The sequence below is a fragment of the Pinus tabuliformis genome, chromosome 4_2 (genome assembly GCF_031772625.1).
Source record: "Pinus tabuliformis cultivar Carrire ecotype Pingquan chromosome 4_2, CPIR1, whole genome shotgun sequence".
In the NCBI taxonomy this organism is placed as follows: Eukaryota; Viridiplantae; Streptophyta; class Pinopsida; order Pinales; family Pinaceae; genus Pinus; species Pinus tabuliformis.
In genome coordinates, this window is record NC_142304.1 from 801,319,634 (window position 1) to 801,391,722 (window position 72,089).

Sequence of the window (72,089 nt, forward strand, 5' to 3'; positions counted from 1 at the left end):
CAACAAGATGTATGAACCCTTTAATGCTACTTTCATTGCTCTCATCCCCAAGACTGACAATCCAAACTCCTTTGACAATTACAGACCGATCTCTCTTTGTAACTGCATCTATAAGATCATGGCTAAAATCATTGCCAACCACTTAAGGCCCATTCTATCCACCCACATCTCACAGGAGAAATTTGCCTTTCTTCAAGACCGACAAATCCACGAAGCGGTGGGAACAACCCAAAAGTTATGCACTCATTGCATTACAAGAATATCAAAGGTATGATCCTCAAGGTCGACCTCTCTAAGGAATTTGACAGAGTTTGTTGGTTGTATATTAGAATGCTTTTAACCCACCTTGGGTTCCCATTTGTCTTCATTAAATGGATTATGGGTTGTATCACTAACACTCCATTCAGTGTTTTGGTTAATGGCGCGACCACTTCTTTCTTTCATTCTGAAAGAGGTCATCGATAGGGTTTTCCACTCTCACCACTTCTATTCCTCATAATAGTGGAGGGGCTCAATAGACTCATCAAAGTAGAGGCCATAAGGGGCAGAATATAGGGTATAAAATTCATAGAAGACTGCATCTTAACACACTCGTTATTCGTGGATGATGTCTTAATTTTCCTTAATGGAGGCATAGGGGACTTGACCATCATAAAGAACATTTTCTCCCTTTTTTCAAGTGGCTACAGGCGTGATGGTCAATTGCAATAAATCCACCTTGACAATAGCTATATGCACCCAACATGAGATCGACTTTTCCCTACAAAGATTTCAGTTCACTCTACTGATACTTGAGGATGGGTTAAGATACCTTGGATATAAGCTGAAGCCTTGGGATACAAATAACAGACTGGACTGGGTTATAGTGAAGATGGAGAAAAGACTCAATATCTGGTACTACAAATATCTATCCAGGCAGGTAGACTTATCCTCATCAAGAATGTTCTAGAGGCTACACCGGTCTATTGGATGTCCTTGGCATGGATCCCTAGTGGTATACTCTCAAGGATACATGCACTTTGTTGCAGATTCCTTTGGAAGGGAAAACAGATAGGAAGAATTTATGCTTGGGTCAAATGGGATGCACTCAACCTTCCAAAGAAATGGGGTGGATGGGGCATCAAGAAATTGGAATACTTTTCCTCGGCCCTGGCAATAAAACTTGGATGCAAACTTATATCATCTAATAGCTTATGGACCAAGGTGGTGGTCTCCAAATACATTTCCCCTCTCAATGTGATGGATTGGTTAAGGTAGCCACACAGATACTCCTCTAGGATATCGATTATATGGAAGGTTTTTCTTAAATCCTTGGACATCATCAGAGCTGGCATCACATGGAAAATCCAATCCGGTTCCGTTATTAGGATAGGACAGGACCCCTAGATCGGTTGTGGGGATGGCCACAGACTACCTATTGAGATCAGAAATCATCTCAGTACAATGAATATCACTCATATCAATCACATAGGAGATTCTAAGCACTCCACCCTTTTCCAGCAAGCTTGGAAATCGGCCCACAACTTAAATATTCCTCAGCAGTGGGCGTAGATCTAGAAGGACTACATTGGGGCTCTCACTGCTGCCCACATCCAATTAGGGGATGGCGAAGACGAGATCATCTAGGCACTATCGAAATTTGGGTCTTACACACCCAAGGAGGGCTACCTGGTATTAGCTAATGCTCGAAGACCACAAGTCATTGAACATTGGTGGAGGAACTTATGGAAGCTCAAAGCACCCCCAAGGTGTAGACTTCTCATGTGGACCATCCTTAACAATAAAATCCCCACGGGGGACAACCTCCTCAAACGAGCCCAAAATGGCCCTATTTGGTGTTGTCTTTGCAAGAGCAGTGAGGAATCTGTCTCGCATCTGTTCATAGATTGCACAACTACTCATGAACACTGGCAGACAATTACTACAAAAGTCTCTACAAAGATTAGGTGGCAGGGCTCTAATCCCGTGGAGGCCTGGATAAACTGGTGGACAAGGGTTGTCCCACCTAAACTTTGCAACCTTCCGCTTCTCATCAGCTGGGCCATTTGGATTGCATGCAACAGACTCATATTCTTGAATGCGTCCCATCACTGGCCTTTAATTGTTGCTCGGATCTTGTCTGATTATACTCTTATCTCGGAAGATGATAATTCCCCGCAGCCTCACACCACTGCGATCAGGGTGATGAGATCTACACTCTAGCCTTAGTTCAAAAGCATTATGATCACTTTTATTTTTGAGCTTTCCTGAGTCCTCCTTGTCCTGTGTGTGTCTCTGGAGCCACCTAGATCATGGCATTTCCCTGTTGACTAAGATTTTTCCACGTCACTTCCTCCTGCCACCTGTCTAAGTCAAACTTGATCTTTGACTTGCTCTAACTTCTTCATATGAACTTGGATTTGAGTGTTATTCACACTATTGGAATCAAGATGATGAGCACTTTGATCTGATGCTAGGATTATAGAGTTTCTACCACTTTGAGTTTTCAGCCTTCTTACCATGCCACTAGTACTTTTTTAGATATCCACCAAGATCAATCCTCCTAGATCCTCCTCTCCTCCCCACTAAGAGAAGCTTTTGGTTCTCCAAAAAAATTAAATAATCTGCAACTTCTTTGTATATTGTCTACACCACAAGTGTTCTAATAGGTCATCCTTCATTCTCCTTCACCTTTGTCCCACAAACCTATAGTAAAATACCTTGAAAATTATATGTTTAGCTATAAGACCAAAAATGAGCCAAGCATCCCATACTTGCCACAATTTTATAACACATACTTTGTGGTCAAATTTGCATAAAAATGGAAACAATACTCCAGTTATCAACACAAGGGCAAACATCATTGTTTCTTCAATAAGTGATGGAAAACACATCATCACTACAACACACGATTTACAAAAATAAGGCCAAACATTATTGTTGCTTCAACAAGTGATGGAAACACATCATCAATTTCATAGTTTAAAAAGCGACACAAAATAATGCCAAACATCATTGTTGTTGCAACAAGTGATGGAAAACACATCAGAACTTTTACAGTTTAAACATGATACACATGATTTAGAAACAAGGCCATGACATTCTACCACACCTAGAAGAACCATCTCTCACTTATCAGAGTGACTGGGTTGTGTCCTTGTGGCGACTTCACTGGTCGAACAACTATTTCACCTAGTTCATGCATGAAATCTTTATCCTTGCAATGTTGCTTTGGATGGAGCCTCTAACATGTGGCTCTTTGATGACCACCTCTATCGCAATGACTACAATAAGCCTTCTTCCTCCAAATCTGCTTCATCTTCTTCTTTAAGTCTCTGGTTAATGTACCCATTCGAGGAAGGCGATGAATAAGACTCATAAGCACCAGAATATGTGGATGATGCATCACTCTCCGATCTATTTGTCTCCTCCTCTCTTCTCTTCTCATATGCTTCATACATGATGTCCACCATTTTGGACATTCGCAAGAAAGTCTCTTGCATTTCATTATCATTCTCCATGGATGCACACTCGGTCATTCGCACTCACAATTCTTAACAACAACAAGATTGCTTACATTCCCAACGAGCTTCAACATCCTCCATGTCTCCTCTTCATGATGCATGTCCTTTGAGGCCTATTTTTGGTTAGCATACTCATGCAGTTCGCAACAACTAAGCCCTGCTCTGATACCACTTAATCCCATTTTTTTTTCTTATAGATGCATCGGAATTACATATAACAGAGCACTAAAAAACCATATAATGCATATAAAACAAAGATAAAAATGCATAATTACATATGAGATCAAGACAAAGATTTGATTACAAAGTTCATCCAATTTGGCCTACATCTTTGGGCCTTGCTCAATAATGGGGAGGCCTTCATTCATTAAATTGCATGAAAAATAGAGAAGTAGATTTTAATTACAGTCCTTATACCTCCAATATGGAAGATAGATGACAAATAGAGAGCCCAACTCTAGAAAATAGACTACACCATTGACTTCCTGGCAGAAAATCGTGCAGAATCGCCTATCTGAACACCCAATTCAGATAATTTGGCTTTCTGCATCATCTCGCAACCTCCATGCTATTCAAGGCGAGGCCTCAGCCTACTGTCGGGTCAGGTTACCACTGTGTGGATTATTCTATGCTAGTCTCCCCCCTTTCCCTATGTGGATCGTCCATTATATAACATGGATTGGACAACTCCTCAATTTCGGGTAGTTCCAAACAGATGACAAATATAGCAGCAATAACATGCTGGTATATTCACCTGACCCCTCATGAGCGGTGCCATTGCCCCTAAACACACACAAGAAACAATTTTATAATTAGTAAAATACTATTAAATTAAAAAAAAAAATTAAGGGTAATTTAATTTTTCCAGATATTTTTATTTGGTTTCACTGGTATTGCTACAAGTGATTGAGTGGTATTGCCACCAATAATTCACTGGTATTTTACCCAGATATGTCGAATATGGCTTTCCAGAACCACTGTCATGGCTAATGGCAGTTACAGGAGATAGCAGACAGAGGGCGAAAATGCAAAGGCCCAACACCAATAGGAGCTTGGAAACCACCATTGATATGTAAATAAATTCAAGTAAGAAATAAATGAAGCAGGAATGAGATGAGATGGTGAAGAGAAAGTCTTGAAAAAAAAAAAATTAGCAATAAATAAAATATTTCAATATTTATATTAAATAATATAGTTTTATATTAGTTTTAAATAATATAGTTTATATTAGTCTCAGTGTTATGTGTTACTTGTGATTTCTAAAAAATAACAACAAAATACAATTTATATATAGAAAAATAAAGTAATTTAAATAATAATAAAAAATCTAATATAGTTTATATATAAAAATAAAGTAATTAAAAAAAAAAACCTATATTTTTATTTGTTTTGATTTATTTGGTATAAATATTTCGTAGATATAACTATTAGCAATGTTTGAACTAAAAAAAAAAAAAAAAAACATATTTTTATATCAATTTTATATAAATAAAAATAAAGTAATTTAAATTTTAAAAAATGGATTTTTTCCTCTGTCTAATTTACTGCATTCTTAATATGAAGTTTATATATAAGGAAATTAAAATATTTTATTTATAATTCACATTTTGGTAATACATTCAGTAATCATATTTGAAAGTCCATAAATATATATAACATTTCATAATAAATAAAATCTTTAATTTATATTTTAGTTTTAAATTAATTTTATATAAAGAGATAAATTAATTAAAAATGAAAATAAAAAATTATTTTACATTTTTATTACAAGAAAATGTGGACTTGATAGATAATACATAAAAATAATATTATTAATATGACAAAATATCTAATTCATATTTTAATATTTATATTAGATAACATATTTTTATATTTCAATTATAATTATAATTTATATTTTCATAAGTTAAAATATAACTCTCATTTATATAATATGATTTATAATATAATATATAATATGATTTATATGTTACAAAGGCCCCAAGCTAAGTTGGATTTCAATGATGTTGATATTATTTTGCTTGTTGAAACTCGACCCTCTTGCATATTACAATTTGTCAAAATCTAATAAAGTGAAAACTCGGCCCTCCTGCAAAATGTTGCCTCGAACTATGTGCACTGCCTCCTCCTGTCTCAAAATGTGTGCCTGCTCTTGGTTTCTCCATGCTTGGGTGCACTAGGAAAATGTTGAGTTTATATTATTCTTCAGGTAGAAATACCAATGAATTCTGTTTGGTGCAGTGGTAAACATAGGCATTAGTTGAGGAGGGGTCACGTGGTCAAACCCCACCCCTCCTTTTTTTTTACACATTATGGTTTTAGAAACTGAAATGAATTAAAAGAGGGTCGGGTCTGCATTGGACAGCCTCCCCCATGCCTCCCACACTAACCAAACATACATTTGTTATTTGAGGTTCAGGCACATTAACTTGTGGTCGCATTATATGGTGGTATGTTTAGGTGGTGTCGTCCTTTATGGTGTGCGCACCATAAATGGGGCTGCCCAGTGGGGGCCAACCCAAGTGGGCTGGGCAGGTTTAATCCCTGCTAGCCTCACTTAAATGTGTCTTGTACATAGTACGATGGTGGTTGGGGTGGTGGGGTTGGTGGCCCCCACCCCTTTTTTTATATTTTTTTTTAATTATAAAAACAATAGGCAGTTTTGAAAATTCGGTTTTGGACTGAAGGATTCTTTTTAAACAGGCAACAATTTTGCCTAGAATCTACCCGAAGTTGGCCGATTTTAGTCTGCCAGAAAAAATCCAAATTGCAGCCTCCTTAAGCCTGCCTAGTCAGCAAAAAGTCAACCCAACTTTGATTGCTTCTAACTTTCGCATACGGACTCGGTTTGACGAGCCATTCACACCACTGCGATCAGGGCAATGAGATCTACACTCTAGCCTTAGTTCGAAAGCATTGTGATCACTTTTATTTTTGAGCTTTCCTGAGTCCTCCTTGTACTGTGTGTGTCTCTAGAGCCACCTAGATCATGGCATTTCCCCGTTGACTAAGATTTTTTCCACGTCACTTCCTCCTGCCACCTGTCCAAGTCAAACTTGATCTTTGACTTGCTCTAACTTCTTCATATGAACTTGGATTTGAGTGTTATTCACACTATTGGAATCAAGATGAGGAGCACTTTGATCTGATGCTAGGATTATAGAGTTTCTACCACTTTGAGTTTTGAGCCTTCTTACCATGCCACTAGTAATTTTTTAGAGATCCACCTGGATCCTCCTCTCCTCCCCACTAAGAGAAGCTTTTGGTTCTCCAAAAAAATTAAATAACCTACAACTTCTTTGGATATTGTCTACACCACAAGTGTTCTAATAAGTCATCCTTCGTTTTCCTTCACCTTTGTCCCACAAACCTATAGTAAAATACCTTGAAAATTATATGTTTAGCTATATGACCAAAAATGAGCCAAGCATCCCATACTTGCCACAACTTTATAACACATACTTTGTGGTCAAATTTGCATAAAAATGGAAACAATACTCCAGTTATCAACACAAGGGCAAACATCATTGTTTCTTCAATAAGTGATGGAAAACACATCATCACTACAACACATGATTTACAAAAATAAGGCCAAACATTATTGTTGCTTCAACAAGTGATGGAAACACATCATCGCTTTCACAGTTTAAAAAGTGACACAAAATAATGCCAAAACATCATTGTTGTTGCAACAAGTGATGGAAAACACATCATCACTTTTACAGTTCAAACATGATAGACATGATTTAGAAACAAGGCCATGAAATTCTACCACACCTAGAAGAACCATCTCTCACTTATCAAAGTGACTGGGTTGTGTCCTTGTGGTGACTTCACTGGTCGAACAACTATTTCACCTAGTTCATGCATGAAATCTTTATCCTTGTAATGTTGCTTTCGATGGAGCCTGTAACATCTGGCTCTTTGATGACCACCTCTATTGCAATGACTACAATAAGCCTCCTTCCTCCAGATCTGCTTCATCTTCTTCTTTAAGTCTCTGTTTAATGTCCCCATTTGAGGAAGGCGATGAATAAGACTCATAAGCACCGGAATATGTGGATGATGCATCACTCTCCGATCTCTTTGTCTCCTCCTCTCTTCTCTTCTCATATGCTTAATACATGATGTCCACCATTTTGGACATTCGCAAGAAAGTCTCGTGCATTTCATTATCATTCTCCATGGCTGCACACTCGGTCATTCACACTCGCAATTCTTAACAACAACAAGATCTCTTACATTCCCAATGAGCTTCAACATCCTCCATGTCTCCTCTTCATGATGCATGTCTTTTGAAACCCATTTTTGGTTAGCGTACTCATGCAGTTTGCAACAACTAAGCCCTGCTCTGATACCACTTGATTCCAATTTTTTTCTTATAGATGCATCGGAATTACATATAACAGAGCACTAAAAAACCATAGAATGCATATAAAACAAAGATAAAAATGCATAATTACATATGAGATCAAGACAAAGATTTGATTATGAAGTTCATCCAATTTGACCTACATCTTCGGGCCTTGCTCAATAGTGGGGAGGCCTTCATTCATTAAATGGCATGAAAGAGAGAGAAGTAGATTTTAATTACAATCCTTATACCTCCAATATGGAAGATAGATGACAAATAGAGAGCCCAACTCTAGAAAATAGACTACACCACTGACTTCCTGGCAGAAAATCGTGCAGAATCGCCTATCTTAACACCCAATTCGGATAATTGGGCTTTCTGCATCATCTCGCAACCTCCATGCTATTCAAGGCGAGGTCTCAGCCTACTGTCGGGTCGGGTTACTACTGTGCGGATTATTCTATGCTAGTCTCCCCCCTTTCCCTATGTGGATCGTCCATTATATAACATTGATTGGCCAACTCCTCAATTTCAGGCAGTTCCAAACAGATGACAAATATAGCAGCGATAACATGCTGGTATATTCACCTGACCCCTCATGAGTGGCACCATCGCCCCTAAAAACACACAAGAAATAATTTTATAATTAGTAAAATACTATTAATTTAAAAAAAAATTAAGGGTAATTGAATTTTTCCAAATATTCTTATTTGGTTTCACTAGTATTGCTACAAGTGATTGAGTGGTATTGCCACTAATAATTCACTGGTATTTTACCGAGATATGTCAAATACGGCTTTCCAGAACCACTGTCATGGCTAATGGCGGTTACAGGAGATAGCAGAAAGAGGGCGAAAAAGCAAATGCTCAACACTAATACGAGCTTGGAAACCGCCATTGATATGTGAACAAATTCAAGTAAGAAATAAATGAAGCAGGAATGAGATGAGATGGTGAAGAGAAAGTCTTGAAAAAAAAAATTAGCAATAAATAAAATATTTCAATATTTATATTAAATAATATAGTTTTATATTAGTTTTAAATAATATAGTTTTATATTAGTCTCAGTGTTTTGTGTTACTGGTGATTTCTAAAAAATAACAACAAAATACAATTTATATATAGAAAAATAAAGTAATTAAAAAAAAGAAAAACCCTATATTTTTATTTGCTTTTATTTATTTGGTATAAATATTCCGTAGATATAACTATTAGCAATGTTTGAACTAAAACAAAATAAAAAAGAAATTATTTTTATATCAATTTTATATAAATAAAAATAAAGTAATTTAAATTTTAAAAAATGGATTTTTTCCTGTGTATAATTTATTGCATTCCTAATATGAAGTTTATATATAAAGAAATTAAAATATTTTATTTATAATTCACATTTTGGTAATACATTCAATAATCATATTTGAAAGTCCATATATATATATATATATATATATATATATATATATATATATATATAACATTTCATAATAAATAAAATCTTTAATTTAGATTTAGATTTTAAATTAATTTTATATAAAGAGATAAATTAATTAAAAATAAAAATAAAAAATCATTTTACATTCTATTACAAGAAAATGTGGACTGGATAGATAATACTTAAAAATAATATTATTAATATGACAAGATATCTAATTCATATTTTACTATTTATATTAGATAACATATTTTTATATTTCAATTATAATTATAATTTATATTTTCATAAGTTAAAATATAACTCTCATTTATATAATATGATTTATAATATAAGATATGATATGATTTATATATTACAAAGGCCCCAACCTAAGTTGGATTTCAAATGAAGTTGATATTATTTTTCTTGTTGAAACTTGGGAGCACGAAGAATCTAAGGTCCCTAGCATAGATGGCTTTATGCTATGGTCTACCTGGAACGAGCGATCCTCCCATAGAGGCATTGGGGAAATAGCTTGTTACATTAAGAAGAACATCTCCCCCCATGCTAGGATTTATAAAAACAACCCTCACAACCAATATAGTTGGATAGAGATCAGTGACATTAATAATAAAAAGTCCTACATAGCAATATGTTTTTTCCCCCCATCAATTCTAACTTCTATAAGAAGAAGAATCTAGATAAAACTAACCCTTACAATGGTTTAGAGAATGATATTTCTAGCCTAAGGAATGATGGTAATATCCTTTTAATAGGTGACTTTAATGCTCGAACTTCAAACAACCAAGCTATTATTCTAAGCAATCATTCCAACCCTAATCCTCTTTGGTTAGACGAAGACCCTACTCTAGCTAGAAGGTACAAAAGGAGCTCTGAAGACCTCGAGGAAAATTTGTTTGGGTCGAAGCTAGTCAAGCTCTGTAGTGCTTAGGATCTCATAATTTGCAATGGTCTAAAGAAGTGGCCCAATTCCAGCAAGATGACCTGCATCCATGGACTTGGTAGCAGCGTGGTAGACTACGTTATTTCCTATCTCCCATTATACAACGAAATAATAAATTTTGACATCTTAAACGACCACGAACCTAGCTCTGATCATAGGCCTTTACTTATAACTCTCAATTTTTTTCATGCATAGAGTTCCCACATACAATAATACTTACAGCCAAAAGAACTTAATATTTGTCGAAATAAAAATGATCTCTTTCTAAATGAATTAAAAATTAATTTTCTTCCTTTATCTAGTATAGACAAATGGACAAGATAAAAATATGCAAAGCCCCAACTAAAAGGAAAAAGAGGCAGTACATTCATCAAAGACAGGAGAATCTCTTACACCTCTCTAAGGTAGCTCTTAAGAAATTTTGGAGGTAGATTCTGACTAGGAAGACTAAAGATAATAATAAAATTGCTCTTCACAATCAGAATTCCTATCTTAAAAGGCTTTATGAATCTCCAAATGTCATGGATAATGTGGAAACCCTGCTCACAACAAAAGAAGTTTTCTCTTTAGAAGACATTAAGTTTGGGGTAAATCGCCTCACTAATGGGAAAGCTAAGGACATTGAAGGTTACTAGGAGGAAAGCTCAAAAATTAGAGGTCCTGTCCTCATCCCCCACATCCACAAGCTTTTCAATCAAGCAGTCAAGCAAGGGTTCCCTAAACCTTGGACTGAGAGCCTCATTATCCCTATTTTTAAAAGTGTGGATACAAATAACCCCCTATAATTATCGGACAATTATGATTAGCCCTCTCTTAGCCAAGTTATATGGTAGTATTTTGGAAAAGAAGTTAATTATATGGCTTGAAAGTGAAGGTAAGCGGGCTAAAGGCCAACTAGGTTTTAGAAGGCATCACTCAACAACAGACCACCTCGTTACGCTTAGGATCATTACGGAGGAATGTCGTAATGATAAATCTAATTTATTTTGTTGCTTTGTGGACTTTAGAAAGGATTTCGATACAATTACTAGATACAACCTTTGGAATAGATTAGAAGAGCTAAAGGTTCCTCTCGTGTTGAGAGCTACCGCTATAAGGTTATACAAGAATGTATTTGCCAAGCTAAAGAGCAATGAGGGGTGATCAAAAGATATTAAGTGTAACATCGGAGTTAAACAAGGTTGCCCCCTCTCCCCTACCCTATTTGGCATTTACATCGATAAGCTCGAAGGCTATTTAGAGGAAGCAGGATGTGATGGCACGATCTTAGCTGGGATAGTCGTCATCCTTCTTCTCTATGTTGACGATATTGTTCATTTTGCAAGGTTCCCATCTGATCTTGATAAGCAACTTAGGCTTCTTAAGGATTTCTGCTCTACCAAGGGTATGATTGTTAACACTAACAAAACAAAAGTTATGATTATCAAATCCAAGAAGGAAACTTACGCTAATTTTATGTATGACAATAATAACTTGGAGGAAGTGTATTCTTACAAGTACCTAGGAATTGATATTCATCACAAGCTCAACTGGAACCATAGCATTGAGAAAAGGATTAATGGGGGGTGGAAAGCTTATTTTGGTCTTGAAAATAATTGTAAAACAGAAAACCTCATAATGTGGGATAAAAAGAAGTTCCTCTTTGAAACTTTAGTCACTCTTGTTATCTTATATGGCTATGAGGTTTGGGGTTGCAGCATCTCCAGAGAATCATGGAGAAAGATTGAGCAAATCCAGAAGCATTTTATAACTTATAACCGGAAAATTAAAAGTAATACACCCTATCTTATTCTCCTTATAGAAGCAGGTCTTTCCCCTATTGAGAGCCTAGCTATGATTAGGTTCCTACGTACAAGCACAAACTCAATAACATAGGTGATCATAGACTTCCTAAGCTAGTTTTAAATTCCAGCCAAAACCACCTAAGGCTCAATCGGGGGTGGCATAAAGACACAAGGGCTTAGTTAAACTATTGGGAGATCAACGAGAATGATGCATTGCAAAATATTAATAACATTAAAGATATTGTTACTTCTAAGTTCAAAGAAAAAATGTGGTGTGAGAAAGATTTAGCAGTTAAAAGAAAATTAAGTTATTATAAGAAGGTCATCAACCCCACCTTAGAAGATCAAAAGTATCTCTCTATTTTAACTAGCTCAAAGAAGAAAATTAATATAGCAAAGATTAGAATGAATTCTCATGAGCTCCATAGTGAAACAGGTCATTGGGCAGTTCCTAAAACACCATGGATGGAAAGGATCTGCCATTTATGTGAGAATAGGAACATCGAGGATGAAAACAACTTCCTCTTAGAGTGCTCCACATACAACCACATTAGATCTGAGTTTCACAATCTTTGTTACAATACTGACCTTCCTAGCCTTTTACAATGTCAAAATTATAGTGAGCTCGGGGGGCTTCTCTCCAAGCTTTTTGAGCATAGGAATAAAATCTTAAATCAAAATAAATAATTTGTTTCTTTAGGTCCGATAGACCCATGTTTGGTCTTAGTGGACGTTAACCACCACCATCAGCATCATCATTTCACATCCAAACATATTTAAATTGCTTCTAAATTCTATTATTATTTATTTATTTACTTTTAGTGTAATGGAATTTTAAATTTCAAATAATTTTGTATTTTATGTTTTTCCAATTATATAGGGGGTATTTTTTTTCTCTTTTAATATAATTTTTTCTATTTTTTCTTTAATTTTTTTAACCATTAAATATTTTTTTCTTTCTCTTGAATATCTTTTTTCCCTAATTCAGTTTGATTAAACAATTATATCATTTATAATTATTATTATTTTTTTCTTTTGAAAATCTTTTTTCAATAATTCACTTTGATCAAACTATTATGTCATTTATAACCAATATTTTTTAAGTTGGTTTTGTGACGACTACACTTAAATTTCATTTTAAAAAGACACCATTAAAATATAACAAAAAAATAGTATTGAATTGAGGCTTCTGTGATCCATATCAAGTTTATGAGAAAAAGTTTTCCGGCGTAAATCACATGATAATACATTTGTCGACGCATTTCGAACCAACAAGTGTGGTTCATCGTCGGGACAAGTTGAAGAATCAGATCATCGCTGCAAATTAATTAAGGACTGAAGATCGTCCAACGGCTAGAAAAAATGGATATATTAGGTTAGACTAGACCAACGGTTATAATTGACCAAGAAACGGCTAGATTTGACTATTTAAATTGTTTAACTATAATAATATTATTATGTTAAAACAAATATTATTTTAATATTTATCCAGTATTATTTTAAGTAAAACAGATAATACTAGATAAATATTAAAATAATATTCGTTTTAACATATAATATTAGTATAGTTAAACAATTTAAGTAGTCAAATCTAGGTCCAGTGTAACCTAATATAGTCATTTTTTCTAGCCGTTGGACGATCTGCTCTCTTTATTTAATTTGAAGCGTATTCTTTTTCACCCACTGAAATAGAGAAATGCTAAAGTCAAATGAATAATTTTGATGAAACACATAAATGGAAAGCGATGTTTCATAATGTCAGCATCTGTGTGTCGTGTTTCCGAACTCAATTTTTTTCACTATCTTTTATTTAGAAAACTTTTAGATTAATGGTAGTATCTGAATGCAATCCGTTTCGCAATAAAATATTTTTTTATGGTGGAGTTTAAAAATTATTTTTTTTCCCTCGAAAGTCATGGAAATTCTGGTTATATTTTGAAAATATTTGGTAGGGATTTTTGTAAATCCAAGTAAAAATTGTTAAAATTCATAATTTTAGGTGTTTTAGATGTTTAAGATGGTTTTGATGGTGCTGAATCTATTTCTATTATCAAAAACATGATTCAAACACTCTATCTACAAGATTTTTTGAAATTTTTGGAGTCACAATTCTTCAGCCTTAGTAAATGTCTCCATTGTTTATATTTAAACATTCTTGGAATCTTATACGACAAATTTCAATTCCATCAAGTAAAATTTTAAATAAAATATAAAGATTATGTTAATTTTATGTTAAAATATTTTAAGTTGTAGTTTAATTTTTTATATTTTGATTTTTTTTCATCGATATATTTCTAAGATGTTTTTTTTAGAAATTTCCTAAGGATTTGGTAAAAATAATGTGTAGTTTTAAAAATTTAAGTGTCTTGGATCTTTTTTTTAAGAATATTGAATTCATTTTTTTATATTTTAACCTTAAAAACAAAAACTTAAAAGAAATAAACAATAAAATTTAAAAATAATAAAGGTAAAATTTAGTATAATAAAAATATTATCACATAAATAATGTTGATGTAATATGTGAACGGTTAGGGTGGTGATGATGATTTACACCCACTAAGATTTATATGGTATATTAAATCTTAAGAAGGTAATTCATTAATGAATTTTTAACATTTTATTTTTATGCTAAAAAAGAAGTGAGAGAAACATTCGCAAATCACTATAGTTTTCTTGAGTTAAAAGGTCACGAAGATTGGAGGCGTGACAAATATTTTGAAAATTAGTTTGAATGTGATTATAAAATGGACAAATGAAGAGAAAGCACTTTCATTTTCAAGTTTCTTAGAATCACACATGAGAAACTCTTTCATCCCAGGTGTTTTGGGAACTTACGAATAGCTAGTTTCACAATAAAGCTCATGGGAGTTAGTTTTAATCTTGGCAATGTTCATTTTTTTTAACACTAATCAAGATGGAGAGATATTTTGGTTTTCTAGATTGGGATTGATCACCTCTTATAATATCTTAGTTTCCGTTTTCCTCTCTAGTTCTTTATTTCCCCACAATTTCTCCTAAGTAATAACATTTTTAATACTATTCAGATTTTGCTAGATGATCTCCTACTTTATTCCCTAATAGATTTGATATTTAAATAATGATGATAAGTAACTATCACGGGTTAAAAATGATTGATTAGAATTTAAGAAGATATAATTTTTCTTATAATTTTTTATAAGCTTATTTATATGCTCAAAAAGTATTAAAAGATATACTCTAAGATCACTATAATTTTGTTCTGTCATATATATTTCAAAAATAATTTGTTAAACGTACATTAAAAATGGACAAATTTAGATAATCATGTGATGTGTATCACTCACAAAATATACATATCTTGGCCCTTAGTTATCATCTTCCAAGAATGGACAAATTTAGATATTCATGTGATCTATATCACTCACAAAATATACATATCCTGACCCTTGGTTTTCATCTTCCAAGAGTTTTGTTGGACTTCTCTGACTATTGACCTTCACTTAAGTTTTTCGTCTTCATCTCAAGTGAATAAGCCAAGTTCACATAACCCCAAAGGATTATGTTTTGGTGCAGGAGCATTAGAGCTTCTAAGTCATCAATATTTTTGGAGACAAAGCTCAGTTTCAACATGGAAAATGAATTTTATTTCCTTATTGTAAATCATTTTAATAATTTATTTCTTAAAGAACTATAGCTAGAGATAATATTTATTAGATAATATTATTAAGAAGAAAATCAACCTTTTAAGGCTTGAAAATTTTAGGAAATAAATCATGACAAGTTGTAAGAGAAAAAAATATTGGTAGAAATTAGCAAGTTGTTAGGATAAGAAAAAATTTAGAAATCTTAAAAACCATTGGGGTGCTTTTAGGATTTAGAAAAGCTATGTATAAACAAGATTTTGTCAATAGGAAAAAGTGAGTCTACCTTGAAAAGCATGAGTGATTTGTGCATTGATTTATGGATCTAGGAAAATTTATTTTGTTTGTATATGTTACTATAAATATTGTAAGCATAAGGGGAAAATTAATGGCCAAATAATGTGAGATCAAACCTAGAGAGAGAATAAATACTTTTGTAATTTTATGGACATGATTTTTATTAATGAAATGAATTTTCTTTATGTTCACAAATTATCTGGTGTATCTATGTGATTGATAATAGTTCTAATTTGTCATGCTCTAGAATTCACATGAAGGTGAATTTGTGGGAAAAAAAAAATTTCCTGCATCAAAGTGGTATTAAAGCACAAAATATTTTTTGTGCATAGTATGAAGGAAAAAACAAAAGATTTGGAAACAATAGAAGAATTTTGCATGACAATATGGACGAAAAATTAGAACAAGATTAAGACAACGCTAGGTAAATTGATTTTGCTTTTTTTTATTTGTGGATATTGATAATATGTAGGAAAAATTGAGAAGCAGGATGTGAGAATTTTGATAGCTAGCGTAGTTGTGATGGAGAAAAGAGAGTGACTACAGAAACCTGCAGAGCAAGAGTGCCCGAAAGTGGTTCCAGAGGAGGGGACCAAGAATGACAACAGTAAGGGCTCAAAGGAGAAGCTTGGCGATGCATGTGTAGCAAGAAAGAGGTTTGCTACTGTAGAGATGATTTGTGGGTCATAGTGGGTAGCGAGAAGCTCACGAAAGGGTAAGATGAAGATGACTATGGGAAGTCATTTGAAGAATTCAGAGAGAATTCACAGAGATGCCAAAGGAATTTGCATAAGGAAAAGGTTGATGAAGAATACAAGAGGGAACTCGTTGAGATAAAATCACGATTGAATGTGCTTACAGAGTTGCTATGGCAGAATGAGGGGAACCAAAGGTATGGGTGGAACCTGAGGAAAAGGGTTAAGTGGCCTGTTGAAAGATTATGGGCCAAGAAACAGAGACAAAAGCTTAGACACGAGTTGAAGGAAGAACTCAAAGCTGCTGAGTGTGGGGAGGAAGTTCACAGAGGTGAACCTGAAAAAGGAGAAATCCATGGAGAAGATAGCAATGTTGGTGGAGATTTGATGTTTGAGACATCAAATGAGGCTAAAAAGCCTTATGTTTTTCTTGATGGTTTGTTTATGGTTGCAGATGTTATTGATGATGAACAACCCTTTGAAGTTGTCATGAAGAAAGAGGAAGATAGAGGAGAACATAGTTCAAAATATGTTCTCAGTAGAGAGGAGGAGCGATACTTGAATAGGATGCTCATAAGGAATGATAGGCCAAAGACGGAGATAGTTTTCGGTCTTCACACTGATTATGTGCATGCAAGTGCAGCAAAAGTGATTATCAATTTGCAAACTGATGTAAGTGGAATAGAAACTGAGGGTGGACAATTTACAAAATTTGTTGTGAATGAGGATGCAACAAAGTTGAAGGAGGAAGATTTTATTAGCAACATGGAGACAAAGCTCAATCAAAAGATTGAAGTGATACATAGAGTTCAGAGGGAAGCTTTACAAGTTTGGAATGAAGCTTAAATATGCTTGGATGGTTGTATATTTTGTTTAGAAAAAATTCACTTGAAATAGTGAGCAACGACATGCAGGTGACAACAACAGGTTTGCAGCAAGGAAGGAAAAAGATGAATAATAGTGGAATTCAAGATGCAACAACAATATAACACATGACACAGCCAATGATCAGTAGCAAAATTATGTATGCGATTCAGGAGAATGTTAGCAACAACAACTCATGGTCATGAAACCATGAAAATTTTGCTACCTTGGGAGTCTGATACATGAGCATTAGAGCTTCCAAGTCATCAAGCTTTTTGGAGACAAAGCTCCGAACGAGGCTTCAACATGGAAAAGGATTTTTATTTCCTTATTGTAAATAATTTTAATTTCTTTATTTCTTAAAGAACTATAGATAGAAATAGTATTTATTAGATAAGATTTTTAAGAAGAAAATAGGCCTTTTAAGGCATGAAAAAATTAGAAAAAAAATCATGAGAGATTGTAAGAGAAAAAAATATCGGTAGCAATTAGCAGCTTGTTAGGATGAGAGAACGTTTAGAAAACTTAGAAACTATTGAGGTGCTTTTAGGATGAGTGATTTTTGTATTTATTTATGGATCTAGGAAAAATTATTTTGTTTGTATATGTTATTATAAATATTGTAAGCCTATAGGGAAAACTAATGGCCAAATGAATGTGAGATCAGGCCAAGAGAGAAAATAAATACTTTTGTATTTGTATGAATATGATTTTATTAATGAAAGGAATTTTGATTATGTTCACAAATTCTCTCGTGTATCTATGTGATTGATAATAGTTCTAATTTGTGCATGCTCTAGAATCCATAGGAAGGTGAATTTGCAGGGAAAATGATTTTTTCCTGCATCATGTCTCCAAGGTTCTCCTCATTAATCTAAAGGGGTGTAAATGAGTCCAATAAGAAGGTTAAAATACAAAAATGCATGTCAACCAATGGTTGGATGTGCTCTTTGAAATGGGGATTTAAGGAAAACCACAAACCAAATGAGATAGTAGAACCTGAATTTTTCTACTGTTGGTGGTTTAAGGCTGACCACCAACTCTGGAACTTGGCTCAAATCAGTTCCTGAAACAATTTTGAATATGGGTAGAAGTTGAAGTCTTCTGTGAAATGGAAGTGTTGCATGATGATGGTTTAAAGATGACCATACAATGATGGGATGCATAGTACGAGCCAAAGTATTTTATAGGTGGTAGTTTAAGTCAAGCCACTAACCAAATCATGCTCATGGAACATGAGTATCTCTAGCTACAACTCTAACTCTGGCACTAGCTGACTGTGGCTCTAAGCTCTAACAACTAACTCTTGTTCAAGTTGTGGCTCAAGCTCGCTTGATATATCTTTGAATCTAATATCTCACCATCAATTTCCCCCTTGTCAGATATAAAGTGGGAAGATGAAAAACTCTCCATTGCAAGACATGTAAATACGTAAGAATGAAATCTAAGGTATGATTGATTTAGCTTCTTGCCTATTGAAGACCATTGCCAAGAAGGGATCCATCCAAGACGAATATTTTCTCTTGCAAGAGTCTCGTGTTTAAAATATCTTTTTCAATGATGGGTGTGTTTTCCACAATGGTCACAAGGGTGCAGATCAAAACATGGATCTTTCACATGGCCAACTCGATCACAATGTTAGCATTTGACAATTCGAAGTGGAAGTGGAGTAGGTGAAGATGAACTATCCTAAATGAACCCAAGACTCTGAAACCGAATTGGTTTGGAATAGTAAAAAATGTGAAAGGACACTTTCTTTTGATATCCAAGACCAAATCTATGTCTGTTATTGATGACTTCTTCTGAGCGTCTTATGATGGGCTTGGGAAGTGCAAACAAAACCTTTGCATCTTTATGTAAATCTGCTCCTGAAATGGCCTCACTAATCTTATCAAGTGTTGAATACTGATGAGATTCTTTCTCTAACTCAAAAGGAGAATTGTTTTGAACAAGAACCGCTTTAGAATCATGACTCCTATATTCAAGATGTAAAAACTCAATCTTGTCTTATGCATTTTTTAAACATGTTCAAATATTAGTGAAAATTCCTTTTGTTAATTTTGACTATATCATGAACACTAAACTATAGTAAAGTATTCAATGACTTTGATACTTTATTAATTATTTCCATTTTCTCAACAATTCAAGTAAATAAAAGGTGTCATATTCAACCAGAAAATGCATCCATTTATAACTCAATTTTAAACAATAAACTTAATTTCAAAAAAATACAAGTAAATCCATAAACTAACTTAAAACAATTTTTTCTTTAACTTTAAATCCCTTACCAGAAAACGAAGTAAAGTTTTCCATCATCCAAGACATTCCAAGTCTGATGACTATTCAAGAAACATATTTCAGCTAGATCTAAAAACCTTTGAACTTCTAAGCTACCAATTTGGATCAGATCAACCTCTACACTAATTTAATGTGTAATTTTTAAAATGAATTTATTAAATTCAACCTATAAACCAAACCCAATAACACCGAGCCGTTAGCTCAGCCAGCCAATCACTGTTAATAATTCGATATTGTTTTTTGAGAACGAGGTATCAGCATCCTCGGCTTTTTCAAATAACTAAAAATAGTTTCAAGTATCATCTCCATTGCATCAAGCCAAATCATCATTTTGGCATTTTCTTTCTCCAAACACCTTCAAAGGTTGTCTCATCATTTTGGCATTTTCTTTTTCCAGACACCTTCAAAGGTTGTCTGGGCTCAAATTTCTGTTGGCCTCCCTCACTGATAATAGAAGGCACAACCTTTTTTCTTCTCCATACCCAGATACTTGAAACATTCATAGGGTTTTTAATCACCCATGCATGTTTCCATCTCAAAATAAAATTATCAATTGTTGACTAAATGGCCAAATTTCTTGTATCAAATTAATTCCTGGCTCAAAGTAACTCCTGCCTTAGTCTGTGCATTTCAACATGTAAAGCAAGGATTTGTTGATTTGTTGAGCTTATGCAAGAGCTCTCACTCTAACAATTCAGGATTGACTGGCCAAGGAAGGACTTTCACCTAAGTCTTTATTGTTCATATTAATCCCCAGAACCAATTGTTTCACGCAAATTCCTTTACAACCTTAGGTGCTTAACTTCATTTCTTTACTGTTAAGGAAGTATCTGATGTCTATCTGCTAGAGAAATCATCGAATACGGGATTCCTCTATAATCAAATACCACCTCTGGTTGTCATAGAGAATCACAGTGGTATTCATCATGTGTACAATTAGCTCACTTAAGAGCTACTGCAACCATGCAGCTTCACACGAGATCATACTTGTAGCTATGTATTCGATCTCGACGGTGCTTATAGAAACTGACTTCTGCTTCCTGCTCATCCATGATATCGAAGCAGAATTAAAAGAGAACCAACACTAAGAAGTTCTCTAGTGATCCTCCATAAGGCCTGCCCATTCAGCATTTGAATAATCATGCAGTTTCATATTTCTGGTAGTGTATCTCAATCCATGAGAGATTGTGCCCTGAAGATATCTCAGAAGATTCTTGGCACCAATCCAGTGAGGCTCAACCAAATATGAGCTCATTATACTAACTGCAAAACATATGTCTCGACGGAAGTTCACCAAGAACATCAAAGCGAATTAGTTTATGAAACTCAGAGGCATTTCCCAAATCTGGTCCGACATTTCTACCATATAAATTTTGAAAATTAAGATTCTCAAGGTAGTCATAGACTTGCAGTTTATCATTCCACATCCGAAATCCAACTCCCTCTTAATTCTACAAATGAGAGGGTCTGCACCTGTCAGAAATAGGTCATCCTCATAAGGTGCTGGTATGAGAGGTCTATCATCCACAACCTGCAGATTGTTTGGATCGGTTTCACTCCTAGTGAATCTTAGCTTCATCAGACAGCTATCTATCCTCTCATACTACGCCTGGCGTGTTTTTCTTCAAGCCATAGAGGGCTTTCTTCCACCTGCATACTTTCAATTCCTGATTATCAATCTCAAACCCCTCGGGTTGTTCCACACTTGTGGACCTGCTACATGAGGGGAATGGTCCCCTTGTAATATTTACCTTCGGTACATCTCAAACATGTACTTTCAGGCTCTTTTTGAATTCAAGCTTCCTTGTCACCATCTGACTCACAGACCTCCGGTGCTATGTGTCAATGGACATGGTCCCTAGTGGACTTCCTGTAACTTCATACAACCTTGAACTCAAAAACATCTTTGAAAATTCTATTTTCAAACACGTAGCTTTCCATCGATGAGTGCCTCCTTGAAACCTTTGATTTCCATTGCTGAAATGGAGACTAGGTTCTTCTTGCGATCAGGTAAAAAAGATATTTTGTAATTGAATCGAGTTACCCTCATTCAATTGAGAGGTAACATTCCCTACACCCTTTTTAGGATAGGTGGCATCGACTCCAAGTATAATCACACGATTGTTTCCATCTCTACCAAATTAGAGAGTGCACCCTTTTATCTGATGAAGTGCCTTGAAGCACTACAATCAATAAGCCAGATCCCCAAAGAATCTGAAAGAGAGGGCCAATACAAGATAACGCTTCTTTATCTTATCAGAAACAACATTTGATTCTTCATACATGGGGTTCCTTGCTTTATGTGAAGAGTCGACCATTTCCTTGATGACCTGCATTACCAGTCATTCCTTTGATCATTGAAGATGTCCCTGGAATGATTGTTATCTTCATTAGGAGATGTGTCTCTACCATTCGGACACTTCTTCGCATAATGGCCGAACTTATTGCAACCAAGGCATTCGCCTTTTCTTCCACCCTTAGATCCGAACTTCCCAATGAAGTGATCTTTAAGTAGGCCATCAGAACTTCTGTTGCAACATTCTAATAATATTCTCTACTTCCACTTCACCCTCGGTGAATTTGAAGAGGGATGAGGAACCCATTTATCCTTTTGTCCTTTCCCAACTGTCTTCGGTGATTTCTCTTTCACTCTTGCTTGGGCATTGTCGTGTCCTTAGCTCCGACACCATGTTAAGTTTAGGTATGTTCTATGCTAGAACAATTTATTTCAATTTTCATAGTTAGCTCAATATATTTTTTAGATTAGAAATCACATCAACATTAAAGTAAACTGCAGATAGAACACAAATATAAATTGCAGAAGACAAGCCAAGACAAGAGGACACAAGATGTGGCGCTAGCCGGGGAAAAACCCCAATGTGGGGAAACCCTTGATCAATTCTTCTTTTATGTTCTTCAAAGTTCAGCAAAGAAAGAGAGAGAGATAGTACATTTACAATAGAAGTCAACATTTTGACTTTTGATATCGGCATGAGATCAGTTGAAGACATATTGCTTCAACTGATTCTCTAAGGTGACTGCTTCACCTATCATAGTATGGCATTTCATCCATTTGTTGCACCTTACCATGTAGCACCATGTTGTACCATCACAGTGCTAGACCTTGATGACTGAGCTGCTCTCATCTGCTCTCATCATCATGCTGCCCATTATGCTGCATCTTCCATCATCATGCAGCCCTTTTCATCATCATGTTGCTCCTTACTTAACATGCCCATTATGTTGCATCTTTCATCATCATGCAGTCTCATTCATCATCATGCTTACAACTGTCTCATGTATGCTTACTGTACCTTGCTGCTCCATTAAGCTTGTTGTCCCTGCTATTATGATGGTGACTGGTTAGGGCACCTCAGACTACTGCAGCAACCCTCAAACAGTCATCAAAACAACCCTTAATCTCAAAAACCTTTTCTTGGTGAGAACCTTCTGCCTTCACACTGAAGATTAAGGCACAACAAGACTCCAAAACTGCCCACACTGTCCCTTGTTGTGGTGGTATGGCTTGCGGCCTACCACACAACCTAGTTGTAGCTTAACAACCCACATATCAAATAGGCCTCCTCTAAATTCCGTTGTGAGAGCCTCCTTTACAAAAATGACACTTCTCCTTCAATACAACATTAGGCCTCTTCTAGAACAACGTTAGGTCTCTTCAAAACAGGCCTCTATACCCACGCTATTCAGCTCTTCCTTTTGACTTTGGTTAAGCATCATTAATGACTACGAATAAATGATGGCTAAATCTTTCCCTTGTTGCTGCATATATATACCTCCATGAATTACACCCTAGGACAATCTGCGGCTAGAAGACTATGTTACGAATGTCTCCATGAACTGCGTATAACTATCTCCATGACCTGTGTATATATGTCTCCATGAACATCGTATAACTGTCTCCATGACCAGCGTATAAATGTCTCTATGAACAGCGTATAACTTTCTCTGTTTTCTACAGAGATCATCCTCATATTCCTGTGGCTTACTGCGGTTAGGGCATCACTGCAGTTAAGGGCATCATCTTTGGGCCAACGTATCTTCATTGTGTCTCTCCTTCACCAACACCCAAAGACGTGGAGAGGAGGAGACCACACATGAAGAGGATGTGTCTTCCAAATGATTTCAAGTCCTCTATATTTATACTAAAACGTAGATGATGAATAGACACGACTATTGGGCTTCTGAGCCTACATAGGATGCTGGCCGACTTGACAATATGTCTTATAATAGAAATAAATTCATAACTCCATGAATACTTATTGGAATCGGATGATTTTTAGATCAATCCTACACCTCTCGACGAGAGGGATCCAATAAAAATATCAGCTGCCATAAATAAGATGACCCACATGGAGTTTGGCCCTAGTTGCTAATTTAAAAATTTTTGGTTCAAAGGTGGATTGTACTCGGTGTATTTTTTGTTATATGCAGTAGTTATTTGATTAAATTTGTGTCATCATAATGCAAAATTGTAATTGTTTTAGTTTCTAAATTCTAAAGAGATTTCGATCTATCTATATTTCGTTCTTGTATGTGTAATAATTCACTAATTTGGAATATGTGTGTGTGTAACATGTCCTTCTTGTTCCATGTGATTGTGTCAGGTGACTTAGGTTTTTTATTATTGACTTCAACTCATTCTTAATATTGTCTTTCCAAAGGAACAATATTATCTTATCTACTTTGGACTCAATTTCTTCCACAAGGCTATTTCCAAGAGCTTCTTCTGTGTCTTTAATTTCTTTTGTCCTAGATAAATTTGTCTCTATCAAGTGGTGATGATTTCCCATGCCTTACCACCACATAAGTTTCACATCCTTTTCTTTCTCTACAAATGATTGGAGGGATTGTAAGGATTTCCTCATTCCATTTGGGCATGCACTTGCCAAATGACCATACTCGAACCTTGCTCTACATTTGAAAGTTGCATACTTGTAGTCCAACTTTTGCATCCAAACCTTGCATACTAGCTTAATCGAGATATGATCAAGCAACATATAATAAAAAAAACTTTATTACAACCAATATTACCATATTTTCACGTTAAAAACTACATAAAACTAGTATTAGAATGTAAGGCCTCAAATAGATACAATAAAATCATCCTTTTAGTGACTCTCAGGCAGTTGTGGAGTGTGCCTCCAAGCAAACATCTTTCCATCCTCCGCTATTGATTAACTGGTTAATGAGAATAAAGTTGACTATTAAACAATTATAGAAGGTGTCTTTCACACATGTTCATAGGGAATGGTATGGTATCACTAAAACTCTATCAAGGGGGGGATACATTCATCTTTTTGGTGAGATTATTTACTCTTACTTTGAAAACAACATTCTCTAGAGGTCAAGGAATGTTTACTTTACATGATATTGCCCTTGGCTTATAAATCATGTGGTGCCATACAAATTTTGATTCTATGTGGATTAGGGGTGAGTATACAAGTTTGTAATGTGAGCCATCACTATTACTTGTTTCTTTATACACCATGATCGATGAGTAGGAGAAGACAACACAAACATTCCTTTTGACATTGGAACCAATCCAAATTGACCTGTTGTGTCCTGGATATGGTCTACTTCAAGATTGGTTGTAGACTATATAATGGTTTTTTGGTTACTCTATACCAGTGCATGCAAAATGCATATGTTAATGCATATGTTTCTGGGATGTAGTTCTCTGATGATATTTAGGCTTATCACATATAGATATAGATCATCATGAAAGATTTTAGTTTGCTACGGAGGTGATGAGATGTACTCTCTCACTAGGATATATGTGGACTTTTAAGAAATATATAACTCTAATTTATGTAAAAAAAAAATTAAATTAATATAAAGGTTATTGGTTTTTCATAATATATATATATATATATATATATATATCATCCTTTCACTTTTAAAATGTAAGACCTCAAATAAATATAATACGATCATCTCTCACTTTTAATATTCATATAGGTTAATCTCATTCTCATTCTTTCAAAACATTAGTAGAGGATTCAATGGTTTAAAGAAAAGTCACATTTGAGAATTTCCATAAAGAAATAAATTTAGATGAAGATGCATATAAAATATGATATAATGTTTAAAATATAATTTTATTTAAATAATAAAAAGATAACTATGATATTAATATAGTTAAAGTTATTATTCATCTAGAGTAATTTATTAAAAATTCAAAAATGTTTTCTATATAATTTTAATAGTTTTTTAAAGGAAAATTATTTACTCTTTCAATTGGAGGGCAATAATGAAGGTCAATACAACAATATTCATAGGCGCATAACAATTATGCCAATATTTCTCATCATCATATCACTTATAGGGAATTGAACTTGGGTGGCAGAGATAACAATCCTTGTACCCAACCACCCTGTTGGGTTGTGTTATATTCTTTTCATGACTAGCCCCCCTAGTAAACTGGGGGTTAGAGGGGGAGCAAAGCCCCCCCTTTGTTGTGCCAATTACGAAGCGGAGGGTCCACAAGGGGTTTGAGGGGGGCGGGTAGCCCCCCTCTACGGGATCTAGGGCAACGCCCCAGGGAAATTTTTTTTTTTGGACCCTATATTATATTGGGAGGACCTATGTATGGTTTTGTGCATAGTTTTCACACATGGTTTTGGACACGATGGTTTTTCGTTCCATGGTATTGGATGCTTCGGCATGTATAAATATGTATTGTAACATTGAAAGGAATATAATGAAAAATCAATCTGGTAGTTCCGATCTTGGTTTACAGGGGAAAATCTTTGTGTATATATGTTATGCTCTCGCATTGTTTACTTTCTGTGTTTTAAAATTTGTATGCAGGTAATTTCTGTAGAGGGTTAAAACCTACACACCCAAGAGAACTCCAATTGACATATGTAACTTTTATATATTAGAAAACATATCTAACATTTAGACTCTCAACAATCTAGATAAAGTATTTATATTTCTTAAAGTATCTTTAATAATAATGATTTATTAATAATATTAATTGACAAACCAAATATTGAAATTCAAAAGTATATATTTATATAATTTTAATAAATTATAATATATACTCATATAATCCCCGCTCGGGGTGGTAAACACATTAAAAGTGTGAGGCAAGAGGAAGCATGCAACCCATTGTCACCTGATCATTGGACGGGTGAGGACGGGTTAGCTCATTCTCCACTTTCTCGCAGATGATACCTATTAATATGGTGAGTACACTTTCGGCTCACACCTTAAGGCAAGTCTCAAGGCAAGTGATATCACAAATTAGTTCATCGTTACTCCTCTGCTTTGGTTTCCTAATTCTATAGGAGTGGTGAAGTCACTCCCCACACTCCTCTATCATCTGTTAACATGAAGGATTGTTGTTTCAATTTTCGCTACTGGGGACTGTACAAGTCCTCTTGATCCAGACATCCTTTATATTGGATTTTAATCTATGTTGTATGAATTTTTGGTGGTTCCTTATCCAAGTGAGGTTGGAGTCATTTTGGTCTTCTATAGTTCTTTTCTTGTGCTAGACATCTATCTCAACAGGGAGAGGGGCTATCAGGATATCATAAATCCCCTACTCACAACATGGGTTTCCTCTGGTTGCACCAGGGAAATGAACTCTTCCACAATTGGCTCTTTTGGTCAAGGTATTTTTTAAGGATTCAAATATTATGCATATTTATAATATTATAGGTGAATATTCTAGTTTGAAAAGTCATACATATAGAATGTAGGTGAATATTCAATAAAAAACATGTAATTTCCTATTAAAATTGGTAAATTTTTGGCGCATATATATTTATATATATATGATTTTTTTTAACCAAATGGGTGAATACTTTTGTCAAAAAATGTCCAAAAACTAGCCAATTAGCGAAATTTCGCCCCTAAAATTTTCCTTGTTCTTGGTTCGATGAGGAATCATAGTGATAGTCTCACGAAATCCATGGTGCAGATCTTTTGGAACTTGAACAACCTCCCTTTGGTTATCACACAGGTGCTTCCTCTCACCTTAATTTCCAAGTTTTGACTGCAATTTCTCACTCTAGATTTTATTACCTTGAATTTCCAAGCAAGACAATAGCTCCCAATCATGGTTGACACTCCCACAAGACATATTTCTCACTGACAATATCTTTGTCATTTTGGTTTTTCTAGCATGTTCTCTTTTTTTGCATATATATGTACTCACATAAACACTCTCTATAATAATAGCTTTTGTATCCTCAATATTTATTTTTGGACAAAAGACTAATTATTCAATTGATAATCTAGTTTCCCATAAGTAAATCACAAAAGATAATAGTTTGATATATAACTGTTTGATGAATTAATAGTTTGTTTGACATACAGGGTGCATTGGAGTTGCGGAAGTGGTCCTAATACCAAAGCGGAAGCTGTAGCTCTCTGGGGTCTCCTATGGTTCAACAACGTCTTGGGTATCCCTCACCTACAGATATATTAGACAAAGAAAATCAGAAAGATTGTCTAATTGTTTTGGGAGACCTCTTTCTTATTCAACATTTAGTGAAGGGCTCCCATTCCAGAGACAAAATATTAGAAAATGTGACAAAAAAAATTAGGAAAATATTAGAAAGTTTATTTTCAATAGCATATTTTCATTTTCTCTGTGATCTCCATAAAGATACAAAATTGTGTTGATGAAAGTTGTAAATTCAATTTGAGAAATTTAAAAATCGATGATCAAATCAACTCCTTTATTATTCCTTAACGCTAAATAAATTAACATTACACACTTATAAAAGATTGCATTATCGGAGCCAAGGTAGTTCCACGGGAAGTTATGATGTGTTTATGCGACTAAGGTAGCTGGGCTTCTGGTCGGCTCAACATTCGACTTGACCGGTGGGATTGGACTTGTTCAGTCTTCTCTACTAATACTAAAGAAATCCCCATTAAAATTCTCATATCAGCTCTCCTTTCGCACCCATTCTCGGCTCGCACCCATTTCGAAAACAGTCCTCTTCGCGAATGAAAACAAGCTACCTTAAGCATCGAGTATTTTGAAATTTATTCTCGAGAAAGAAAGTTCAAGGCCTTGTTGAATTCGATTGATTGATTGATTGAATTCGAGAAAGAAAGTATCTGTAGTAAATGGTACATACCCACTTGCTGAACCGCATTGATTGAGTTCGCATTCAGGGCCAAGCCTCTCCAGTTGGGGTTTTTCAGTTTTCTATTGAGATTTGTCGAATAAGAGGGAAAAATGTCTCTGGAACCAGATTCTACTCCCAGCAGGGTCCCTTCCCCATTGGTTTCCGGCACGTCTCCCTATCCTCCTCCCAGAAGTTCGTTTAGTCAGAGAAGGCACGAGGCATTTTCCGACGATATGTTCAGGAGTGAAACGGATTTACAGGTTTCTAGCGCAGAAAGTAGTGGATCGCAAGGTCGATGGGCTTCACTGAAAGCAGAGGAAGCAGGTAATAGGAGGTTTCAAGCTACAGCATGGATAAAGAGCATGGTTGGTTCTCTAGATATACCATGCGAGCCATCTGAGGAGGAGTTTCGTCTTTGCTTGAGAAATGGGTTCATATTATGTAATCTTATCAACAAGGTTCAGCCAGGCGCAGTGTCTAAGGTCGTTGCAAATCATGTTTCATCAGTTCCTCCTGAAGGACGGCCTTTATCTGCTTATCAATATTTTGAGAATGTTAGGAATTTTCTTGTAGCTGCTGAAGAGATGAAGTTACCTACTTTTGAAGCTACTCATTTAGAGCAGGAAAGCTTGCGGACGGGTTCTACGACAAAGATTGTTGACTGTATATTGGCGCTGAAATCTTATTATGAATGGAAACAGTGTGGAGGAAATGGCTCTTGGAAATATGCAGGCCCTTTGAGGTCCCCCATGATTCCACGAAGCACAGGAAATTTCCTTCAACGCTCAACTCCTTGTGTGCCTGTAAGCGATACTGAAACTCTGCCGGACCTATCAATTATAAACATGGATGACGTTGAAAAACGACTGGGTGACATCTTTCAATCTAAAGACACAATGGGAGCTTGGTTAAAGCGGTTTGCTGTAGAAATGACAAATGACAAGGAAAATGTTGATCAGAACCTTGTTGAAGCCATACAAACTGCTGCACCGGGCTCGATGCAAGCATTCATGAATCTTATCATTGCAATTTTTGCAGAAAATAAACAAGACAAATTTTCCCTGATTCAGAAAAGCCAGGATCAAGACAATCGGCTCATTTTGGATTCTGCAGACCAGAAAAATGGTGACTGTTCACCTTTTCAAAGTCAGGATCCAAAACCTTTGCATATAAGTCAGGAACATCAGATGCGTTTGGAAGCACAAAGAAAAGAAGTCAAGGACATAAGAGACTTACTACTTAGAGCACGGGAAGATGTACAAGGGTTTCAGGCAGAGTGGCGAAAGCATTTTGAATTGCTTGATAACCAGGTCGCAGGAATTTCTAATGCTGCTAGTGGGTATCACAGAGTTCTGGAAGAAAACAAGATCCTTTATAATAGCCTTCAAGAACTCAAAGGAAGCATAACGGTGTACTGCAGAATCCGACCCCATTTTGGAGTTCAATCTGAAGCCCACAGTGCAGTGGAATTGATTGGAGAGGATGGATCCCTCCTGGTCAATACATCCAAAATGGGCAAAGATGTACAGAGGATATTCAATTTTAATAAGGTGTTTGGGCCATCTTCTACACAAGAGGAAATCTACATGGATACACGGCCATTGATCCGATCTGTAATGGATGGTTACAATGTCTGCATTTTTTCATATGGTCAAACAGGATCTGGGAAAACCCACACCATGAGCGGTCCAACAGGTGCTTCTGAAAAGGAGATGGGAGTCAACTATAGAGCACTCAGTGACCTCTTCGAGTTGTCTCAAAAGAGGAAAGATTTAATGGTGTATGAAGTCTCCGTCCAAATGATAGAGGTATACAACGAACAAGTGAGGGATCTTCTCGGAGCACTGACCTCGAGCAAGAAATTAGATATTCGAAATAATGGTCATAAGGGATTTAATGTACCGGATGCTATACTTATGCCTGTTAAAGCTACTTCTGATGTTTTGGATTTGATGAATTTAGGCCAAAAGAATCGCACTGTTAGCTATACTGCACTAAATGACCGCAGCAGTCGTTCTCACAGTGTGTTGACTGTACATGTGCAAGGTACAGATAGTGTTTCTGGGTGTAACCTTCATAGCTGCCTTAATTTGGTAGATCTTGCTGGAAGTGAGAGGGTAGATAAATCTGAAGTAACTGGAGATCGCTTGAAGGAGGCACAATACATAAACAAGTCCCTTTCATCTCTAGGAGACGTCATTGCAGCATTGGCACAGAGGAATTCGCATATACCATATCGAAATAGCAAATTGACTCAATTGCTTCAGGATTCATTAGGGGGCAAGGCAAAGACTCTGATGTTTGTGCACATAAGTCCTGAACCGGATTCATATGGAGAGACAATAAGCACCCTTAAATTCGCTGAACGGGTGTCCTCTGTTGAACTTGGTGCTGCACGCTTGAATAAAGAAAGTGGAGAAGTTCGTGAGCTTAGAGAGCAGGTAGACAGTTTGAAGAAGGCTTTGGCGAGGAAAGAAGCAGAAGTAGCACAGTTACAGAGTGTGAGAGAATCTCCACTTACTGACAAACACAAACTCCAAACGCCAGTGCGAAGTCGTAGATGGAGCCTTGAAGCGCCTGGAATAAGCAAAGTTGAGGTACAAGATGGTATTTATAATTTTGGGATGGGTACCCAAGATGACAAGTGGGTAGATTCAGGAGAGAGATCCAAGGTTAATGAGACGCCGATAAGCCAACAAAATGGCAACCGTCGGAGCAGTCTGGGAAATGACCGTAGAAATTTATCAGGGCTAAAAAGTGGTGGTACAAACGGTGGTACAAATACAGAAACTGATACTGTGGCTCCATTTGCATCGAAAAAGACTTCTCAAATTAAAAAATGACTACAGTCCTTTGGAAAACTAATCAATGGTGAAAAAAGATCTACAATCCAAGTTGATTTATCACCCCCTCTCTGTAGCGGTGAGCGAAGATTATCTAGTGGTCAGAAGCCACTTACAGTGGTCAACAATTCAGGAAGTGGTCGCCCTAGGCGAAATTCACTTGACGGAAAAGCACCCTGGGATCGAAGATAACAGCTTCTCCAAATGGGCATGCAGGGCGAACTTGCAAGACACCACCTGATCAGCAGGCGATGAAGGTGGGAAACCCTGATGTAATAACCTTCAAAAAGGATAACTTCTGCACCAGGGTTGGAATTTGACGGTCATTTTGACCGTCAGAGGCCATTTTGCCGGTAAAATACATTGAAGTTTTTTAAATTACCGTCGGTGTGAAGTCCTTGGAAGGGGCAGAACGTATTTTTGACGGCTAAGGTTATCTTTTGAAAACGTCATTAATAGTTTATTTAAATACTGACGCGTTAGTCCTTATCAACAAATAAACTTTAATTTCGAATCCCTGCGGGCGGGTTACAATTTTAAAATCTGAAAATGTTTACTACAAAATTTTGGAATTCGAACAAGGTACTCTTACAATCTCAACAGGGATGCTAATTGGAAGATTAGCAGTTATTAGATTCATACTCAAGATTATCAGTGGTTGGATTTTTGCTTTTTCTTCTTGCTTTTTTCGTTCTGCTTGGTTTTCCTTTCTAGGTTTATTCTCTAGTCTTTTGGATTATTTGAATTCACCTAATTTCTCTTTTCTATTTGAATTATTGTTTTTCCTTTCTTACTTGCTAATCATTACCTTGTTTTATTAGTATTATTAATATTTTTGTTTTTCATAAAAAAAATCCCCTTATTTTTATTTATTAGGATCTTAATTAATTTACTTCTTTAATAATTTTAATAAATATATATAAATTATATATATATTTTTTAAATTAATTGATACAAATATGTTCATTCCTTATATATCCCATAATTGACTTAGGAAATCTAAATAAAAATAGATATAATTAAAAAACATATAAATTAATTAAATAATTAAACAATAAACTTTTATCCTATCTTATCTCATAATCCTTCATAAGAGTATTATTATAAATTGATTTTATTTAAATTAAAAGATGAAAAGACATATTTGGTTAAGTATATATTTATATAAATAATATTGGTAAATAAGTTAACTAATTAATTTCTTTAGGTAATAAACATTTATTTATCCCATAATAATATAAGTTTATTTAGTTTTAAATTAAAGAATTTAGATGATTTATTAAGTTTAAGGTCCTTAAACTTAATAAATGATACAGACTTAAATTAGGAGTTTTATTTAGTTACATACAGACTTAAATTAGTAGTTTTATTTAGTTACATACAGACTTAAATTAGCAGTTTTATTTAGTTACATACAAAATGAGAAGTCCCTCTATTTAACTTGTTGTCATAATCTGGTTCTTCCATACTTGCTGGTTCCAAACATGTGGACCTATGAAATATATGTGATTATTGCCGACTACTTGCTGGTTCCAAACATGTGGACCTATGAAATATATGTGATTATTGCCGACTGACAGTAGTGAAATTATAACACAATGTTGGCATACAATAAAATTTTAATGAGAATTACGCTTTTTCCTTGGAAAAAAAGTTGCATTATCAATCACTAATAGTATGACATGTAAATTTTGTTTTTTTTTTATGAGTTAATTTTATAAAATATATATTTACAAAACCCTTTATTTTTATTGTCTAATTTAAAATTTTTTAGAAAAAAATTATAATTTTGCTAAATAAAAAAGCTCATATTTGATCTTCAGGTTATGCATGTTCTTCCACAAGAAAAATGTATTTACTGAGGACATAGATGGATACAAAGTGAACCTAAAAGGATTTAGATGGAGGATGGCGATGGCGACGAGGGCACCTGATGAGGGTTTCAGTGTAATAGCCTGGTAATTCTTTTTTACTGCGACCCTACCCTCGATGGTACCTTTTGTGCTGGTGACCGTACTCATTACCCGTTACCCTACCTACTCTCCTGCATAGACCCGTTTCAACTATGTTATAGCCTTGTCACTACAGTTATCTTCCCCCTCCACCGACAAGGGTTTACCTTCCATTTTCCTGTTCTACCACTTCTGCCCCCGCTCACCAGCGACAGGCTCCCCAAGGAATCTACAGGCAGCTGGAGCGGGAATATAGTGACGGTTATGGACGAGCTCATAGACTATTCGAAGGACCCTTTGGAGGGAATCCCCATTTGGAACCATCCCCAAAAAATTCCCGTAGGTGGTTACCCTTTTGACAGTGCGCTCTCGGATGCCGTAACCTCTCTACCCTCGATATCAAGTCCTTCGAACTTGGTGGCCACACTCCCAAAAGCCACCCCCTTACTGTCGGACCTCACTTCTCAACCACTGTCGCCATCTACCCTATCTTCCGTGGACCACTCTTTGGATCTTGGCCTAGAAAGTCTCTCGACGGGCATCGCACCCTTTCAACCCTCCATTGGCTCCCGTGTCCCTTCTATCACTCAGTCCAGTGGGCCCGTGCCTTTCGCTCCGAAACGAAAGCCTATGCTACCCTCCACGACCCCCCCATCTGGTAATTTCATAGGGATCTCACCCATTTCTGGAGTTTTCTCCGTGGAGCCTCCTCAGGACCCTCCTAATTTTGGGGCTCATCCTCCTCTGAGCGAACCTCTGCAGCCCATAGATGAAGACAGGCTGGGAATGACTAAAAGACAACGATGCTTGAAACCCAAAGCTTCTGAGGCTTTTCTAAGGCTCGGAGAGGACATTCAATTGAGCGATACTATGGAGATTGTTGACAGGGCCTTGGTTGGAAGAGTCATGGGGAGGAACTACAGTGCAGCTAGGCTGAAGCAGTGGACATCGGAGGTTTGGGGACAACATCTGGCTGATCCTCCTTTCGTCCAGACTTTTTTTAGGGGATGGTTTTCCCTCCATTTCGCAAGGGCCGAACACACAAATTGGGTCCTCTCTACAGTTTGGCACATAGAATAGGTTCCGGTGCTCCTACGTAGATGGACGCCCCTATTTGACCCAAAATGTGAGAAGCTAAATGCTCGTCCCATATGGGTCCATCTCCCAGGGCTACCTTTACAATTTTGGTCTGAAGATGTTTTTAGGAGACTTGGGAATGTCCTGGGCTCATGCCTGGATCATGAAAAATCCTACCTTACAATGGGTATGATGGCCTATGCAAGGGTATTAGTACATTTGGATACCAGTGATGGCTTGCAGGAATACATCACAATTTAGTGGAGAAATTTTACTCGAAGACAAACATTGGATTATGAAGGGGTATCTTTCAGGTGCAGATGTTGTCACAAGGTCGGGCATCTGTTTAAGGACTACCCACTCAATAATAAGGCAAGATCAGGGAAAGAGGCAAGGGCAATCTCATCTAAGTGAGCACAGGAACAACCTCCCATCGAAGACCCAGGGATACAAACGGATCCGGTGGATGCAGGAAAGACACCCTCTAGAGAGGTCCCGAAGAAACATGGCACAACACCTCTTCAGCCACCCTCTCCTCCACTCACAAGGGCTAGAGCAGCTGTCGGGGCATCATCATCATCAGGCAAGAGTTCACCCTCCTCTTACCCCTCTCATACATCTTCTATTGCTAATGGCTTAGCATTTCCTCCATTTGGCATCGAACATGGGATTACTGAAGTATCTCTTCCCCCCCCCACATTATCCAGCCCCCCTCGCCCCCCCAGCCACGTTCTCCATCACCCCCTCTTCTATCCCGGAGTCCCTTCCACTATATTCCCTTGTTCCTGAAGACGGGCCTCCCTTCCTGAGATACCAGACCAGGTCTAAGGCCAAAAATAGCAAGATGACCACATTGCTCTTGACCTGGTACTCTCCTCTACTCCCCCTAAACTCCCTCGAGGACGCCCCTCTTCCCTCTCCAAAGCACAGAGTATGGCCAGAGACGAAATCTCTTCTAATAAGCAATCTACCATCCTGAGGGCTCTTAAAGCACGAGGCTCATTACCTAAGCCCCCCTCATGAAGATTGTATCATTCAATTGCAGAGGGCTAGCTAGGCCCAATAAAAATCCAGCTTTTAGAAGATTGTTATCTGCCTCTCCTATTGTTGTTATTTTCCTCCAGGAAACCCTTAGCTTTGTTGAAGCTATCTCTCTATTATTGCAATTGATGCTCCCAGACTGGTCCTTTATTGGCCTTGATGCAAGTGGTCGTTCGGGAGGCATTGCCCTGGGGTTCAACTTGCGCACTATCAATCTCTGCAACTGCTGGGGGGGGGGGGGGGGGCGAGTTATCTTGGGGCAGACTTGTTCTCGGCTGACCTAGGGATGGAGATATGGTTATTAATGTCTATGGGCCATGCCAACACAGGCCTGAATTTCAGGATCGCCTACTTAACTCTGAACTCTGTCAAAAGGATTTTCTAATCATGGGAGGGGATTTAAAATTCTCCATAGGACATGCGGAATCATGGGGACGGAGAGCACAAATTGATCCCCTTTCAGTCTATTTTGAGAATGTATTGGGAGCCCACAATATGATAGAGATCCCCATCACAAAGATGCAACCCACATGGAAAACAATAGAATAGGGGAAGACAGTCTAGCTCGTAGACTCAATAGATTTCTTATTAAGGAAGGCCTTCTCAATCAGGGCCTAATTCACAGGAAATGGGTGGGATTAGGGGGCATCTCTGATCACCTGCCTATTTATATGGAAATCAGTGAGGGGCAGGGGAAACCTAAGGGTCCCTTCAAGTTCTGTGCCACATGGCTGAAGGACCCTTCCTAAGTTTGTATGGTCACATATTTCTGGAAGGTGCACCCCCCTATTGCAGCAGGTCATATAGCGGAAGGGTTTGCTCAAAACCTTAATGAGATAAAGAGACTCTCCAAAATTTGGGCTCACAACAAGAAGAGGCAGGATGATCAAGCCCTCAGAGAGGTTGAAATAGAAATTGCGGACTTTGAGAATAACTTGGGAGGGGTGTACAGCTCCACTGAACACAAGGATAGAATCTCATCTCTATATGCCGCTAGAGGGGAAATCTTAAAGGATCGCGAAGAATCATGGAGGTTGAGAAGTAGAGCGATCTGGATGCTTGAGGGAGATGATAACACTAAGTTTTATCATAAATTCGCAAATGGGAGGAAGGCAATCAACACCATATGGCAGCTTCTGAATGAACAGGGACACCCTGTAAACACCTTCCCCCAGCTAGCAGCATTGGCATCCTCTCACTTCAAGAAAATATACAGAGCACCCCCCATAGTGAACCTTGCCGAAATAATACAAGTGGCACAACTATTCCCACGGTTTGTGGATCAGGAGGAAGGCAGGGAGCTAACTAAGGAAGTCTCCTGAGGAGAGCTGGAAGCCACCCTCAAATGGTTCAAGAAAGATAAGAGTCCTGAGCCGGATGGTTCGATGATGGAATTCTACATAGCATTTTTTGAGATTCTGGGCTCAGACCTCCTCAAGGTAGTGGAAGACTCCAGAGTTAATGGCAAGATGTATGAATCTTTTAATGCTACTTTCATTGCTCTCATCCCAAAGACTCACAATCCAAACTCCTTCGACAATTACAGATCGATCTCTCTTTGTAACTGCATCTATAAGATCATTGCTAAAATCATTGTCAACCGCTTAAGGCTCATTCTATCCACCCACATCTCATAGGAGCAATTTTCCTTTCTTCAAGACCGACAAATCCACGAAGAGGTGGGAACAACCCAAGAGGTTATGCACTCATTGCATTACAAGAATATCAAAGGTATGATCGTCAAGGTTGACCTCTCTAAGGAATTTGACAAAGTTTGTTGGTTGTATATTAGATTGCTTTTAACCCACCTTGGGTTCCCATTTGTCTTCATTAAATGGATTATGGGCTGTATCACTAACACTCTATTCAGTGTTTTAGTTAATGGCGCGACCTCTCCTTTCTTTCATTCTGAAAGAGGTCTTCGACAGGGCTGTCCACTCTCACCACTTCTATTCCTCCTAATAGTGGAGGGGCTCAGTAGACTCATCAAAGCAGAGGCCAGAAGGGGCAGAATGCAGGGTATAAAAGTCATAGAAGACTGCATCTTAACACACCTGTTATTCGTGGATGATGTCTTAATTTTCTTTAATGGAGGCATAGGGGAATTTACCATCATAAAGAACATTTTCTCTGTAGAAATTTCTGTTTTCCCACCCCAGTTTTCAGTTTCTCCTTATTTCTCCCATATAGTTAAATGCCCTTTCCCATAACCATACATTTAACAAGCTGAAAAAATAAATTTGCTGAAAACACAAATTCTGGAAATTTTACAGAATGTTGGAAATTGCAGAAATAAAAATCAGCAGTAATAAATAGCCATTAAAACACATTTAAACACTGAGATTTTTGGTCAATGTGACCCTGGAAAAACCCCCTACAACTCTTGGGGAAAACCAGTTTGAGAGCTCTTCTTTATTTCTGAAAATTGCCTTTTACAGTATGAAATTTTCAGCAAAAAAATCAGCAAGCAAATTTACAACTTATCTCTTTTCCCATGCTTCACGGCAAACTGGAAATTACAGCAAACAGGACAACAATAAATGTTGTACGGTCTCCTCGATTTTTGTGCCCACTTTCAGCATTAAATGTTGTTGTATGGTCCTCGTTTTGCATGCAAAAAAACCAGCAAACTGCTCCTCGATTTTTGTGCAAACCTCTCCTTGAAAATCGTGCCAAAATCTGCCTTTCACTGTGTGTTGAATCAGCTGTACGAATCTGCTCAACTGCTGCCTTGGAATGTGTGCCAAGCTGCTGTCTCCTTCTCCTCCCTGCTCAGAAATCTCTCTTGCTCTCTTGCTCTCCTTCTCCCAATCTGCTCATGAAAGAATTGAATCGAATGTGATATTTTCCTCCTTTTCCTCCCTTAATATAACTCCAAATGACTTTTGGGTGACCCAAGTGACTTTTGGGTGATCTCTAAATCCAATGGCTGAAATAGATTTAGATCAATGGCTGAGATTAAATGCTCATTTAAATCTCACTTTTCATTTTTTAATTCACCCCACTTTAATAAAGACCCACTTAGTCATTTATTTCCAAAGTCACTTTTTCTTTCTAATTTTTCATTGACTTTATAAAAGTCACTTTAAAATTAGACTTAGTAACTTTATCACTTAAAGTCACTTTTAAATTAGATTTAACTTTATAAAATTATAAAGTCACTTTAGGAGAAAAATTAAATTCTTTTGGACACTTTTCCCTAGGCCAAAGATCAAAGCCTAAGGGAACCACCTGTCCTCCGGTACCAAATTTCAACACTCCCTCTTATCGAGGAAGGTGTTCCTCACCACACTCATCTTGTCTCTGAAGTAGACATGCTTGCCCCGTGGTAAGGCTTTGGTAAGGATATGTGCAACCTGCTCATCAGTGGAAATATACTCAAGCTTCACAACTCCCTTCTGAACATAGTCTCTGATGAAATGATATCTGATCCCGATATGCTTTGACCTGTCATGAAATACTGGATTCTCTGTGAGTTTAATGCAACTCTGATTATCACAGTAAATCACTGAAGGTCTCAACGACTGACCAAATAAGCCAAACAACATCTTGCGAATCCAGATAGCCTCACAACTAGTAAGACTGGTTGCCATATACTCTGCTTCCGCTGAACTCAGTGCTACTGACTGCTGCTTCTGGCTGAACCATGACACTACTGCTGAACCCAACCCAAAACAGCACCCTGAAGTGCTCTTCCTATCAGAAGCACAACCTGCCCAATCAGAATCAGTGTATCCTGCCAATCTCACTCCATCTCCCTGCTTGTAGTCCAGACCATAATCCATTGTCCCCTGCAAGTAACGCAAAATGTGTTTTGCAGCCACCCAGTGAACCTTCCTAGGCTCACACATAAACTGACTCATCGTGTTGACTGCAAAACAAATATCTGGTCTAGTGTTGACCAAATACATCAAGGAACCAATCGGCTGCCTGTACAATGTGGGATCCACCAACTCGGAATCCGAAGCATGAAGCTTCTTCCAGTTGGTGATCATCGGTGTCAACATGAGTCTACAATCCTCCATGTGGAATATGCTAAGGATGTCCACAATGTACTTCCCCTGCCCCAGGAAGAAATGCCCCTCCTCCTGCCACACCTCCAAACCCAAAAAGTAATGCATCAAGCCGATGTCCTTCATCTCAAACTCCACCGCAAGATCTCTCTTGCAGTGCTCAATGAGTCTCTCTGCACCTGTAATGACCAAGTCATCCACATACAACACCAGAATGAGAGGCTCCTCACCAATCACAATAAAGTAAAGGTTCGGATCTGCCTCACTCTTTATGAAACCCATCCCCTACAAATATGTATCTATCCTGGAGTACCAAGCTCTGGGAGCTTGCTTCAGGCCATAAAGGGCCTTCTTCAGTCTGCACACATGGGACTCCTTCCCATGCACCTCAAAGCCCTGTGGCTGCTCAATGTACACCTCCTCCTATATGAATCCATTGAGAAATGCGGTCTTCACATCCATCTGGTGGATCTTCCAACCCATCTCTGCTGCTATCGATATAATGGAGCGGATCGAAGTATATCGAGCCACGGGAGCGAAGGTATCCTCATAATCAACTCCCTCTACCTGGGAGAACCTTCTAGCCACAAACCTCGCTTTGAATTTCTCAATGCTGCCATCTGTAGCATGCTTTACCTTGTAAAGCCATCTGGAAGTAACCATGGATTTGCCCTCAGGCCTCAGCACCACCTCCCAAACATCATTCTTCATGATAGAAGAATACTCCTCCTATATGGCCTCTCTCCAGACCTATTGGCTAGCTGCCTCCTCATAGCTAGAAGGCTCAGAGTCAAGGATGCTGGTAACCATCGCCATATAGCTACAAAACCTCTCAGGTGGTCTACTCTCTCTGATTGGCCTCTTCGGCTCAGCAACAGATGTGGCATCTCTCAAGGTGTCCTGAAGCCACTTGGGCTTTCTCTTCCCTGAGCATGCTTCTCCCATAGGAGAATGAAACTCCTCCTCATCACCATTAGTAGCCTGAACTCCTGACTGTCTGTCTGTTGTCCTCTTGCCTGCACCTGAACCTGTAGAAGCTGAGGCACCGTGTGAACTGTCCATCAATGGACTCCCTAGTGAACTGCTTTGTGAACTGCTCTGCATGCTGCCCGGAGCACCACCCCTCTGGCTCGGTGAGCCGCTGCTCATTGACGGACCTGACATCCTCATAGATGTACCTCCGGATCCTCCTGATCCCTGCCCATTGGATCCCTGCGACTGACTCAACTACTGCTGAGGGTCTGGCTGATCCAGATACTCTAACTCCTGTGACCTCCTAAGGGCCCTGTCCTCCTTGAACTTCACATCCCGTCTGACAACAACTCTCCTCTGTGCAGGAATGTAAATCCGAAAGGCCTTTGAGGTCTCACTGTAGCCCACAAAGATACCCTTCTCTACGGTGGGCTCTAGTTTGGTCCTCTTCTCCTTGGGTATATAGGAGTATGTAATGCATCCAAAGATATGAAGATGACCAATATCAAGCTTCTTCCCAGAGAAAGCCTCCTCCGGAGTCATGTGCCCCAAGGCACGATGCGGACTCCTGTTCTGCAAGTAAACAGCTGTGTTGCAGGCCTCTGCCCACAAGAACAATGGCAATCCCTGATCATGTAACATGGCTTTGGCAGCCCCTATGATGGATCTGTTCTTCCTCTCCGCAACCCCGTTCTGCTGGGGGTTGTAAGGAACAGTGAACTCCCTCCTAATGCATGCCTCCACATAATAGTCAACAAACTCTCCAAGGGTGTACTCTCCTCCATTGTCCGACCTCAAGGACTTGATCTTTCGACCTGTCTGAGTCTCCACAAGAGCTCTGAACTCCTAAAACCGCTTGAAGACCTCACTCTTGGTCTTCAAAAAATAAATCCAGGTCCTCTTGGAGTGATCATCAATGAATAAAACATAGTACTCATATCCACTCAAGGAAACATGAGACATCTGACCGCTCACGTCGGAATGAATCAAATAAAGTATCCCTGTCGCTCTGCTGTCACTGCTAGGAAAAGGGAATTTGGCAAATTTGCCCATCGCACAACCTCTGCAAGTATCAAAGTGATCAGTACTGAAATCTGGCACACCTGTAGTGATCTCCCGCAATGTCCTCAAGGCTCCATGATACATATGTCCCATCCTGCGGTGCCAAATCTCACACAGCTCAGAACTGCTAGCTCTGCTGTTGGTACTACTGCTTAATGCCAAAAGGGGCTGGAACGCAAACTTGTACACCTTTGCATGGCGTACACCTATCACTCTAGCTGAATCAACTGGAGTGCCCCTGGGATACATCAACACCTGGCCTCCCCTGAACAGTACCTCATATCCTCTGTCCTCCAAAGCTGAGACGGATATGAGGTTCTTCCTCATCCCTGGCACATAAAGAACCTCTGACACCTTCAAGGGAGGTTTGGACTCCCTCTGAAATGTCACTGTCCCCACCCCGACTGCTCTAAGAACTCTGTCATCACCGAGTACTACCTCAATATCAGTGCCACTCTCTGAAAGCTCTGAGAAGTACTCACGGACTCCTGTCATATGACGTGAAGCCCCACTGTCCACATACCAGATACCTGAAGATGCTCCGCTAATCGAGGGAAAAGCATGCTCCCTCTGAACCTGTGTGGCAGGTGATCCGGCACTAGAGGACTCACACGTAGTGAACGCAAACTCTCGGTCAAAACGACCAGCAAAGTCCTCAATCTCTGCTGAAGCTGCCACGTCCTGGTTCTTCCCCTTCTTCTTCTTCTTCTCTGGACACACAACTGCATAGTGTCCCATCTTTTGACAATTCCAACACTTCACCTTGGAATAGTCCTTCTGTGTGTTCCCCTTTTTACCTTTACCTTTGCCTTTGCCCCCACCACTGCTTGTGGAAGCCTGCTTCTTCCCTTTGCCTTTCTTGCCTCCTGCCACCAGTGCTACATCCTCATCCTGCTCAACTGGCTTGGCTGCCCCAAGCTGACCTTTCCTGATCTCTGTCTGAATGCAATCATCCCAAAACCTCTCCCATGTGGGAAGGGTCTCACGTGCACAAACCCCATCAGCAAAGTTCAACCATGAACGCGGGAGGCCATTCACTGCAATCCGCACCAACTCAGTGGGTGGAATGGCCTCTCCAAACGCTGCCAACTCATCTCTCACATTAGTAATCTTTGTGAGATATCCAGCTGCACTATCATTACCCATATTAATGTTCTTCAGCTTCTCCTTTAGGACCATCTTCCGGTTCTCATTGGTACTCTGGTAGAGATTGGACAATGCTGTCCACATCTCATGGGCATTGCTCTTTCCTCTCACATGAGGAATGCAATGGTCTTTGATTCCGTCTAGAATCAGCCTCTTACCCTTGTTATTCTTTTTATTATAAGTTGTCAACTGAGTAGCATCAGTAGGCACAACAACAGGGTTCTGTTTGGTATGCACCATGATATCCCAGACTTCTGCCTCCTCAAAGATACTCTGCATTCTCTCCTTCCAAACGTTGTAATTTATATGTCCATCCAGCCTATCCTCCACCCTCAATCCCAATGACATCCTGTTGTCCTAAAACTGAAAAATAGCACTGTATAGTAAAGATAAAACTATTGTTTATGAAAAAATCAGCTCGCTGGAATTTTCTGAGTGAAAAATCAGCAACTGTAATTTTTCCTTTTGCTGTCCCAAACTGCCCTTCAGCACTCAAGCTCTGATACCATGTAGAAATTTCTGTTTTCCCACCCTGGTTTTCAGTTTCTCCTTATTTCTCCCATACAGTTAAATGCCCTTTCCCATAACCATACATTTAACAAGCTGAAAAAAATAAATTTGCTGAAAACACAAATTCTGGAAATTTTACAGAATGTTGGAAATTGTAGAAATAAAAATCAGCAGTAATAAACAGCCATTAAAACACATTTAAACAATGAGATTTTTGGTCAATGTGACCCTGGAAAAACCCCCTACAACTCTTGGGGAAAATCAGTTTGAGAGCTCTTCTTTATTTATGAAAATTGCCTTTTACAGTGAGAAATTTTTAGCAAAAAAATCAGCAAGCAAATTTACAACTTATCTCTTTTCCCATGCTTCACAGCAAACTGGAAATTACAGCAAACAGGACAGCAATAAATGATGTATGGTCTCTTCGATTTTTGTGCCCACTTTCAACATTAAATGCTGCTATATGCCCCTTGTTTCGCGTGCAGAAAAACCAGCAAACTGCTCCTCGATTTTTGTGCAAACCTCTCCTCGAAAATCATGCCAAAATCTGCCTTTCACTGTGTGCTGAATCAGCTGTACGAATCTGCTCAACTGCTGCCTTGGAATGTGTGCCAAGCTGCTGTCTCCTTCTCCTCTCTGCTCAAAAATCTCTCTTGCTCTCTTGCTCTCCTTCTCCCAATCTGCTCATGAAAGAATTGAATCGAATGTGATCTTTTCCTCCTTTTCCTCCTTTAATATAACTCCAAATGACTTTTGGGTGACCCAAGTGACTTTTGGGTGATCTCTAAATCCAATGGCTGAAATAGATTTAGATCAATGGCTGAGATTAAATGCTCATTTAAATCTCACTTTTTATTTTTTAATTCACCCCACTTTAATAAAGACCCACTTAGTCATTTATTTCCAAAGTCACTTTTCCTTTCTAATTTTTCATTGACTTTATAAAAGTCACTTTAAAATTAGACTTAGTAACTTTATCACTTAAAGTCACTTTTAAATTAGATTTAACTTTATAAAATTATAAAGTCACTTTAGGAGAAAAATTAAATTCTTTTGGACACTTTTCCCTAGGCCAAAGATCAAAGCTTAAGGGAACCACCTGTCCTCCGGTACCAAATTTCAACATTCTCCCTATTTCAAGTGGCTACAGGCATGATGGTCAATTGCAATAAATCCACCTTGACAATGGCTAGATGCACCCAACATGAGATCCACTTTTCCCTACAAAGATTTCAGTTCACTCTACTGAAACTTGAGGATGGGTTAAGATACCTTGGATATAAGTTGAAGCCTTGGGATACAAAATAACAGATTGGACATGGGTTATAGCGAAGATGGAGAAAAGACTCAATATCTGGTACTACAAATATCTATCCAGGGTAGGTAGACTTATCATCATCAAGACCATTCTAGAGGCTACACCGGTCTATTGGATGTCCTTGGCATGGATCCCCAGAGGTATACTCTCAAGGATACATGCACTTTGTTGTAGATTCCTTTGGAAGGGAAAACAGAAAGGAAGAATTTATGCTTGGGTCAAATGGGATGCACTCAACCTTCCAAAGAAATGGGGTGGATGGGGCATCAAGAAATTGGAATACTTTTCCTCAGCCCTAGCATCAAAACTTGGATGGAAACTTATATCGTCTAATAGCTTATGGACCAAGGTGGTGGTCTCCAAATACATTGCCCCTCTCAATGTGATGGATTGGTTAAGGCAACCACATAGATACTCCTCTGGGATGTCAATTATATGGAAGGTTGTTCTTAAATCCTTGGACATCATCAGAGCTGGCATCACATGGAAAATCCAATCCGGTTCGGCTATTAGGATAGGATAGGACCCCTAGATCGGCTGTGGGGATGGCCACAGACTACCTATTGAGATCAGAAATCATCTCAGTACAATGAATATCACTCATATCAATCACATAGGAGACTCTAAGCACTCCACATTTTTCCAGCAAGCTTGGAAATCGGCCCACAGCTTAAATATTCCTCAGTTGTGGGCGTAGATCTAGAAGGACTACATTGGGACTCTCACTGCTACCCACACCTTATTAGGGGATGGCAAAGATGAGATCATCTGGGCACTATCAAAATTTGGGTCTTACACACCCAAGGAGGGCTACCTGGTATTAGCTGATGCTCGAAGACCACAAGTCATTGAACATTGGTGGAGGCACTTGTGGAAGCTCAAAGCACCCCCAAGGTGTAGACTTCTCATGTGGACCATCCTTAACAATAAAATCCCCACGGGGGACAACCTCCTCAAGCGAGCCCAAAATGGCCCTTTTTGGTGCTGTCTTTGCAAGAGCAACGAGGAATCTGTCTCACATCTGTTCATAGATTGCACAGCTGCTCATGAACAATGGCAGACAATTACTACAACAGTCTCTACACAGATCAGGTGGCAAGGCTCTAATCTTGTGGAGGCCTGGACAAACTGGTGGACAAGGGCTGTCCCGCCTAAACTTCGCAACCTTCCGCTTCTCATCAGCTGGGTCATTTAGATTGCACGCAACAGACTCATATTCCTAAATGTGTCCCCTCACTGGCCTTCAATAGTTTCCTGGATCTTGTTTGATTATACTCTTACCTTGGAAGATGATAATTCCCCGTGGCCTCACACTCTTATACTTGAATCCATTAACCACTCGCTTCCTTGGGTTTTATTTGATGGTTCCACGTAGGAGGGGAGGTGTGGGGAGGGATCCATCCTGTATCTCTCTGACCTCCATCTTTACAATATACAAATGGGCCTAGGAGGAGGCTCGAACAACTTTGTTGAACTATCCGCTGCTAAATTTATTATTCAATATGCATTGGAAAAACATTGTAGAGCATTGCAACTGTTTGGGGATTCACAAGTTGTATGTGACTGGCTTAACAAAAAAACAAGATGCTATACTTACACATTGAGACATATCTTGGATGAGGCTCTTCGACTTTATTCAAATTTTGATTTTTTCATATGCCATCACATTTTTAGGGAAAGGAACACAACTAACGATCGATTATCCAAAGAGGCTGTGAACAGGCCTTCTCGCACTTGGATGATCCAGGAACAGAGGGAAGGGGTCCACTATCAATATTATCACATGCCCTTCATAGACATAGCTTCATAGTAGGCTCAATGGGAGCCTGGATACAGGGTTTTTCTCATGCTTTTATAGTCTCCATCTGTAAATATATATATATATGTTTATTTCTCATAACTCTACTACAGTTTACTCTTATTGAAAAAACAATATGAAAAATATTTTTTGAAACTGGACCTCCCTGCGTGGACTCAAGGCACCAACTTTTGAATTGATACAGGTGAACAATATTCATTTTTGACAGGCCATGACTCACTTACAACATATGCATCATGCATATACAACATGTAATTTTCTTACATAATGAAAATTATGATTTTTCCAAGGGAAAAAAAAGATCATATTTTTTTTTAAATATAATTATATATTATCTCATATATTTACTCTATCCAAACCTAAATTTACATATAATATAAAATTCTATGATTAAAAAAAAACAATTTATTTATTTATTTTTTCTAAATTTTTTAGGTTGGACATAACCGATGTTTAAACTGAGGCCAGGTGTTTTTCATTATTATCAATGATCGGCTCTTGTAATGTATCTCATTGAGTTATCGTTCATCAGTAATGAAAGCATTTAATTATTTTTCATGGTTTCTAGTTAAGTCATATTTTGTAATGAGTGGATTTATATAATGTATTTCTATTTATTAATAGTTATTAAAGTTTTAATTTTAAAATTTATTTATTTTTATTAAATAATGTATTGGTTTATTTGTATAATATATTTTTATTTATTTCATAATTCAAGATATCTTCTTGATTTTGATATAGAGATTGATATATAGAGTGAGTTATTCAATTTTTGTTGTTTGTTTTGTTTTAAACTCAGATAATTAATAATTAAAAAAAATTGCACCCACAAGACATGAGCTTGAATTTATGGGGATATCATTAAAAATTTCAATTTTTCATGGAAAGTTCACAATCACACACCCAAGTTAGGTGGGATTTGAATTAAGGTGGGTTGCATTAACATTCATAATCTCATTCACCCAATCTACTTTAACAGACTTCTTGTTGTATTCTTATTAACTATAGTGTTATATTTTTTATTTTTATTTTCTTATTCACTCGAATTCATTTTCTTTATTTTTTCCAAAAGGAGTAATATGAGATGGATCTACCTTGCCCAATTTTGTGATCACAACTTCCTCTACAAGATTATTTCTGTGAGCTTCTTCTTTGTTTTTATTTATTTTTATCCTAGATGGATTTCTCTCGATAAAGTGATGGTTCTTTTCCATGCATTTCCACCACATAGGTTAATGGTTTCACTTCCTTATATTTCTCCCCAAATGTTTGGAGTTATTTCTTAATTCCATTTTTTTCTTTGGGTGTGGTTGCCAAATGACTATACTCAAACCATGCTCCACATTTTAAAACTACATACTCATAATCCAACTTTGCATCCACTAGCTTAATTGAGGTGTCATCAATCAACATATAAAAAGTTTAAATTTCTAGACATAACTTGGCATAGGATATATGATATGATTATTGTTGGTTTTTGTTTTATTTTTTTACATTTAAAAATTAGTTTTAAGTGCAATTCCTAGGAATGTTAAATGAAATTCTCTCTCACTCTTAAATTTGTTGATAGTATAAATTTCATGCCTTGTAGACCCTCTTTTACTCATAGTTGTTACCTGAAAATTTATTATTACAATGGCATAGCACTATGGTGGGATTTATGGCATATCACTATGATACTATTACATTTATTTAAGGTCTTACACCCTAAAACTAGTTTGATATAGTGTTTGGTGTGGATAATGTTAATGTAGAACATGATTTGATTCCCTTGTAGCCCTCCTTTTCTTACAATTGCTACCTTAAAAGCTATTATTATTAGTTATTATTGTAATGACATTAAAAGCTATTATTATTAGTTATTATTATAATGACATTACAAGCTATTATTATTAGTTATTATTATAATGGCATAGTAATATGATGTGATTTGTAGCATATCATTATGGTGAGACTTTAATTTACATGATCATTATCCACATCAAAATTTATATCAAACTAGTTTTAGAGTGTAGGACTTTTAATTGATATAATAGGATCATCCTTCACTTTCAATAAGCATCTAGATTAATCATATTTTTTCAAAATATGAAGAAATATTTTTAGAGTTAAAGGAAAATCATACTAAAAGATGAAAAAGTGCAATAGTAAATGTTTTAATATAAAAAGTTAAAATTTTGAATTAAGATAAAATGATTAAATAACAACTCTATTTAGGTAATAACAACATGAACTTGATTAGCAATCAACTTATTCACATAATTAGGGTTGCCACTCATCCTCTCATAATGTATTACAAATTATAATAGTCTTATTGATCAAAATTTAAAATATATGACACATTCTCTATTTTAGCAATTCACGAAAATTCACAACTATTTCCATATATAACTTCAATAATTAGAATAAATACTTCAATTAAAAAAATATAATTTTATTTAAAAAAACTTCGAATAATATAAACAAAATATTTATATTTCTTTATATATTTTAATAATAATGATTTATGAATAAATAGGAATTTAAAATTTTCATTTTTATATAATTTTAATAAATTGTAATATATATATATATATATATATATATATATATAATTTAAATACAAATATTTTTTAATTTTTAATATATTGTGAATAATAAATTAAAAGTACCAACGTTTACATGTCTTAATCTACCATTTATATACATTAATTTAAGTTAAAAATATTTATCAATCTACTATTCATACATATGTTCAATTTAAAAATATTTATAATATATTTTTTCATAATATGAAAATGAAAAATTTCTTATAGCCTATATAGCCTACGTTCTTCAAATGTGAAGAATACAAATCCACACAATATTGATGATATACCTTTCCTTGAAGATCATTGTGGGGTTTACATTGTGAAGTTTGAAGATCATTAATTCAGTAATCTGATTTTTCATTTCGGTGGAACTTTTGGAAAAATGAAAAAAGAGCATTTCATTTCGGTGGATGCATGTGAGTGGTTGGAACTGCTGCTGCATTTTCATATATTAAAAAATAAGTGACCTTAGCTTCATAAACCAATACACGTGATATTGTTGGAGTGCATCATTGGAATTTTGTTGCACATTGATATTGGAATTATTGTTTAAGTGACAGTTCTAATGATCATACCAAATCCAAAGTTGAAACAATGCTTCATTCTATTGAGTTATCTCTTTTTATAAGATGGTAGTGACATGGGGGAAGTTTGGTACCCCCATGGAATACACTCCACATGGAATCCGAAAAGTAATTGGTACCAGAATTGGAGTGTTTGAATTTCGTAACGGGAGGGGACTAATTTGAATGATTTAAAATTTAAGTTTTACTCTTTTTAATTAAGATAAGATTTTTTTTTCTTAGTTGTTGAATGGGTATAAGTTTTATAAAGGTGTGGTTTGAATTATGGAGAAGAAAGCTGTATTTCTCTTTTAAATTGGTTAAAATGGGTGTCTTTGTGTATTTTGAGGAGAAATTTTTTATTTTCTTTTATCTGGTTTTAGGTCCCATTTTGTGACATACTCACTCTCCCTAATCTTGTGTCTTAAAGAATTCAATTTACCCTAAGTATCATACTAAAAGTGAATAGAGTTATCTTATGGGTTTTTCCAAGAAAATGCATTACATGGTTAGAAATATTTGTTCAAAAAAGGAAAAAAATAGTTCTACATAAAAAATAAATGAAGAAAACACTTTCATAAAACTGTAATATAGATAGTTCATCCTCTTGAGCATGCTTCTAATGGGGTGGAGAATGAAAAATGTTTATTATTATTGTGAAACACATATGCTATGACATTAGGAAATAATTGGGGATAAAAAAGCTTTCTCAACATTTATACTTCATATTCTTTCTTTTGGATTTTGTCCAACTTACATTGAAAGGAAATCAAATTTACAAATACTTATATTTATATATTTATATAGTTAAATCTTAGGGTTTGGATTTGGAATTTAATATTAATTTCTCCAGCTTTTCTAACACTTAGTGTGGAAAAGGATGGTTCCTCTACAGTGGTGGAAAAAATGTACACAGTGAGAAATGTGAATGGATCAATTATATGTTCATGGACATGAGAACTTTGGCTGGTAACAACAATAACATTCTACCCCTAAGTTGTTTGATTATCCTTTAAGCCTACACAGGCTAAGACATGATTGTTGGTTTTCCATTGGAGATGGTCTCTCTTACTTTCCCACAATGTTAATGGTTCTTTCTTATTTCTATCGAGAGGATATTCTCGTAGGTTTCCCCTTCTTCATAGCCGGTGAGCATTAGCTACAAGATGTACAATGAAGTATTAAAAATAAATAAAGAAGAAATCGCATGTCCATACTAGCTATAACACATCTATTTTGGAAAAAAAAATGGAGGTAGTGGTAATGGTACTTGGTTGTAGTGTAGTTCGCAAACAAAAGTAATTATAATGATGCAAGCATGGTTGTGCACTAAGGTGAGATCTAGGGTGTTTCAGGGAGACCAAATCTTTGACAAATAAGCCCCAGAGAAAAATGATTAGGTTGCTTTGGCAATGCATGTCACCAAACTAAAATTCAAGGTAGGACAATATCAAGGGTTTATGTAGGGTGTTTTTAGGGTTAATATAGATTGTAATTGCAATGATGCAAAGGGTGATAAGATGAAAGGAGGATGTAGGTATGACAATATTGGAGGAGGAGGAAGTGTTAGATTTCATTGAGGATCCATAGATAAGCAATATATTATGACCCAACCTAACACTCTACACTCATGAAGACACGTCATATTTGTGGAGAACTTCCTACATAGGGTTAATACCATTGGAAGAAGAGTCTATTAAAATCATAGGAAAAATGTTATAGGCTCTTTAAAATCACCATAGAGGAGATGATGACCTAATAGTGTAGGAGGTGAAGAGTTTTGGTGGCATATCTCTCAAAAAATTTAAATGTAGGAAAAATACCTCTATAAAGAAGCTTGATGAGTTCTATTTAGAGGATTTATGGGGTTTAAACCATAATATTGGTGAGTAGAAGGGTTTATGTCATTTTAATGCTATTTGTATCATCTCCTTTATTCTAGATAAGACCTATGTTGATAAGAAAAGTTTCTTATGCTTTGCTTCCAACTTCCTTGAATCTCATAGGGTGGGTGAGCTAATGAGATTATGCCTAGAGTTTATTACCCTGAATTGGATTACAACTAAACTATGTACAACAAATTGATATACTAAAATAAAAGAAAATGATCTACAACAAAGAAACAAATAAAAGAAAAGGGATATAAACAATATGTACATTATGTAGAGTAAAGAAATTGGAATTTGGACAATGCACTGAAAACAAGCTAATAAATGAAATTATAAGAATATTTTATGTTGATATTCTTTTAGCCATAAGACCACACAAGTATGTCTTGAAATATGACATAGATTAATTGAAATTTTTAGCCAGTAATGTCAGAAAATATGCTCATAAAATTTAATGACGTAAAGTAAAAATTTTGGTGATATATGCCAAAAGGATATGGGCCTATGGCCTGCCAAATGTTGATGTTATTAATGGAAACATGAGTACAAGATATTGTTTTGGCTGACACCTTTGAGAATCTAGACCATAAGTCAATTCTGAAATGTCGAAGATGTAAAAATACTCATATATAGACACTTGAATTCTAAAAATTAAGTAAGATAATGTAGTTGGGCAACTTGGACTCTTTTGATAAGATTGAATCAACAATACATTCTGCCAAAAAATGCATTAGTTAACACTGAAATAACAAATACCAAACCTTCTAACAACACAAAGTAATGCAAGAAATCAAAAGCAACCTAATCAAATGATCAAAAATTGATGAGCTCACTTTCTTATTGTCACTCCTTGAAAATGTTTTTTTGTCTTCAAAGCATGTAAGCCCTTGTACTCAAGAATAAACTTATCAAAGGAAAATGATAACTTTAAAACTTATGCATGTCTCTCCTCACTATTATTTTCCGTCCTCTCCTTTTATGCCCTTTGTTTGGTTTTATATTCTCCTTGGGAAGTTGGAGAGCACAATTGTTTTATACTTAATCTCCTTATTAAGTTAAACTCTCTTTTCTTTTTAATCTAGTAGAGGGAATTTAGAAGGAGTTTTTAATTAATTAAAACTATATTAGTAGGTGGGGTCCTTGATTATGCCTATAAAATATTTTCATCAAACCTTGTAACTCCCATGGAAATAAAACACATGTAAATATAGCATCATCAAGAAACACGATCGCCATAGAAATCATGCACATGAAGCATCACAATATCCATCATCATGTATAAACAAGCATGTGAAATAACCCTTGTGTCTCCCATCAGTAATAATGCCAAGAAAATATATAGCATAATCAAAAAATAGTATGTTGTCTCAAAAATATGATAATGTGTTGTAGTATGAAATATGTCCAAGTAAAGTAAAGTAAAAAGCATCATGACAAAACAAGTAATTCATGTCAACTTGTGAGGTCTGCTAGGGCCAACCATGTAGAATGATATTTTTTCTCCTTTCTCTTTTTCTCTTTGTACCTCTAAATGCATGTCTTGGAAGGATATTTCTCTCCTCCCCCTCGTTTTGCTCCAAGTATGTCAGTATGTGTGTGTGATGAAGGGGCCTCATAGGGGAAATGCACAGGCACATATGGCATATGAAACTTTCCTAATGCAATGTGAGCATAGGAATTATAGGGATGATGAACATGTAAAGATGTGGACTGAGATAATGTAGAGGGTACTTGAGGTGCAATAATCACAGGGTGAACTGAGTGATGCAAAACAAAAGTCCAATGTGTAAAATTGGATGTAGGCTTGATAGGGTTGGACTCTCCACCATAATGTTGTAATGGTTGCTACCGAGATACATGGGATTCTAGGATTTCCATGATGCTATGATGTGGGAGACGTGAATTTTTTGTATCAGGTGGGGTAGGGGGGGAGTGGACCTTTGAGGTATAAGTGGAATGTTTGAGTCAAATGATTGAATTCTTTGAAGTCTACATTGAAGTGTTTGTTTTCTTTCTCTCTTCATGATAGATGTGTTCTTCTAGCATGCCCCCTTTCGTTACCTAGAGAACCTCTACTAAAGAAACTCATGGTATAATGTGACCAGGGAAATCTGTCATGAAGCCATCAATTCTTGAGCATAAATAAATAATCAACAAAATAAAGGATTGTTTAAAATCATTTCCCACATAAATGTTGGAGTGTTTTTAAAACACACATAAGGGAAAATATGTTAAATGACAGATGGAAATATTTATACATACAACCAAAAAAATTGTTTTGGATTGCTAAGGGAATGAATATGACAGAAGACATGAAACATTTTTGTTCCCATATAGACTATTTATCAAAACATCATGAACTTGTCTAGCGTCTAAAGAAAATTCAACACAATTAACTTTTATTTTCCCAAGAGTTGGTGTCGAACAATTCCCTTCAATAGTATTGAGTGCTAGGCTAAGGTTCCACTGAGTCTTCTAAGCTCAACTTCTCCATAAGAGCTTTTAGTTTTGGTAAAGGCACACAAAGGTAGGTTGATGACCTCTCTGTCAAATACCTTCACTCCATTATGAATCCTGACATGCTCCTTAGGATGTGGCAGTTTTAACTCATGCCACATCTCATAAACATTGTTGGCCATGACATTTCTCATTGCATGGTTCACATAACATTACCATAGGGATGACACATAACATGTGTAATGTGTTTCCTATCTCGTGACTTTACAAGAATGGTTTGATATGCATGTCGCATGACTTTACAAAACCTATTTGATGTCCATGCCATGAATGCCCGTGATGGTGTAGTTTGACACCATTCCATACCTTGTATGCGCGTCACTAAGTGTTGGTCAATTGTATCATGTTTAATAAAAGTTGTAATAAACCATACTTATATGCCATTTATTACTTGTCAACATGTTTAATATTTTAAATAATAGACTTTATAACTATGCTTCCATGTCATTCATGACTTTGTCGAAGGGTTGTCATATGTGCATATTTGAACCTTTATTTTTACATTATCTTTATGCTCAGAAATATGACAATCTCGTGGAGCATAATTGCTCAGTGAGGGAGGTATTATTATCTCTATTATATCAGACTGATCATGGAGTTGTGACAATAATATGTTCATAATGATGCGATAAATTTCAACTTGACGCAATATAAACAAAGTGACCTATGATTTGTAACCTCAAAATGGTAATTCTAGCAAAAAAACCCCAAAAAAACATGAAAAAACAACCCAAAACAAAAAATGTGTATGCTGGAACGACACATTTTTTTGGGTAAATTTTCATTTTTTTTTTAAATGGTAGTGAAAACCAATTTTTGAACATGAAAAAACACCCTGAAAATGAAAAGTGTCCCTCATTGAAAAGTTTTGATGTTGGAACAAGGTTTTGTTTTGTTTTTTGTTTTTTTTCTTAATGAATTTGTTTGTTTATTTTTATTTTATTATTATTATTATTTTTGTTATTTTTTATTTTTTTTTTTAATTTTCCTGTTAAATTTTCAACATTTTTTAGCAATGGCGTTAAAGATAAAATATCATGACTCCAAAAAACTTGAAAATTCCAACAATTTTCAGGCATGACATTAAAGATAAAATTTCACGTCAATGAAAAACCTTAAAATTCCAACAATTTTTAGCCATAGCGTTAAAGATAGAATACTTATAACTATTTTTAACCATATCATTAAAGATAAAATATCATGACTCAGAAAAACCTTGAATTTTTGACATTTTTTCAACCATGGAATTAAAAACAAATATTACAACTGCAAAAAACCTTAAGTTTTCAATATATTTCAACCACCACATTATGGAAAAATTATATGAATAAAAAAACTTTAAAATTAAACACTTGAATAAAAGGGTCATTATACCAAGAGAAATTTCTTTCTTAAATGATAATAGTATAGATATTTTAAAATTTTAGCCTAAGACAACTTGACAAAATTTAGGCAAACTCGTCCCATTGCAATGAAATCTTAAAAATCAACTATGAAATTGACACGGTGTGGGGGCAGACTTGATCCATTATAACAAAAAAATTAAAATCAACTATCAAATTGACACATAATGGGGTTGGGTTGCTAGTCAAAAATCGTCACAAACCCTAAAAAAACAACAACAAAATAATAAATAAATACAAAACAAAACAGAAATTAAAAAAAAAAAACAAAAAGCAAAAAAACAAAAAATTAAAAAAAATAATAACATATATATATGTAGATGTTATTTTTAATTTAAAAAAAATGAAAAATGACCCAAAAAAATCATAAAAAATATGTAAAAAATATACAAGGAAAAAATATTCAAACATAAAAATTGTTTAAAAAAAAGCTAATTCCTAAAAGATAAAATTCTAATTCATAAAAGATAAAAATCTAGCAAATAAAATAAAAACAGAAAAACATACTAAAAAATAAAATAATCCGAAAAATCACAATTTAGGAAAAAATTTAAAAATTTAACACAAAAAACAAAACAGATAAATATAAACAAATTGGATAATTAAACAAAAAAACAAACAAACAAATTAAATACAAATAAAAAAAATAAAAAAAATCTAATTCATAATAAATATTAAGTTAAAAACAAATTTAAATATTAAAAACAACGAAAAGGAAAAATAATAATAAAAAAAAAGATATCATAAAAAATAAGAATAAAAAACATTAAAATTAAAAATATCGGAAATTAAATAATATATTTAAAAAATCATTATAACATACTAAAATTAAAAATAATAATAATATATTTTTTTTTATAAAATATTAAAAAAATATATATTAACCATGCTCCTGGCCCTTGACTAGAATTGGTCCTCCACGTGGCAAGAGCTAAAAGGGGACGGTTGAATGATTATTTTTATGTGTCTTTAAAACTTTTAAAATTTCTATTATTATTATTATTCTAACTTTAAATATTTAAAATGCCTTTAAATTTTATGCAATTTTTATAATGTTTCTCATTCTTCAACTTCTCTTTATTTTTATTTTTTTTTTCTTCGTATTTTTAGTATAGGTATATTTTTTTAATGTTGTTGGTTTTTTTTAATTGTGCATTTAATTTTTTTTTGTTATTTTCACTTAAATATTATGTGAATCATTTTTTTTGGGGAAAAAATTAAACGTTATTGGTTTTGATATAAAATTAATAATTTTTTTATAAAGTTTGTTATTTTCCCAATTTTTCCTATTCAATTTTTTTTTATAAAAATTGTTTATTTAATATGTCATTTTAGCCAAAATTTCTCAAAATATGCATTTTATTAATTATATCTATTTGCAAAATGTATATTTTAAAAAAAATTAATATTTATTAGTGACAATTATTTTATGTTTATTGAAATAATAATTAACAATATGATGATGATATTAAATATATTAAAAATCTTAACTTCAAAATATTAATTTTATTATTATTTCTGAACTTGCAAAAAAAAAAAAACTTAAAAAAAACATTGCAAAGAAAAACAAAAAAACATAGGTTTGGAAAACCCTTAAAAACCAAACATTTTAGGACGATAAAATAAGAAGAGGAGTAAGACAACTTGAAAAATGGTTAAATAATCAACACTTAAAAAGAAAATGCATACTTAGGACATAAGAAAATTTACAATGTTAAAAATATGCCTAAAAAAGGTTGATGCTACTTTCAAAATTCGCATGAAAATCACCAACATTTTAAAAAATTATCTACTTATATATCAAAAAATTTAAAGTGTCAAAAAAAACCAAAAAAATGTGGTCGATACTACATCAACATTTTTCAAAATTGTCATGAAAATTACTAACATTTAAAAAGAAATGTACATACTTAATACATACAAAAATTTAAAGTGTAAAAAATATGCTAAAAAACGATGTATTCTGAATCAACACTTTTGAAAATTAGATGATTTTTTGCAACTCTAAAGAAGTGAGAAGTCGATACAGTTCTCGTTTGATAAGTTACTTTACTTATATCAATATAGTTAAAACCTTCAGACCATATTTAAAATGCACATGCAAGAATGTATATAACAACATATAACTCCCTCTAACACCATATCTTGATACGAAAATATGAAATTGCAAAACTATGTCATGTGAGCATTCATTGTTTCTCCAAGGGACCCCACCTACTAAGGTTTAAACTTTTTTGTTATTTTAGGAGTATTATTTTTATGCCTTTTAGAGGAGTCATGATGATCTGCAATGATTTGCACACTTTTTTTTTTGAATGTGGCTCAATAACCTAAATTGATGCTAAAATCCCTTGTTGCAATTTAGATCAAAGATATGGTGGGTTTTAGGGGTCTAGTTTCCTTGGTGTTATGTTTGAATACCAACATATGAGTAGCTCACCTACCCTAGCTCAAAATAATTTAGGGTTGCATGGAGAGGAAACCTACAAAGCATCATTATGTTAAAAATATGTAGGCTCTAGTCATCCTTTTTCTAGTAGAGAAAACAAAACTTAATAAGATAGTATGGATGGTGGACCTCACCCTTATAGGTCTTTTCCACATAGGAGAATGAGCCCCAAAACTATGAAGGTATGTATAAAAATTAACTTTGATTAAATTGTCACTTATGCACCTCGAGCTTTAGCTTTGGTTAAAAATATACTACACCAAAGATGGAAGTGGAGTGCTCAACCTCTCTTCCTCCAAAAGTGGCATATAAATTTTAATGCAAGGTCTATGCATCTAGATATCATACAAGTATGGGTGAGGATTCTAGGGCTCTCTCTAGTATTGTGGTTAGAACAAGTACTTGAGGAAACTTAGAACACACTTGACATTTTTTTATGGGGGTGATTTGTCATTTAGAGTACAATGCATTATGGGTATAGCTTGTATTCTAGTTGTTCTAGACACTAGCAAGGGCCTAATAGAGAAATTTGGAAATTTGGAAAGGTTTGGACTATTTTTACTTTAACTTAGACTATAAATCTATTTAGAATTTTTTGGATTCAAAAGAAGAAATTAGGTGATGGGGAGGATGAATTAAAGGAACCAAATATCTACTCAAAATTTATAGGAGTTCTTGAAATTAATGGGTTACTAAATGTCTATAAGAGGTACCTTGAGTAGCTTCTTCTTAATCCCTAGACACAAGAAATCCCAAATATTAGACGATGGAATGTTACAGTGACAAATAAGATTATGCAACAGTTCCACATAAGTCCTTGAAGACACTTCTTCTATTAAAGAGAATCTTTTGAAATTTTGACTTTTAAGACATAATGATCTGTTATACAAACTTGAAGGTGATAGCAAAATTTGCAAGTAAATTTTTTTATGTCTTTTAGGCACTAGATCACTTTGCAAAAGCACATAAAATAATGATTCTAAAACTCAGTTAACAACATAAAAACAAAGACAAATATACCATATCAGAAACACAAGACAAAAAAATGATAAAGGAGTTCACCCATCTCCTAGTCTAGCTTCCAATATTGGGCCTCTTTCATTAAGTGCTCAAATTTGTGTTTACATCGATTTACAGTGCTTAGAATGTAAAAATTATGTCTCCAGTGGCTCTAGAATAGTAAAAAACCTCAAGCTGGGCTCTTGTTGGGCTCAATTTGGCCAAAATTTAAAGAAGTTATGCTCTAGAGAAGTTTTTTTGCTAACTGCTCTACAAATTGGACTACTCTGCTAATTGTTCTACGAATTTTGTAATTCCAGGACCCGCTAAGTGTCATTGTTGCCTGGCGTCGGTAATATTCCCATTGGGTTGGGTGTAATTTGTTAGTTATTTTAAATGCACAATAAGGCTTATCGATGGAAAATTTGGGCCTCATGGGGCCGTGTGCCTAGGGGCTCAAGCTAACTACTTTCCCTTGTCGGCATAACCCCCAGTTCATCGGCATTCAATTTCATGGCACATATATCTCACGGTTGTTTTCAAAACTTTACATCCGTCAACCAAACTCCATCCTTCGGTTACATGGTATGTGTTTAGATCGTGGGCTAGGGCTAAGCCCCAAGCCCTTGTTTATTATGTCATGGTCTCATGGTTTGCGTAGTGACCAGGGGCTTAGCCCTGACCCTTTCCCCTAACTCTTATCTATCGAAGGTTCAAATAGATATTTGCACCTATGGTTGTTAAGTACCATTGTTGGCGCTGTGGTAGAGCGTTACACTGCTTGTTTAGAGGTCCCATGTTCGAACCCGGTCGGGCCTCTGACCGACCCATACTAAAAAAATTTTGACCCTCGGGGTGCCACGTGGCAGCCCATGACTGGGCCACATGGTGACCTATCATTGGTCCACAGAAAAATCCATCAACTAACTAGATATTTCCAAATCAAACCATTCAAACGAGGCCAATTAGAAGCTTGACATTGACTTAGGAGGTACAGTCATCCCACTAAGTCATTGTATGGACTGCCCAGTCAGCAGCCCTACACCCCTACAAAAAATTGACCTATTTAGGAAAACGATCTGAACACGATATCGGGAGCATATGATATTGATTTTGAGCGATTCAAGTTGCATTGAATTCAGGTCAGCGAGATCTATACTTTGGCACCAGTTTTAAACATTTTTGAACACTTTGAATTTTGAGCACTTTACTAATCCCTTGGATCACTCCTCCCCACTGGAAGAGTTTGGACCTCCAAAACACTATTTTTAGTCAACAAACAGATGAGGGTACAGTTCCCTCAGCCTTCCAATATCAATCCATTTGGATTTTCTTGGACTTTTACCTTTGAGCCCCACCCCTCTTCTTGAAGTTCTTGTTTTTCTATCAAGGATAGTATCTTGCTACAATTCTTGAAGAAATTCAGGAGAGAAATATTATATTGAAGGAATCTGAACATTCTCTCCTTGATCTTCAATCAAAGGAGGCTCATATAATCTCAAATTCTCAACATTAACAACTAGTACATACATTTTCATATATGGAATCAAATCCAATTGGAAGGTAATATTACCAATATTTTCTAAAATCTTAAAAGGTCAATACTTTATTGGTTTCAGTTTTTTACCTTCTCCTTGAAGTCATTCCTTGCTAAAGTAAAGCCAAACTTCATCTCCAACTTGAAAATTGTGCTCAACATGATGCTTATCATGCCTTGTCTTGTACTTGGCTTGACTCTTTTTCAATTTTTCTTGAACCATTTGATGCACCAATTGAACTTGTTGAATGAATCACTTGGCCTTATCAATGTGACTATGTCCATCAATAACAATATATTTCCCAAAGATAAAATCTAAAGGATATTTTGGTAAGTATACAAAGCATGCCTCAAATGGAGATGTTTGAGTCGATGAATGCTTGGCCCTATTGTAAGCATGCTAAATGTAGTGTAAGTGTTCATCCCAAAGCTTAGGATGTTTGCTGCAATAACCACGAAGAAGATGTTTGTTGCAATAACCACGAAGAAGATGTGTTACTATTCTATTCATCATTTCTATCTCACAATCATTTTGTAGATGGAATCTTGGATTTTTTTCAACTTGGTGTCCATGAATCCCCATAAGATTGATCAAAATTTCCCAACAAATCAAGAATCTCAATTAGAAATAATAGATTTGGGAAAGCCAAAATGCACCATACATTTGAAAAAACATTTTTGTAGTTTGTTTAGTTGTAACCTGCTCCTTACAAGGCATCAAAATACACATTTTGCTTAAACGATCAACCACAACATAAAGATAATCATGATTTTTTTAGACATAGGTATCCCTCCTACAAATTGCATACATCACATTCCCAAGGACGGGAAGGAACTGGAAGTGGAGTATACAATCCTAAATTTCTATTGTTAGGCTTACTAGTAGCACATAAAGAACATCCTCTTACATATCGTGACACTTTCATTCATATGAGGCCAATAACAATACCTTTGTAATTGTTCCACTGTCTTGCCTACACCAAAATGGCCAGGAATAAGAGAAGTGTGTGCTTCCCTTATGATGTAGACTCTTTCACCCTTTGCAATGCATAACTTGCCAAAATGATACAATAATTTATCATGAACATGGTAATCTAATTCCTCTACCTGGTTTCCTTGACACAAAGTTTCATATACATCTTTAAAGTCATCATCTAAAGCATATTGTTCAACATAGATCTCATGCATGATAGAATTATGCTTAAGAATAACCGATGCACAAACAATTGGTCTAGATAGCATATCAACAATTGGTCTAGATAGCATATCAACTTTGAAAGATATGGCTTATGAAGAACGATATCTACTGCCACTTATGAAATACTAAAACAATTTGAATGCATTGTACTTTCTTGACTACAAACTCTCGGCAGTGGAGCCCCACATTGATTCAATGTGATTATTATAGTGGAGAGGATGCAAAGGATATTCCATCTTATAATTTTATTTTGTTGGTCATATTTACATCCCATAAGATCTCCTTAGTAATATCTCATATATACAAACTCTATGGCATGTATGAGTGAAGGACATTTGGTTTCAGAGTTATGGATATTTTATTGTGAGTGTTCCATATAATTTGAAACCAGAATTGAGAATTTAATGAAACCTTTATTAGTGAGGGGTTAATTTATTATCAAACATCACTCTTGAAGGGAAAAGTTTTAAACATAACATTTCTTGAAGGGCAACATAAAAACCTAAAATGTAAAAAAAAATGTATAATGGGTAAAGAGTAATCCAAATTCCAACCCTGCTCTGCACAACAACTGAAAAAAGCACCCGGGATCCTGCACACCAAGAAATAAACTAGCAATTGCACCAGATGTTGCAAGGAAACACAAGAAAGGAATGAAGTCGTTGACCTTCTTTCCAAAGAGGTCGTGCAACTGAGCAGAGGACAATGGATAATACAGGAATACAGGAACGGTGACTTCTTCCAGATATATCACAGGCCATATATAGATGAGGAGGCAGTTTCCCAGGATTGATTGACAAGATCAATCCAAACAACGGTTTCTGTGTTTTTATTTTGCTTTGTCTTGTTTTTATTATCTGCAGAATAGTCTACCAAACAGTATGTATATAGTTTTTGCACCTTCAAGTTTAATGAAGGATTTTGTAAGATTTAAGCAACAATAGAACTCCACCAACTGACAGTAGTGAAATCATAACACAATGTTGGCATACAACATGTAAGTCTCTTAAAATTTTAATGAGAATTACGCTTTTTCCTTGGAAAAAAGATTGCATTATCAATCACTAATAGTAGGACATGTAAATTTTGTTTTTTTGTTTTTTTTTTTATGAGTTAATTTTATAAAATGTATATTTACAAAACCCTTTATTTTTATTGTCTAATTTAAATTTTTTTAGAAAAAATTATAATTTTGCTAAATAAAAAAGCTCATATTTGATCTTCAGGTTATGCATGTTCTTCCACAAGAGAAATGTATTTACTGGGGACATAGATGGATACAAAGTGAACCTAAAAGGATTCAGATGGAGGACGGTGACGGCGACAAGGGCACCTGACGAGGGTTTCAGTGTAATAGCCTGGTAATTCTTTTTTACTGCGACCCTACCCTCGATGGTACCTTCTGTGCTGGTGACCGTACTCATTACCCGTTACCCTACCTACTCTCGTGCATAGACCCGTTTCAACTGTGTTATAGCCTTGTCACCGCAGTTATCTTCCCCCTCCACCGACAAGGGTTTACCTTCTGTTTTCCTGTTCTACCACTTCTGCCCCCGGTCACCAACGACGGGCTCCCCAAGGAATCTATAGGCAGCTGGAGCGGGAATAGTGACGGTTATGGACGAGCTCATAGACTATTCGGAGGACCCTTTGGAGGGAATCCCCATTTGGAACCATCCCCAGAAAATTCCCGTAGGCGGTTACCCTTTTGACAGTGCACTCTCAGATGTCGTAGCCTCTCTGCCCTCGATATCAAGTCCTTCGAACTCGGTGGCCACACTCCCAGAAGCCACCCCCTTGCTGTCGGACCTCACTTCTCAGCCACTGTCGCCATCTACCCTATCTTTCATGGACCACTCTTTGGATCTTGGCCTAGAAAATCTCTCGGCGGGCATCGCACCCTTTCAACCCTCCACTGGCTCTCATGTCCCTTCTATCACTCAGTCCAGTGGGCCCGTGCCTTTCGCTCCGAAACGAAAACCTATGCTACCCTCCACGACCCCCCCATCTGGTAATTTCATAGGGATCTCAACCATTTCTGGAGTTTTCTCCATGGAGCCTCCTCAGGACCCTCCTAATTTTGGGGCTCATCCTCCTCTGGGTGAACCTCTGCAGCCCACAGATGAAGACAGGCCGGGAATGACTAAAAGACAGTGATGCCTGAAACCCAAATCTTCTTAGGCTTTTCTAAGGCTCAGAGAGGACATTCAATTGAGCAATACTATGGAGATTGCTAACAGGGTCTTGGTTGGAAGAGTCAGGGGGAGGAACTACAGTGCAGCTAGGCTGAAGCAGTGGACATCGGAGGTTTGGGGACAACATCTGGCTGATCCTCCTTTTGTCTAGACTTTTTTAGGGGATGGTTTTCCCTCCATTTCGCAAGGGCCGAACACATGAATTGGGTCCTCTCTGCGGTTTGGCACATAGAACAGGTTCTGGTGCTCCTACATAGATGGGCGCCCCTATTTGACCCAAAATGCGAGAAGCTAAATACTGGTCCCCTATGGGTCCGTCTCCCAGGGCTACCTTTACAATTTTGGTCTGAAGATGTTTTTAGGAGACTTGGGAATGTCCTGGCTCATACCTCGATCATGACAAATCCTACCTTACGATAGGTATGATGGCCTATGCAAGGGTATTATTACATTTGGATACCAATGATGGCTTGCAAGAATACATCACAATTCAGTGGAGAAATTTTACTCAAAGACAAACATTGGATTTTGAAGGGGTACCTTTCAGGTGCAGATGTTGTCACAAGGTCAGGCATCTGTTTAAGGACTACCCACTCAATAATAAGGCAAGATCAGGGAAAGAGGCAAGGGCAATCCCATCCAAGTGAGAACAGGAATAACCTCCCATCGAAGACCCAGGGATACAAGCGGATCCGGTGGATGCAGGAAAGACACCCTCTAGAGAGGTCCTGAAGAAACATGGCACAACACCTCTTCAGCCACCCTCTCCTCCGCTCACAAGGGCTAGAGCGGCTGCCGGGGCATCATCATCATCAGGTAAGAGTTCACCCTCCTCTTACCCCTCTCATACGTCTTCTATTGCTAATGGCTTAGCATTTCCTCCATTTGACATCGAACATGGGATTACTGGAGTATCTCTTCCCCCCCCCCCCCCCCCCACCATTATCCAGTCCCCCTCGCCACCCCCCCCCCCAACCACGTTCTCCATCACCCCCTCTTCTATCCCGGAGTCCCTTCCACTATATTCCCTTGTTCCTGAAGACAGGCCTCCCTTCCTGAGATACCAGACCAGGTCTAAGGCCAAAAAATAGCAAGATGACCACATTGCTCTTGACCTGGTACTCTCTCCTACTTCCCCTAAACTCCCTCGAGGACGCCCCTCTTCCCTCTCCAAAGCACAGAGTATGGACGGAGATGAAATCACTTCTAATAGGCAATCTACCATCCCGAGGGCTCTTAAAGCACGAGGCCCATTACTTGAGCCCCCCTCATGAAGATTGTATCATTCAATTGCAGAGGGCTAGCTAGGCCCAATAAAAAACCAGCTTTTAGAAGACTGCTATCTGCCTCTCCTATTGATGTTATTTTCCTCCAGGAAACCCTTAGCTTTGCTGAAGCTATCTCTCTATTATTGCAATTGATGCTCCCAAATTGGTCCTTTATTGGCCTTGATGCAATTGGTTGTTCGAGAGGCATTGCCCTGGGGTTCAACTTGTGCACTATCAATCTCTGCAACTGCTGGGGGGGCGGGTTATCTTGGGGCAGACTTGTTCTCGGCTGACCTAGGGATGGAGATATGGGCTATTAATGTCTATGGGTCGTGCCAACACAGGCCTGAATTTTAGGATCGCCTACTTAACTCTGAACTCTGTCAAAAGGATTTTCTAATCATGGGAGGGGATTTAAAATTCTCCATAGTGTTGGAAATAATACTGAGAGGGGGGGTGAATCAGTATTATCAAATCAAAAAAACTTTTTCATTTCCATTCTTAGATACATATACGCTACTTCAATTAAGGGAACCTGCGTGTATACGCAACAGTGTCTAATGCAACTAGCGTATATCCAAAATACTTATGATTCAGTTAATCCATTAAATGTTGATCTTTAGTTAGTGCATCAGAACTTCATTAACCATATGTACAGTAAACAGGAGCAGTAAAATAGAACAGATCATCACACACAAGAAGCACACATGAACACCATGATATAAGGTGGAAACCCAATGTGGGTGAAAACCACCTGCTGCAAGTCATCTCTATCTTCCTTTAGTAAGAAACTTCATTTTACAATCTTTTGTATTGGTGCAGTCTTATACCAGTATGCAGGCTACAACCTGCAGAGGCTACAACCCTCTCTCGTTTTCCAGACTCTCCTGGATGGGAGCTACAACCCCCTTAGCTCTTGTACTAGCCGATCCATTTACTAGTACGTAGGTGCATGCCTACTAAATGCTCCAATCTTCACTTGTTTTCTAGCTGCTACTGGAAGGGAGCTACTACCCCCTTTGCTCTTGTACTAGCTGATGTACTAGTATGTAGGCGCCGACCTACAATCTCCTTTCACCCTCCAGGGACCACATTTCATACATTTTCAGACTGGATACTCCTGAAGCACAACACTATAATCTGAAGGCCACGTTTCATCAAAGTTTCATACTGGACCCATAAATATCATTGAAGCACAAAACAATAAATACTAGCATCATCAATTTCTGAATCACTGAAACCCTGTCAACAACACAGTCACCAGAACAGAGAGTAGAACACTAAACTCTGCAACAATATTCAGAACCAACTGTATCATCAAAATCATGCATCAGAGTGCATACGCTACTTGGAAGTGTTGAACCAGCATGTATACGCAACTTCACCAAGGTGAGCCAGCGTAGATGCCATCAATTGCTTACTTATAATTTGATACACTTCCTGTCTTCAGACATATCCAGATTATTACATCTACAAGGATAATATGTGTGTTAGCACCCAGATCTACTCCATCAAATCACATAAATATGAGTCATTAAGATCCTGATCCAATATTAGTTCTCATCCATCAATATTGAAGCTAAACACAGTCAACCAAACAGGATATGCAGAATATTGACACCATTAAACTGTCATCAGAACTCATCAACAACCAAAACCACCTATAACTTTAGACATCATAGCTCAAAAGGTATACACTACTACAATGAACCAAACCCGCGTACATACGCGCTTACACCAAAGCCAACCCGCGTACAGATCTATAAATATTCAATCATGACTTGCAGCGATTTCAAACTTAAGTTATACCCAGTTCAGATCATTACATGCGTCAGTATACAGATCTAGAATAAACATAATCAATCATATAGAGATAGTTCATTTCAAACCATTTGATCCCGATCTATCCTTAGATCTTGTTCTCCATCAACCGGTGAGATCCCTCCTTAGCTCAGATCAAGCAATGCATCATCAACCCATAACCTGCATATTGGATCTCATCATTCATCAGATATTCAAGACTTTTTCAATACCCTTGCCTAATGATCTTCTTCTTCTTTTATAGTCTTAGGCCTTGCTCAATACCATGGTCCAAAACCATAACAAACCAATACCATGGACCCAATACTTGTGATCAACACATCTGACGAGATACTATGGTCCAAAACCATAGGTTCAAATACCAATGACTAACTACCATGGACCAAAGCTCAATGTACGCACATTCTCTTGCATGAAAGTGCGTGTATATGCATACGCGTCTTTTCAAAGACTAACCCACGTGTATACGCAGCTCGGTCACGATGAACCTGCGTATATATATTTTCTCTTCATTCTTGTAGTCTGATCATCAAATCCTTGCTGCTGACCTGCTGCACTATGATCTATCATATGTGTGATTTGCCATCAAGGACTACACTTGTCTGATAATGCCAACAATCTCCCCCTTTGGACTTGCTGGCAAAGCTAACTTGTCACACTTAAAACTATCATCTGATTCCTTTGAGTTGTCCTGCATCCCATGCATTCAGTCACATCTTGATATCTCTTCTGAAGTTTCATCTAGTTATAACTAAGTGAGATGTTCTTCTATGAGTGGGTTGCCATCAAGTACAACACATGCATCATAATGCCAACAATCTCCCCCTTTGGACTTGATGGCAACAACACCAAATCACTCTCCCCCTTTGACATCAAGGGCAAAGGGCAGACCAAGATATTCACTTTCTTTGATAAACATCCTGCTGACCATACTCCCCCCGAGCACCTGCTGAAATTTCTGAATGAGCTCCCCATTTTTATATGCCAAGGTGTACTAATCTATCCATGCTCCCTTTGAGTACATGTTGAAGTCTCTGCTCTGCTGAAATGTGATGTTCATGCTCCCCCTGACTGTAAGCAAGGTCTGCAAAAAGATGTTCTACAGGAAAGAACATGACTCTATCATAAATGACCTTCCTATCACCAAAGACTCATACATACATCCATCTCCCATCCTAGTGGGGATATACCAATATTAATTCATCCACCCAACCAAGTGGGGATACATCAAAAGTTTACACATGATAAAACAAGAACATTACATCATCCATCCCAGGCATAGTGGGGAAACCAACATAGGCCGTTACATGACCTTGATAATAAAAGAAATACATGATTGAAATATTTCATCATCACATCATTGTTGGAAATAATACTGAGAGGGGGGGTGAATCAGTATTATCATATCAATAAAACTTTTTCAATTTCATACTCAGATTCATATACGCGACTTCAGTTCAGTATATCAGCGTATATACACGACTGTGTTAATTGCAACTAGCGTATATTCAGTAATCTTATGATTCAGTTGGTTTATCCTTAGTGAATGCATCAGAACATTATTAACCATATTAACAGTAAAGATGAGCAGTATAACAGAACAGATCATCACACATAAGCCACACACATGAACACCATGATATAAGGTGGAAACCCAATGTGGGTGAAAACCACCTGCTGCAATTTGTTTCTATCTTCCTTTAATAAGAAACTTCTTTTATAATGTACGGGTGCAGTCCTTTACCAGCACGCAGGCTGCAACCTGCAGAGGGCTACAACCCTCTTAGCTCTTGTACTAGCCGATCCATTTACTAGTACGTAGGCGCCAGCCTACAGAAGGCTCCAACCTTCACTCGTTTTCCAGCTGCTCCTGGAAGGGAGCTACAACCCCCTGGCTCTTGTATTGGCTGATATGTTTACCAGTACGTAGGCGCCGACCTACTGAACTCTACGATCTTCCCAGGACCACGTTTCATACATTTTCATACTGGATCCATAAAACAATCATCATTGCAATACAACCTGAATCATCAATTTCTGAATCACCCAATACTGAAACCCTATCCACAACACAGTCACTAGACAACATAACTCTGCAATAACAACTAGATCCAACTCCACATTCAAATATCATACTTCATACTGTATATGCTACTCTGACGAACCCAATCAGCGTGTATACGCGCTTTTACCAAATACAACCCGCGTACAGATCTGCAAATTCTAACTTATAACTTTGCAGCTATTTCAGACATCAAAGCATACCCAGAACATAACATTCATAAACATGTGTCAATACATCTAGTCTATCCATACACAAACCATATAATCATTCCAAGCCTTGAGATCCCGTTCCATCGTTCATCATCCTCCATATGAGTGCAACCTTGGTTCAGATCAAGCAAGGCATCACCAACCCATAATCAGCATCTGGATCTCACCCTTCATCAGATATTCATCACTTGCACCCCTTCTCCTTGGCCTAATGATCTTCTCCTTATATAGGTTTATGCTTTGCTCAATACCACGGTCCAAAACCATAATAAATCAATACCAAGAGCCCAATACTTGGGATCAACACACTTGTCGAGATACCATGGTCCAAAACCATAGGTTCAAATACTGAGGACTAACTACCACGGACCAAAGGTAAGCTTTCCGACATGTACACGCTTTTCCATGCATAAAACTGCGTGTATACGCATACGCGACTTCGGCACGTCCAACCCGCGTGTATACGCTGATTTGTTACAATGAGCCTGCGTATATATCTTTCTTGACCTGCTGCACTAGATCTGCCATCTGATTAAGTTGCCATCACCTGTATCATGCCTCTGAGTGAGTTGCCATCAAGGACAACACCTGTATCATAATGCCAACAATCTCCCCCTTTGGACTTGATGGCAACCACCATACCAAGTCACTCTCCCCCTTTGACATCAAGGGCAAAGGGCGGACCAAGATATTCTCTTCTTGATCTCCATCTGCTGTCCATACTCCCCCTGAGTACCTGCTGGAATCTCTGATTGAGCTCCCCCTTTGTACATGCCAAGATGTACCAATCCAACCATGCTCCCCCTGAGCACATGCCAGTTCTAAGACCAGCAATTCATTCAAGACCACGACTATCATCCATTATATATGATCTGCACCATAAGCATCAGCATCCAAACCTGCAATACCATTCCTTTGATCAAACAGCAAGATGTATCATTTAGCTTCATAGACTTTATCCACAACTGCTAACCATAATGCCAACAATGCATTATTTGAAGTATATGCTCCCCCTGAGCCTGTGCCATGCCATCATCAACATAGTGACTGAACCATATCAGACTTCTGTACTGCTGCTTTTCTTCAGAACATCATATACGCGACTGTGCAGCGTATAACTCGCGTATATACGCGACTTGTCTTCATGAAACCCGCGTATGAGATTTGGAACACAGATGTTCCACACTTCCAGCTTCCTCTGAATCAGTCATGTCTGTATACTCTGCTATGCCACATCTTTCTGGCTGTACTTCCTTTTTCTTCCATATTTTCAACTGTGATGATGTTTTCTTCTTTTGGTTTGGTGTCCACAATCTTCTCCTGCATTCTTTCACTATGTGTCCCAGCTTGTTGCATACATAACATCTTACATGTTTTATATTCCTTCTGTAGCAATCAGCAGCTTTGTGACCAAACATATTGCAAGCAAAACAATATCCCTTAAAGTACCTTGAATGTGATGATCTTTCTACATGATGGTCTTGAACCCTTCTTCTTCCACATCTAGCTGCAACATGTCCAAGATTATGACATACTGTTGAGGGCCCCGAGGTCGGGTCCACAACAAGGGGGATACCCACCCGGTCCGGAACCTGGTTGGTGGCTCCTTGCCCGTTTGGAGTAGCGGGTCCGACTGGGGGTAATGGGACCAGTTTCCCAATGTGATGGGTGTGTGTGTGTGCGTAGAGTCTGATGGTATTAATCTAGGGGGGTTCTTCTAAACTAGTCTTAATTCTAACTGCTAAATTAACTCTATACTAATGTAATCTAATGAAGAAAAATACATCTAATCTACGCTAACCCGGGGTGTTTTTCTTTTGTTATGCGATCTAGAAAGATTTCTAACAGCAGCCGGTAATAAAGATCATTCAACTGATATCAGAATATAAATCAATAAAGATAAACCATTCTGCATAAGAAGTTAGGCAGAGTAGTTGTGAACAGCATATCGCATAATCAGTTTTCTATATGTTAAACATAAATAAATGACCCCACCGTACAGAAGTGCCAAATGGTAATGCAGACATTCATGCAATAACATACAAAGAACTCAGCCACATATCACTTTAGGAATACTAGCAGAATCTAGCCAAGAGATAAAAGTACCATTTATGACTAACTTTACTAATAAACTTCAAGTAACAATGATTTATTTCTACTTGTTCTAACATCTGCTAAGAGTACAGAAGTGCAACATCAGTAACAGATATTAAAATGCAAACATAAATAAATCTCGATCCATCCATTCATCAAAAACCTCCTCTGAGGGTGCAGAAGTGCATGTTCTGAGGATAAGTTTTTTGACAGATTTCCGGACCCTTCTCCAAAAACCATGAGAAGGGTTAAATACTACTAACTAATCAATATTAATTACATGAAATTAGGGAATCGGCCTCAAATGACCGCCCTTTTACTAAAAGCAACTTTATTTCTAAACTTAAAATCTAATTTCTGACCGTTTCTGTATATTCTCTTTAGTGCTGTCAATAGTGTAATGCTTTCCTGGGAAGAGTCGGTTGGCCGCCTTCTTGTTTCGCTCGGGAGATAAAAGTGGAAATAGCAGGAGCTGGCACTTCCTTCCGGCAGACCAGAAGATATTTTCGAAAACCTTTCTCTAGCTGGGTGTATTCGCCGCGTGTATACTTAGCGTGTCCCAGTTTCTTCTCGAACTGATTTTGTTGTTGCCATTTTCGGTTTCCGGTCGTGCGAATGACTGAGTGGGTTAGGAGTCGTGCTGTATGGGCAAC

General features: G+C 36.8%; 1 pseudogene; it reads left to right on the top strand.

Moving 5' to 3' along the window:
- The first annotated feature begins 29,016 nt into the window (after positions 1 to 29,016).
- On the top strand, positions 29,017 to 31,749 carry LOC149172096 (kinesin-like protein KIN-14L pseudogene; annotated as a pseudogene).
- The last annotated feature ends 40,340 nt before the right edge of the window (positions 31,750 to 72,089 follow it).